This window comes from Quercus robur, chromosome 9 (assembly GCF_932294415.1).
Source record: "Quercus robur chromosome 9, dhQueRobu3.1, whole genome shotgun sequence".
Lineage (NCBI taxonomy): Eukaryota > Viridiplantae > Streptophyta > Magnoliopsida > Fagales > Fagaceae > Quercus > Quercus robur.
Genome location: NC_065542.1, coordinates 26,584,778 through 26,639,455, shown reverse-complemented (window position 1 = coordinate 26,639,455; position 54,678 = coordinate 26,584,778). Strand labels below are relative to the sequence as shown.

Below are 54,678 nucleotides of genomic sequence, written 5' to 3'. Positions count from 1 at the left end.
AAGACAGGTTTGGTTGAGGGTACATATTCGAAATCATAATTTAAATTTATATAGATGACAAAAAGTAATATTGTATTTTAATTGTTTAATTTAATGATTTGTGGTATCTGCCAAAGGCCTTGTAACTGAATTGATACTTCCTCATGCACAAAGTGTTTAGGGGTCTTGGGAGAAAAAAGTTCGAACTGCAGGTTAGAAGCAGGTTGTAATTATCTCTAAAAAAAAAATATTTGTGGTATATTTTTTTATGTTCTTTTTTCCCTTCTTACTTGATATTAATATTTTAGTTTTTGAGTGAATTACACAATTTTAGTGTTTTGATATGTTATAATTTGAATTTGAAGATAAATTTCTAAGTCATACAGAAATTAGGAGATTACTATAACTACGATTGTCTCAAGCTTTTAAATGATTCACTTGAGCGTGAAAGCTTTTTTCTACTAACATATGAAGCTCATCTTGCATCTTGAAGTTAAGCACTAGCAGCTAAGGATTCTTTGAAAATTTATTTTAATACAAAACAAGAAAAAAGAAAGGGAGAGTAAAAACCATTGCACTATTCGTAAGCTCAAGCGTGCAATCTCAGGTGGAAAATCTGCTATTGATTGTGTGAAAAAAAAAAATCCACAGCTATTGTAGGAATGTGAGAATAGCACATGAGAGAACAATTAGTACCTAAATATAAATAATTACTACTAAGAGAAAATTACTGTGAAACAAATCATATTTTGCTATCATTTCTAGTAAATTTTTTATATAAGTACAATCAACCTGAATTTATTAACCGAATAGAAAATTAAAAGGGATAAAGGATTCAAAACATTGTTTTTCCAGTACTAATCCCACGTAAGTAGTGACGGTTTATATGGCAATTACAACAAATATTCTGTTACATTGAAGCTCCAACTTCATCTGAATTCACTGCAGCTCCATTAGGGGCATCATCTCCATGAAGCTGAGCAAAAACATCGTCTATGGCTGAATTCAACTGAGCAATCTTCTCCGTTAATATTTTGCGGGTTCTCTGTAGTCATCACACCACTAATGCAATATCAATGCATTGCAAACATTAAAAATAAATAAATAAATAAAAATAAAATAAATAAAAAAAGATAACTAAAACAATATCAATAATAGTTAAAAGAGGATGAAATTACAAGTAAACACAAACTGGTCCACTTAAACTAATACAATAACTTTCCCAATCAAATTTGCTGAAGTAATCTAAAAATCTGTAAAGAACCTATTTGGGGGGGGAAGAGAAAATAAAATTAAGTATTCAATCTAATATATGCATCTAGTAAGCAATTCAATTTTAATTTGTAAGAGCACTCACTGCTAAAGGTGCATTTAGGGAAGAATGAAATTGATGGAAAATGTAAAGGACCAATTTCTCCAAAGCGTAGGTTGAAAGCAAACCATGATGGGCACCAAGAATACGACTTTCATAATAGCACCAAGCTTTTATCAAAATAATGCTGCGCTTAAAGAGATGATCTTTACCAACAAGGCGATCAACCTGCATATAGGTAGCATTAGAAATGTGAAATTTCTAGAAGGCAGCACTGAGTCAACTCCATATTCCATATTGTTTAAGGAAGTTATGGAGCCATTAGAATGTAGAAGTGCCATTCTTTGAATCCTTGAAGTGTGCAGACATGCACAGAAATGCATACAATGGAACGATTTCCATGGTGTTTAAAGGTATAAATCTAAGGAATGCAGCCATAAGAATGTAAATAAGCACAGCCCAATGCAAACAAATAATATATATTACATACAAAATAAATTCGTTTCAAATACTACTAAAAAGAAAAGAAGTTACTAATTCAAAATGTTTTTTTTTATGAAATAGGATCATATATCCTGCAAGATAAAAGATACCAAGCATGGTAATCACATTTATAATCTTAAAAGGTAGCCTTACATCATACCTGTTCAAGAAAACAAAGCGTACAAAGTCCTCCTAACTGATTGAATGATATATCTACCACGATATTCTGTACAATGCATTTCACAAGCTTAACCTGCCACCATTAAACACAGATGCAATTTAATAAAAAAATATATATAACAGGTAAATATTTAGTTACATAACATGTCATCCATGCAAATAACAGAACTTCTAACAAAGAATTTCAATTTCAACAATATGAGATAACAAGGCATGAAAATGCCAGCCCACATGCATAATGAGATGTGAGCCAATCCACCTAAAAAAATTTAAATTCAAAAAAGACAAGTGAATAAGGTGGGGGGAACCTCAGCATCAATGCAATGGATATCCTTCACTTCAAACCGAGCAGCTTCATTATGTTCTTCTTCCCTCAGAACAGCATGAACATCAGATACCCAGGCATCCTCAACACTTGGACAACTAAGGGTAGTCAAATCAATATCTCCATCAGGAAGATATGTTTTTAGTGGTACTGATCCATATGGGAAGACCTGTAAAAATAAGCACAAATCTGGAAACTCAACTTGTAAGAACTTCAATGAAATGGAGCAACAATCCTCCAGTGTTACTTGCTCCCCTGTAGTGATATTCTAAATTTATATTACATTCATAGATTACAATATTTTTTAGTTCATCCATAAATTATAATTGAGCAGATGAATCCTAATCTTCTAATAATAGAAGGATCTGTCATCCTTACTCAAGATACAATATTTCAGTCCAATGATGTAGGTTATCCAAATTATTAAGATCATCTTCATGAATCCCTTTGTTTAATACTAAAATAAAATACATATTTTTCTTAGTTTATATCCTAGGAGATACTGCCCGCCCTTTTGTCGAATCTAATTTAACTATTACAAATCAAAGCATAACACCACTATGTACATTTAAGCCCTCCAACCTCCAATCAGAACCTGATAAACCCTGTAACTAACAAGGCTCAAAAGACAGCCACCTGTACTGAAGAAAGCAAAACAACACAGACTACACTTGAGCTAATGCACCATGTAAAAAATGATTTGGGATTCGAGGGATACCCCAGTGGTCCCAGCACCTCCTGTGGTGTCTGGGCACTGAAGTTTGTACCCACTAGCCCCCCTCCCCCCTAACAATCTAGCCAAAAAAAAAAAAAAGCAAAAATATGATGTACCCCAAAACCTTAAACTATTAGGAAATTGTGAATTTAATCATTCAACAATAATTCTAACAAATACACTTAGTGACTAACCTACAATTATAATCATCATAGATTTAAATATAGCCTCAACTCCTGTGTCCTTAACCAACTCCTGTATTGTTTACTCATTCCAAAATTCCATTCACTGTTGAAAACTACAGGCACATTCTTTCATTCATCCTTCGGTCTGACAATTACTACTCCCATCACTTGTATCCCGCATCTAATCGTCAAAGAAAATGACATCTTTGACTCTATATCAATCAATTTCCAAACACAAACAAGAGCATTAAAACCACAATAATAGCCCCAACGGCTAGAAGCAATGAGAATATGTATATATAGTCCTCAAAACCTCCAACAGAAGGTACATACACACCTATGAAACATACCTAGTTATTCTTACACTCTATTATCATAAACTCCCTATACTGACTTTGGCATCGGAGGCGTTGTAGCAGGCGCCACACTGATGACCATCTTAAGGGATTGTTACTTCCATTGTGACACAGGCGAACATCCAACTCCATCTGGACGAATTCACTACGACTGACGAACTTGTTTTCATCAGTTTGGCGCCGTTTGTGGGAAGTGTGACATTTTCGTGCTCCAATCTGAAACGTAGTTCTTATCAACTTCTATATATCCAGATGGAGCATAATCAGGACACAACCGCGTTGATTCAGCAAGTCCAAGCTCTAGCGGTTACAGTCGAAGATCTCACTAGGAAAAATCAGGAAATGAGGCTGTGGCTTCAACAGGAGGAGAATTGATCCAGAGTCAATTGTGAGGATGAGGGAGATAGATATAGAAGAAGTGACTGTCGAGGGCCTGTTACTCTAGATGATTAGAACTCAGATCTTCTCTGAGAGATGAGGAAAGAGATGGATGAGTTGAGGAACGCCATTAAGGAGAAGACAGATCGGAGCCTGGATTGAATGGTCAGGGCAATAGACTCTCCTTTCACTATTGCCGTCCTGGAGTGCCCAGTGCCGTCAAAATTTAGATTGCCTCAGCTTGAACCGTTTGACGGACTTAAGGATCCCCAAGACCACCTCAACACCTTCAAGACGACACTAGGCCTTCAACAGCCTCTTGATGAAATATTGTGCCGTTCCTTCCCTACCACTCTGAAACGAGCTACAAGGGAGTGGTTCACGAAGTTGCCAACTTCGACCATCGATAACTTTGAATAGTTGAGCAACGCCTTTTTGCGCCACTTCATTGGGGGACAACGCCCTAAGAGGCCAGTGAACCACTTGCTTACTATTAGACAAGGGGAGAAAGAAACCCTTAGGTCATACGTGAAATGATTCAAAAGGGAGACCTTGGAAGTATACGAAGTTGACGACAAAGTGCAGTTGATGACCTTTAAGGAAGGGCTGAAGTCTAGAGAGTTCGTGACGTCACTTGCGAAGAATCCTCCTAAGACGATGGCAGAGATGCTCCTGAAGACACAGAAGTACATGAATGCTGAAGAAGCACTAGCCGCCATAAGAGACGAAGAGAAGCCAACAGACAAGAGAAAGAAGGAGGAGGATCGTAGAGGACAAAAAAGGGAGTGTCCAGATCGCCGAACCATCGACGAGAGTAAATGGAGAGACGAAAAAACTCCTCGAACGGTAAAATACACTCCTTTAGTTATGGCTGTTGACAAAATTTTGGCGCAGATTAAGGATGGACATTACCTCAATTGGCCAAGGCCATTACATTCGTCCCCTAACATCCGAGACAAGAAGAAGTACTGCCGGTTCCGCAAGGATCATGGTCACTATACCGAAGATTGCCGGGACTTGAAGGAGCAAATAGAGGAATTGATATGGAAAGGAAAACTGTAGAAGTATGTGAAGAAGAGAGAATCTAGCAAGTTTAGAAACGATGATAAAAACCAACGCAAGTTCTCGCCTAGAGATGAGGATCATACGTCTCAACGGCCACAAACTGTGATCGGGGAAATAAAGACGATCACAGGTGGGCCAACCATGGGCAGGTCGTTCAGATCCCTCAAGAAAGTATGCCAGAGGCAGGTGAACAGCATCCATAGGGTACCCTCGTTCAAGCAGAGACGAACGAACCAAGATATGTCTTTCAGTGAGGAAGATGCACAGGGAGTGAAGCAGCCTCATAATGACCCCTTGATCATAACACTCACGATTGAAGGATTCAATACCAAGAGGATCCTTGTGGACAATGGCAGCTCCGCAGACATCATCTACCTTCCCGCTTTCTAGCAGCTGAAGCTAGATCTTGAGAGACTACGCCCATTTGATTCCCTCCTTGTCAGTTTCAGTGGGGACAGAGTATATCCCAAGGGTATAGTAACTTTGACAGTGATGGTGGGGACCTACCCAAAGCAGTTGACACGCCAGTTAGACTTCTTAGTAGTAGATTGCCCCTCATCTTACAATGTAATCATTGGGAGACCCACGCTCAATCGGTGGAAGTAAGCTACGTTCACCTATTGCTTAAAGGTAAAATTCCTAATTGAGAACGGTGTCGGCGAGGTAAAAAGAGATCAGGTCCTGATTAGGGAATGCTACTAGGCCATGTTGGCCGTAAAGGAGAACCATACATGGATGATCGAGGAGAAAGAAGAGGATAAAGTGGAGACTTTGGAGACAGTGGAACTAGTTGAAGGAGAGGCAACAAAGACGACAAAAATAGGGACGATACTAAGTCTTGAGATGAAAACACGGCTCGTCCAATTCCTTAAAGAAAACCTGGATGTCTTCGCCTGGACTCACGAAGACATGCCAGGCATATCTCTAAAAGTTATTTAGCATAAGCTGAACGTAGACCCAGAGAGAAAGCCCGCACAGCAAAGACGACGAGTCTTCGCCCCAAAATGGAACCAAGCGATTACAAACGAGGTTAGCAAACTATTATCAGCAGGCTTTATCCGAGAGGTCTACTATCTTGATTGGGTCACGAATGTCATCCTAGTAAGCAAAGCAAATGGGAAATGGAGAATATTCGTGGACTTCATAGACCTGAACAAAGTCTGCCCGAAAGATAGTTTTCCTTTGCCAAGAATAGACCAATTAATGGATTCTATAGCCGGGCATAAGTTACTGACGTTCATGGATGCTTTCTCAGGGTACAACCAGATAAGAATGGCCGAAGAAGATCAGGAGAAAACTGCTTTCATCATGAGTCAGAGGCTCTATTGCTATAAGGTGATGCCTTTCGTGCTAAAGAACGCAGGAGTAACCTACCAGAGGTTAGTCAACAAGATATTCAGCAACCAAATTAGCAGAAATATGGAGGTGTATGTGGATGATATGCTTGTCAAGAGTAAAGAGGAACTTGCCCACCTGGATGACCTGAAGGAGACGTTTGCCACCCTTAAACAATACCAGATGAAGTTGAATCCCAGCAAATGTACCTTTGGCGTATCCTTGAGGAAATTGTTAGGATTTGTGGTGCCCCCAAGGGGGATAGAAGCAAATCCGGAGAAGGTGCAAGCTATACTCAACATGACATCGCCCAAGACCGTCAAAGAGGTCTAGAAGCTCACAGGAAGAATTTCAGCTCTCAACAGGTTCGCCTCTAGAGTAACAGAAAAATGCCTGCCCTTCTTCAAGACCCTGAAGCAGGCCTTTACCTGGACAGACGAATATGAAGCAGCCTTTCAGGAGCTCAAATGATACCTGAGTAATCCACCCCTCTTGAGTCCATCTAAGGAAGGGGAAAATTTATATTTGTATTTGGCAGTCTCAACCACGGTCGTAAGCGCAGCCCTCATTTGAGAAGATGAGAGAAAACAGCTCCTAGTTTACTACGTCAGTCAAGCTTTCCAAGGTGTAGAAGTTAAGTACCCAAGGATTGAAAAAATTGCCTTCGCGTTAATAGTGGCCTCGCGTAAATTGCGACCATACTTTTAGGCGAACCCCATCCTGGTGATGACGGATCAACCTATCAGGAAGTCCATGAACAAGCCTGAAGTAACAGGGAGAATGGTCCATTGGGCGATTAAACTCAACCAGTTTGATATTGAGTATCACCCTAGGACAGCCATTAAGGCGCAAGCCTTAGTAGACTTCATCGCCAAGTTCACTCTCCCGGACGAGGACAACCAATGAAATAGAGCGGCGGACAGTACAGACCGATTGTTCGTCAGTCCAAAGGAGGGGAGGGGGGGGGGGAGTAGGGGTCATCATAACCACCCCTGACGGAGAAGTGCTCAAATATGGAGTTCAACTAAAATTCCCGGCTACCAATAACGAAGGTGAGTACGTAGGGATACTGACTGGATTAAGGCTTGGTAAGGCACTCGAAGCTAAGAACTTGTTAGTCTAGAGTGATTCAAAGCCCGTGATAGGGTAGATTAAGGAAGAATACGAAGCAAAGGAGGAGCAAATGCAGAGATACCTCAGATTGATGAAACATTTGACTCAGAACTTTAATAATGTAGAATTTGTACAGATCCCCAGAAGCCAGAACATGGTAGCAGACAAAGTTGCGAAGCTAGCTTTGTCGGAAGAAGGAGTGGCAAGCATGGGTCTGATGATGGAGGTCTAGAAACGCCTCAGCATTGAGGATATCTCCACTTTCGCAATCCAGAGCGCAGGAAGTTGGATGACACCAATCATATCCTTTCTTCAAGATGGGCACCTCCCTCAAGATATCGAGGAAGCCAGAAAGATCAAGAAGAGAGTAGCCAGATCCATGATTCTTAATGACACCTTATACAAGAGGGGCTTCTCCATGCCTTACTTGAAGTGTGTCGACGAAGAGGAAGCTAAGTACATCCTGGAAGAAATCCATGAAGGAGTTTGCGGGGACCACGCTAGCCCTAGATCCCTGGTAAGCAAGGTCATTCGAACAGATTATTTCTGGCCTACTATGCAAGTGGACACAGTAGAGCTCGTCAAGAAGTGTGATAAGTGCTAAAGGTTTGGAAATTTCCAGCGACTTCTAGCAGAGAGACTGATGACGATAGCATCCCTGTGGCCATTTGCACAATGGGGAATCGATTCCCCATTAAAACCCACATTATAGAGAATCAGGCCTTACCCACAAGAGCATTAAAACCACAATAATAGCCCCAACGGCTAGAAGCAATAAGAATATGTATATATAGCCCTCAAAACCTCCAACAGAAGGTACATACAAACTTACAAAACATACCTAGTTATTCTTACATTCTATTATCATAAACTCCTTATACTAACTTTGGCATTGGAGGCGTTGTGGCAGGCACCACATTGGTGACCATCTTAAGGGATTGTTACTTCCATTGTGACACAGGCGAACATCTGGCTCCATCTGGATGAATTCACTATGACTGACGAACTCATGCTTCATCAGTTTGGCGTCGTTAGTGGGGAGCGTGACATTTTCGTGCTCCAATTCGAAAACGTAGTTCCTATCAACTTCTATATATCCAGATGGAGCATAATCAGGACATAACTGTGTTGATTCAGCAAGTCCAAGCTCTAGTGGCTACGGTCGAAGATCTCACTAGGCAAAATCAGGAAATGAGGCTGCAGTTTTGATTTTTTTTTCCCAAAAAATAGTGATGTTTCATCTGCCATATACAATATAAAATAATTATTAGAAATTTCATCCCAAAAACCAAACCCACAAAAACAATGTCAATATAAATATGGAGATTAACCCAAATACTCAAAAGAAAATCAATTCTAAACACTAGAATCCATCACCCTCAAAATTCCCCCAATTTAAAGAAATTGAAAAAAGGGTTTGGAGGGATGAGGAAGCCCCTTCAACCCCCCTCAAATCCTTTCCCCCTCCCTTTCAAAAAACATCAAAACAAGGGGGAATGTAAAACCTAGGCCCATTCCCCTCTACTCCCCTCTCCACTCTCCCATCCAAATATATTGTAAATGCATATGTCTCCTGCCTTTGAATCTTATCAAAGAATGTGTTATTGTAAATGCAATTGTCTTCTGCCTTTGAATCTTATCAAAGAATGTGTTCCTAACACTTTACAGTAATTTTGCTTAGATAGTATGGTCATCTAAAGCATACCTGTGAATTCCACAATCTAGAAAGCTGCTACAAAAAAGAAGTCAACTTAAATGATATGCTAACATTTATCGCTACAGCAAATGATAGAAGAAAATGTAAATCACATCATCCTTTGCTGTAAGATGGAATGTTCTCCATATTCAATAATGATACAGCAAGTAACATGTTCCTACCACTATGACATCCTCCTCCCAAGGTTCTATGGTGCTAACATTTGTTGTACTGTAAGTACTCAATATTGGTAATTGGGAAGTATTTGAGATAGGTATCAGGTCTGAAACCAGGATCCAAAAGGTTAAATCTAAAAAAAAAGGGAAGGCTTTGGAGGCTAATGAAGAAAATGACATATCATCCTATCTGTAATTTTAATGATGCTCTACCTTAGATTTGGACCAATCTAGCATTGGTGGAGTAACCGACTTTACAAGGGTCACCCCATACATGGTTTTATGATTTTGCAGAGACTTGGGTTTTTGGTAAAGAGTCACCCAGGCCTAGTCACTGCAACCCTGTTTGTGAGGAGGCACCCCTTCTCTTGATGTTACAGGGCTATTTTGCATTATTTTTACCTTTAAAATGCATTTTTGACATCAGAGAAACTGGATATTGACACCCTTCATTAGCAGAGATGATAACATAAATAAATAAAAATCATTGTAAAACATCATTAGCCATGATATTATTTCTTATTAGTCAGATCAAAAACAATTTCCAAAAGCCCAAGGAATTTGTCCAATATTTTAAAGAGGCAAATTCTATGCACATTTGCACACAAGTATAGAAACATAGTGATCCATAATCTGATTATCAACAAACCAGACTACTGAACCCAAAATTCAAAGCCTTTGTGCAAATACGTACACATACAGACACGTACAGACATAAGAAGTCACACAAACATGTGGTATCCTCTATAGGGCAAGAACATATACCTCAAAAAGACCTTCTTTCAAGCAATTTCACAGATACAATAAAACATACTACTCCATTAGTCCAATCTCATAAAATCACATGCATGACTCAAAACCAAAAAAACCCATTAACCTCCCCAGAATATCATAACAAATTTGAGGCCTAATTTGATAAAAATAAACAAAGCAATAATTAGCAACGACAATCTAAAATTCACAAAACCCATCAAAGTCTACACCATGGTTGAAACAAATTTCGAGTCTTGTTCATAAATTACCCACAAACAAGTGAAAAAGGAATCAAATCCCACAAAACCCATTAAAACTATGACAGAATTCAAACAAAAATTTGCAGCTTAATTCACAAATAACCAAATATTTATTAAAAAGAACAACATTTTCAAAAACATGAATTACCTCGTCATTCCCATTTGGTTGCTTCTGGAACCAATTAACATTCAAACCTAAAACCCAAAACCCACAAGAAATCAAATCAAAAGTTAAAGAAATGCAGATCTATCAAAGAAAAATGAATCAAAAACCATAAATAAAAAATACCCAAAAGATAGAAAAAATAAAGAAGGACTTGAACACTAGAAGAGGGAGAGGGGTGGTTGAGGTTGTCATAGAAGACAACAATTACCCTATGTTTTTGTGCTTTTGATCCAGAAAATCATATTTGATCTTTTTCCATCTTGTCCTTGTCAAAGAAGAACCTTCTTTTTTCCTTTGCATTAGCGTCAAGAATACAGACAATTGAACGTTCTAATTCCTCCACTACTCAACATCCCCTAATAGGTCCAAATTTTATATTAATTCAAAGGCTTTAACAATTTCTGAATCAATTTATTTTCTAAAATAAGACAGAAGATTTTAAAATGGCTCTATTTAATGGAATGTGTGCTATTCCTAAATAAATAGTTATGTATGTTTGTACACACGGACACACACACACACACACACACACACACACACACACACACACACACACACACTCAACTATTGTGAGAAAATAAAAGCATCATTTAGTTTTCTACCATTTGTATTTCAATTAACCAAGCCAATTAACCAATCCTCTCTATTGTAATCACACTGCAAGATTACAACACAGAACTAAAACAATTTGTGTTGCAATCAAGCCTACCAAATTCAGAAGAGGAAAAAAAGCAGAACAACCCTGAAGAGGTTTTGCTATGGAAGCACTGTGCTGAATAGAGGCATAAGTAAACAACTGATTCAGAGAACAAAACCCAATTCATATTCAAGCATTTGATTTTTTTGACAACATTAAAATTAAAAACAAAATTTCTACCAATTTTATAATGATGTGTAAATAGATAAAGCATAAGTCAAAATCCACCTTGAGTAAATTACTATCAAATAAGGTGTTAGAAGGGAGAAAAGGTGGCTTTTATCTTCTTGGGTTGATGTTTATCTTCTTGGCTTTTATTTTCTTGGGTTCTCATTTTCTTCAATTGTGGATATGGATTGAAGTCTAAATCATAGTTTACAGAGGAATAGGCCATTGAAGAGGGAGCTAAATCAAACCCATCTCCAACAGTTGAGTCAGATCCCAAACCCAAGTCAGACCCATTTGCCACATATTATTGAAGCCTTGAATCAATTGGCAAAGAGAGAGGTGCCCAGTTTCGTGAGAGACTAGAGGAGGTTGAAATTGTGTTACAGCTGATTGATTATATGAAAAAGTACTCCAATTTGGCCACTCGGTATTGTACAGCCTACGCATTGAAGACAATTAAAATCATAAACTATTCAAATAAAATAAGAAACCACAATTTTCCCCTTTTTGAAGGGAGCAAAATCTATTCCTGAGATTTTAACTCACTCTTAATGAAATGCTTAGTTCTACTAAATGCTTAACCCTCAAATGACTTTGAAATTGTACCAAATTTAACAGGACAATGACTTTATGAGCAGACTATATAATTCTAAAATTTCAACTCAGCAATCCACTCCTACTCTAACTTCTAAAATTTTCTTATAAATATATTCATAATACACAGTGCATTGTTTTGAATTAAGTCTTCTAACGGAAAATAGTTTCAATGTAAAAATAATACCTGGGCATATTTCTTCGCATCGAACTTGGTTTCGTTGACGATGGATATAGATTGAATATGGAGTCATCTTTTTATAAAGGGATTGGCTATTGAAGAATAACCCAAATCAAACCCATTACCATTTGTTGAGTCAATACCCAAACATAAGCCGAGCCCATTTGCTATATCCACTGGACGCCTTGAATCAAATGTTATCAGGGACTAGAGGAGCTTGAAGGGTCTCCTACGTCTAAGTCCGTCTGTTGAACCATTTTGAGATAGTAAAGGTGTGAGCAGCTTTGTGTCCTCATCAACATTTTGAGAATTGCATTGGATGATAATGGAATTCTGAGGAGGACAAATGCATTCCACATGTACTCCCAACCTTGTAATCACAGGAGCGTATTTTCCATTTCTACTTACCCAATGAGTGATTTTACATGAAATCTCAACATGATTCCGATCACCTTGCATCAAATCTCCAAAATCCATCTGTAATCGGTTGTGAGGTGCACCGTAAAACCATAGATGATCACACTTCAATCCATATAAATGTGTCCTAACAATGCGACGTCGCTTACGACTATCGGTAAAAATGTGGATATCACAAACGCAATAGATTATATCATCACGAATAGAACCACACTTATCGATTATATTAGCGTAATTGTCCTTCAACGGAATTAGATGAAGAGCAACACAAACAACAATTGATGGAAACTCAGGACCAACCCAGAATGATATGGAACTTTTAATGCTTTGATGATTGATCCAATTCGGAATCTTCTTTCCTGGTACTCTAATATCATATCTCTCTCCAAGATCACACAGATACGCATCTAGAGTGGGAATGGACTCCTCTTGAATAGTGCTAAACTTGGAGAGGGAGACCCGGGAAGAGCAATCAATCTGATTCAATAATTTGCGATGTGAATGCGAATCCATTAATAATTTGTGTTTCACACCTGAACATTTCATATTTGGTGAAAGCCCTAAATTTCTTCCAAACTGCATGAAATTAGGAATTTTAAAAAATTGAAGTTTAGCAAATCTAGTAAATGTATTTGCAAAGGTAACCAAAATTGTTTCTATTATTACTTTAAGAGAGAGAGAGGGGTACCTGAAGGATTAATTTTCTTAATGATTCTGAATTCAACGAGATGCAATTTGTTACATCTACTTCTCTTATACTTTCTGGAAGCTTTGGAATTTTCTTAAGGAACTTGGAATCCAGAATTAGAAGCGAATTTAATCTATTAAATCTGATAATGCTTTCTCTGAGGTTTAAATCTTTGCTCCTTGATAATAAACATTTCTCTGAGTGGGTGAAGCAAGAAGTCAACTTTTTTAGAAAATTCAACTTTGGAAAACAATATTTTGAAAAGCCACTGTAAGAATTGCACGTTGCTTGTCTACCAATCACCACGCCCTTTGGAAATTTGACATTACCATAAAGAAAGAGTTTGCGAAGATGTTGCAATTTATAAATGCTACTTGGAAGATGACACAAATAGAAATTGGAACCTATCTCTAATCGCTCAAGCCTAGTGAGATTCCCAATTGATGGAGGAAGCTCTCTAATGGCAGTGTGTCCCAGACTTAGAAACTTTAAATTTTCCATTTCTTGTGGAATATCAGGGAAACTCTTAACCCTTTTGCAATAAATAAGATTTAAATATTTAAGAGATTTCATCGCGATACAACTTGGAAGAATTTGAAGTTCAATGCAATTCCAGAGGTCCCAGCTTTCAAGCTTATCAAGATATCCAATAGAGTCATGAATCTTGACTAATTTTTCACAATTTTGGAGATCCAATTTCTTTATGTTTGGGGTGGCACTCAATAAGTCGGGTAATTCCCTAATGTATTGATTGGAATTGAAATTCATATATGTCAAGTTTTTGCATTGTATCCTCTGTAGAAAAAAAAAATCAAAATTTTTAACTCCAACAAACATTATTAAAATATAGTTTAATAAAGTAATAATAATTATAAATAAATAAAAATGATATACCTTGAAAAGCTTGTCCAATGTAACTCGACTTTCTGGCATGTTCAGTGTAATGAGATTTTGAGGATCAAAATTAGGTGGTAAGGAAGATAAAGGAAATCCGGACCAATCAAGAACCCTTAATTTGTTAGGAAGATATTTGAGACCTCTACAAATATCTACATTACTAACTATGAGGAACTTGAGATTTTTCATCTTTTCAAGACATTTAGGTTCTAATTTCATCTTTGATGGTTCAGGTGAGCATATCCTTATGCCTCGAATTTTTTCTGATCCCTTATTAGACAAAGCATCAAGTCAATCACACTATACAATAAAATTCACTAAAGTGTAATGACGGTTAATTTAAACAAGAACTAAACTAATATACTTAAATTTTCTTCAACATTTAAATGAAAAATAATCACTACATTTGCCATTTGAAAAAAAAAGGTAGAAAATGAACCAAGATAATGCATACCTTATTTTGTGTTAGTACTTTATGAACATCCTCATAACACCATAGCCTACTACGCTCTCCGGGCATTCGTGGCGATTCCCGTCGAATAATGTCCCTACTCATTTGTTGGAGCAAGTCATGCATCAACAATCTATCATATTGATCAACAGTTATTAGGCACTTATCGAAAAGTTTTTGAATTCCATAAATTGGATGTAAATCGCAAGCATTCAATATATCCATGACATACTCCTTAAAAAATCCCTTAAAGAAGCATGCGATATCAAGGAAAATATCTTTTTCAGTTTCATCCAATCCTTCATAGCTTATTTCAAGAATTTTTTGAATTTCTTCATTAGGAATTCTTTCATACTTATCTACTGCACTTCTCCACTGAGGTTTAGTTCTTCCATTCAAATCAGCACCCACTATTACTAGAGCTAATGGGAGTCCCCTAGCATATTGTATAACTCTATTTGCAAGTTCCAAATAATCTTCTTTAGGTTTCTTGCTTTGGAAGGCATGCATACTAAGGAGTTCCAGAGCTTCTTCTTGATCTAATCCCTTAACCTCGTAGGTTGAACAACATTTTCCAAGAGTAGCTAATAAGTGTTTGTCTCTTGTTGTTATAATGATTTTGCTTCCAGAAGCAAACCAATCACATCTTCCAAGCAAATTTTCTACTTGGATCTGTTTATCCACATCATCAAGAACTAAAAGGATCCTCATAAATGAAAGTCTTTCCTTTATCATATTGATTCCTCTAGATTTGTTACCCACCTTTAAATTTGTATTCCTTAAGATCTCAAAAAGAAGTGTCTCTTGTAATTCGACTACACCAGCATTTGTCCCCAATCTTTCCCTTAAATTTTCTAGATAACAAAATCCATCAAAATGATCACAAATTCTATTAAAAATAGCTTTTGCGATTGTTGTCTTACCAATTCCACCAAGGCCATAGATACCTATTATATGACCATCATTTGATTCAATATCTGAAAGTATGGTCTTTACACGATAATTTATTCCAACTGGGTATCGTGCAACAAATAACGGCGTGCAATTTAATATAGAATTTGAGATCTCTTCAACAATTCCTTGGATAAATTGAAACTCGTTGCAACTGTCATTCACAAAACATGAAAACAATATACAATTTAGATTTTTGTCATATATATACACACACAATTTAGAAAAGAAAATAGAAGTATGAAAATGAACTAAATTTAAGATGTTCAGCTTGTGAATTAAATTTGAATAATTATCAAATAAAGTGGCATGTACAAATTCATAAATCTGTAACTGTCATTATGTTAGCATATATATATATATATATATATATATATTAGTTTTAGGGTTCTGGACATAGCTGTCATGACGTATTGAGCATTCAATCATCAAGGTGGTGTGGTAGTTCATTGGTTCAACCATTAGATGATTGACTCAACTGTTGTACTAATGATAAATTTATTTTAAATATGAACAAATTAAAATAAATTAAAAAATACAAAAAGAAGATAAATTATAAAAAGATGAACTTACATTCAATTTAAACATAAATATTTAGGCATTACATAGATTGAAATTAATAGGATATTATTGTTCATATATTGAATTTATATATGTTTATATAAATAATGACGAAATAATAAGATACTTGAATTGATTATTTGACTACTCATTTCAAAGTTTAAAAGCTAAATACTTAAAAAGACCATATATAAAAGTGCATAATTGAAGGAAAGTATAGTAACTAATTTGATAAAAAAAAAAAAAAATTAACATTAAAGACCAAACGATTTGAATAAAACCATGTGGAACTAACGTTTTTAAAAAAAAAAAAAAAACCATCAATTTTCATGATCATTTAATCAGCTTTTTGGTTGTGAAACTAACGTTTCTGTCATAACATCCGGATTTTCATATTGTTTACCAATTTGAGGGTTCAACCATTGTTTGACTCTCAAAAAAAAAAAAAAAAAAACCATTGTTTCGGTATGATTATGATAACTATACATTTCGCATAAAGTTGCAATGAAAATCTTTTTTTTTTTTTTTGAGTGTGAGTTGCAATGAAAATCTAGTTACTGATAATTGAAACTTGTTACAACTTACAACTCATTTTTAATACTAGAACTAAATTATTAAGGATATTTTTGGGAAACATTTTTTAAATAAATAATATGTGGGAGAAACATCTATTTAATTGGTAAGGTAGTTTTTTATTTTATTTTTTTAAATCTTTCTATTTCTACATTGCCAGCTAACTTCTATAGTAGTGTTTTCTCAAAAAAAAAAAAAAAAAAAAAAAACCCTTCTATTGGAGTAGATATGAAGAAAAAAAATCATTCATAATTTGGCCAAAAAACTAACACTATAAATTAGTGGTAATTGTTGTTTAACAATTAAATCAGTTATCATAACAAACCAATGAAACTCATAAAAAGCACAATAATTGTCATTAAATACATACTTATGCTTGTAATGCCAACCAGATATATTTGCAGCTTCAAATAAAGCTTCCCTCCAGCTCTGCACCTTGTAATCCTTTAATTTTTCTTCATGTTTAGATAGTGCTTCTCCAAACTTTCCTTTTTGGTTACGAACTTCTGATGGATCTATGTTGTAAAAAACCGGTAGCACTAATTGGTCTTTTTTCCTACACTCAACAATCTTAGCAAGTTCATCCAAGCACCATTTGGAGGATGCATAGTTTTCTGAGAATACAATTATTGAAATCCTTGAACTTTCAATAACTTTGAGAAGTCCTACAGAAATTTCTTCTCCTCTTTGAAGGTTATCATCAATAAAGGTGTTAATACCCCGTTGACACAAAGCATTACACAAATAGCCTATAAAACCAAGACGAGTATCTTCACCTCTGAAACTCAAGAAGACATCAAATTTCTTGGGTTGGTGGGTGAAAGAAGAAGATGAGGCTCCTTCACAGGTCACAAGAGCCATCAAGATTTATGAGCAAACTGTTGTAAAGATCTGAAAGGAGGAGAAAGAAAACTGTGAAAATATTGCAATATAACTCAGGAAAGTGAATGACAAATTAGGAAGAGGGTGAATGCAAGCAAGAGAAGCCTTTAAAGGTGGCTTGCTTTTGGTGTGTCCAGCAACGCTTTGAACTTTAAAGTCCCATAATTGATGCTTTTTACATTGCTTTTGGTGTGACTCTTTGAACTTTCCAAGAACCACAGATGCTTTTTTTATTGTAATATCCTGCAAGTTTCCGTGTGAAACCTAAAATAAATCTTGGAACTTTCTAAGCAACATACTGGTCATTGTGGTCAAACAAATGGTAATAAAAGTAGGTAGCCATCCTCCATGCAATCCATCCAACAAAGTTCAAAGAGAGGTCCACACGTTTTTGACTTTCTGGAAAAGTAGCAATCTTTTGTCCACACGTTTCTCATTTTCCTACAAATTTCCCCTCTTTTTCCATGACACTAATTGTGTAAAGAGGAGAGAAGGGAAGGAAAATATTAAACTTTCCTTTGTTTGGTTATTAGGAGAGGAGAAAAATGAAAAAGTGAAGAAAGAGCATAGTAAGTTTTTATCAAAAATCTCACACTCAAAAAGGGAAAGGGTATGTGTGAAATGTCCATTAAAAGATTTAGGTGCATATAGATTTGCTGTATATCAATATGCTAGCTAAATGGCTAAAAATCCTTCACACTTGTAGATAAAATTTTATGCCCTAACATGGACAGAAATAAGTCCATTTACTATCATATATGCATTAAAAGATATAAATGTGCAACACATGTTAAAGCTTCAATCTATTTTTGTTTTGGGAAAAATATCGATTGAGAATGTATTTTTCATCAACATTCCAGGCAATCGACCATAAATCCAGCTACAATCAACCATCACTATGCGCAGGACCTCCCAGCAAAAGCAAATTCAATTAACTTTTTTTCCAATTTCAACAGGGAAATCATACAGGAAATTGCATTGAAAAATGCCTTTACATTAATATAGGATCTGATTTACATTGGAAAAACTCCCCAATAAAAAAGTACCAAAATTATATCTGGCATTAACAAGAAAAATAGATGCTACCGTCGAAGCTTTTTCAATAACCACTTCCTCCGTGCTGTGACATCCATGGCCACGAACATCTTGGCCTTTCTCTCATCTTCTAAAAGTTCACAAGCCTCCAAGAAGATCTCATCATCCATGTCAAAAACGATTTGAAGTGCTGCAACTATACATTCTATTGAGCTGTAGTCTCTGTCTTCCTCAGTACCCAAATATGTTTTTACTACACATGGCTTCCCCTCAACTACCTCTTATGTCTCTTTCTCGATGGTTCTCCTAACCGTTTGGATACATGCTGAGGTTGACAAAGGAGCAGATTTTCACTTTCTTTTCTGATGAGATATTTCAAACTCAGTCGCTGGAGATAGCGTCTCTCCAATTATATCATCAATCCCCATCCCCAGGGTGTTGGTGTTGATCTCCATTTTTACGTCGAAATAACTTGATCTACTATGCTGACTTTCATTACCATAAATCAAGCACAAATCACAATAATCACCCAAGATCTTATTTCTATATGCAACTGCATCTGGATGATCCTGCAAAATGCCATTTTTAAATAAAAGCTGATCAAAATTATACAGCTCAATGTTCAACTATCGATAAGATTTTCTGCACCCTACGTTACGCACCAACATAGTTTACTTCATGAAGACTCTCTATCATTTCATCAAGCAGGAGAGAAAGAAAGAATGTGTGTGCGCACACACGTTTACCATACTGTGGCATGCTCAGTGCTCTTTAGTGATAACCAAGGGAAACAAAAAGAGATAAACCTTTATCCTAGCAACATTACAAATAAGAAAAAATAGCACCTTGATATAAGCTTCCCAACCATCATCATCAGTTGTCATTGTTTGGCGAATTCCATCCTAAGCAAAGCCATTATGATTGAGGATATCTGTGATGTCCGTATACTCTTTCCTCAAGCTCCAATACCGATCTTCTAGTACATCTTTGTCACAAAGGAATCCAAATTTTTTACTAAATGATGCATTTATCCAGGTCCAAGCCTGAGCATTGTATGTACGACCAATCTTATTCCCTCTGTGCAACTGTTCTAACATAAGGATGATAAAATAATGGTCCATTTCCCTTGTCAAATTTATCCTCAGAGGATCATTATTAGCAGGGGACTGGTAATCCTCTTCACCTACAACTTTAAAAATAACTGTCATTACATGAGAGGATTTGCTCTGGAGGCATACAGCACCAAAAAAAAAGTAATGATAATGTTGTTTCATACTGTTTGACAAAATTAATAGCTTCAAACATTACTTGAAATGGGCAAATTTCAGTTCTTTTGTATCAAATTTTCAGGAAAACTGAGTCAAGTAAATGTATTAGCATCAAATTAAAACTTCCTTTTTGCACGGATAGTGACAAATTAATACTTATTACAACAACAAAGTTGACAAATTATTTATAGTAATTATACTAGCAAATGGACAACTATTGCACTTGTAAATTAAACATGCTAGTGCGGTTTTCAGATGGTCCTCCTCTAATATCACACGTGTAGTTCAAACATTTCCTGAGAAGTCCTTAACTGATTGCAATAAGAGAGAGAGACCAGTATTTACTCCCAGCTCATAGTCCTCAACATCCATAGAGTGACCAGAGTAATTTTGCCTTTGCTCAGTGTTGTCATTTCCATATATCAAAAACAAATCGTTGACATTTGGGAGAGTTCTGTTGCGGTATGTTCTTGCATCAGGATGTACCTACAGAAATCTAATCTAATCTAATACTATATACTAGTCTCTGAGCACGCGTGTGAGGCTTTTCTATTTTTTGGGTAAAGATTAATAATTTGAATTTATTAATAATTTTCATTTTTTGGGTAAAGAAACAAATACATCATGATGAAGAGAAAAAAAAAAAAAAATGAATACGTGGGATGAGTTTTAAAACTAACAAAAGAGTAATCCTATTTTGTAAGGAGTTAGTGAGTAGAAGTAGGAATTTAAATCAACGTAAAAGTAGGAGTTTTTAGAAGTAGGAAGGTATTTCAACGTAGAAGTAGGAATTTATTATTTTTGTCAATTTACTATTTTAACCTCATTTTTAAGTTTTAGGTAGAGATATTTTTGTTAGTAAAAAAAATAATAATTAATTTTCTTTTTCGAATTTACTATTTTAACCCCATTTTTAAGTTGTTGGTTAATTAATTTAAAGGTATTTTTGATAGGAAAAAAAACAATAACTAACTTTTTGAATCCTCTTAATATATGTATAGATAACAAAAGAATAAGATAGAAAGAAAATTTTAGGCACATATGAAAGCAAATAAAAAAGATAGAATGTTGCCTTGCCAAGTTAAGTTTATGGTTTTGAGGTGGTAATTGTTTTGAGGAGGGAAGAGAGTCCTAACAAGAGTCTCTCTCTCTCTTTTTCTCAATCCTAACGTTTTTTTTAATTTTTTTTTGTTTTTTAATTTTTACATGAGTGATGAGTCTCTCTTTTTTTTTTTTTTTTTTTTTGGAATCCTAAAGTGAAGTTAAGTTTAGGGTTTTGAGGTGGAAATTACTAGGGTTTTGAAGAGGGAAGAGAGAGTCCTGGTGGCTAACAACTCTTTCTCTAGAGCACTAGCATTGAAAAATGCTAAAGCCATATTTAAGGCATTTTTGACATTTTAGAGGACAAAAACACCTGCATCAAACAATGCTAAACCGCACTATTGCAAAAAATTTTGCAATAGTGCTACAGTACTATTCTAAACTTAGAATTGTACTGTAGCAGAATGTTAAAAAAATATATATATTTTATTCCCCTCCGATTTTTTCTCTCCACCCACAATTCCTTTCTCTCTCTTCCTTCTCTTCTCTGTTTCTCCATCTCTACTCTTTCCTCTCTATGGACCCAAACGCCACCTCTGCTCTCTCTTCCTTCTCTGTTGGGTTCGGTGTTTGGGTTGTGGGTCCGGTTTTGGGTCGTGGTTGGGTTATGGGTCCGGTGTTTGAGTCGTGGATGACGACGTGGGTGTGGTGGTTGTGGTTTTTGGCTGTGACCAGTGCTTAAAAGGGGTTGTGGGTCGTGGTTGGGTCCGGTGCTTGGGTCGTGGTTGGGTTGTGGGTTCGGTGTTTGGGTCGTGGGTGACAGCGTGGGTCACTATGGTGGTTGTGATTTTTTTTTTCTTTTCTGGTTGTGACCGGTGCTTAAAGGGGTTGTGGGTCGTGGTTGGGTCCGGGGTTTGGGTCGTGGTTGGGTTGTGGTTGAAGTTGGTTGTTGGTCGTGGATCGGCGAAGCTTCACACGGCCTCTCTCTCATCTCTCATCATGGATCGGCGAGCTGGGTTTGGATCGGTGGGCTGGGATCAGTTGATGGTGGGTTTGAAACGGTAGATTTGTTGATCGGTGGGTGGATCGGTTGGGTTGATCATTGGTAGCTCCGGTGATGATTTTTTTTGAATGGGTTTGCTCCGGTGGGTTTCAAATAGGTTGGGTTTCAAATCGGCGGTGTGGTTTCTGATCGGTGGCTTGGGTGGTGGGTGTGGTGGCCGTTGTTGGCTCTGGTTTGATGCTTTGTGTGTGTGGCTGTGTTGATGGGTCTGTGTGTGTGGTTCTGTGAGATGAACCGGTGCTAGAGGTTGAGGGAGGCTGAGGAAAAAAAAAAAAATGGTTGGAAAGCCTAGGAAAGTGGAACTGAAAAAAAGCATTGGTTAAAAAGAAATAATAAAGAAAAATTAAAGAATAATATTTTAATAAGAATAGAGTTTTAGGATATGAGAGATATTGTAAAATGGGATGGTATAAGTAATAAAGTGGTTTTTTGAGATGGTATAATAGTATAGCATAGCATTTTTCAATGTTAGTGCTCCAAGCTAAACCCCAAGATCTAGGCTTTCCCAACAAGAATTATTTTGGGGGGAAAAAATTTGAAGTAGAATAATTTAACCCTACGGTTTATAATATGATATAATTAATACGAAAGTGTTACATTAGTATTATACAAATCATGAACACTTTTAATATAAATGCTTTTATAATACAACAATCCTATCCATATATATATTTTTAAAAAGGTTAGTTATATATATATTTTTCGTGGATCCCATGCCAATGCAATTACATTCTCAACCGAAACGTTTTGACGGGTCCTACCGGAAATAAATTAAATCTTCAACCCCCACATGTTTTGACCAATTGGTTCTTTACTTTATCAACCAAAGCCAAAGGAGATATTATCAGATGGGTTGGACGTTGGTGGACGACAGCTCTGAGTAATTTATGCGAACGAAGTTTCTACTTGGATCCCTCAAAGATTTCTAATTTAATATTGTTTTTGGATAATTCCCACAAGACTTGGTAATTATCCATCTTTACACGTCTTCTTCCTCTTTCTTTCAACCTTCCACATTATAATAAGGGGTAGCATTTATTTCATACTTCAAGTGACTGACACTCAACCCACAATTCAGCAAAATGAAAAAACTCACCAAAACATTGGTTAACTAATTCACTGAGACTAAAACTATTTAGAACTTCTAGAGAGGAGTCTTTTTTTAAGAGAGAGAGAGAGAGCTAAGATAAGATGGAGCGAAGGGTGGTGGTGATATGTGCTGTTGTCGGAGTCTTGGGGCTCTCATCAGTTATTCTTGGTTTTGTTGCTGAGGCTACAAAGATTAAGGTAAGCAAAAAATAATATATAAGTGGGTTTTGCATTTTTTCCTCTAATGGGTTTATTTAATTTTGTTGTTGTTTTTTCTTTATCAATGATGAATCATTGAAAGTGTGTAATATTTTCAATTTTAAACTTGTGTACGCATTTTCTTGTGTTGCTTCACTGTGTGAAATACATTCACTTTTCTTAGGCAATTGTTGGTTTTAAACTTGCTTGCTTAGATGGAATTAAAGTCTCTTGTCTATCAACTCAAGTTACTTAACTATTAACTTCCACTGATGATGATCTTGTTAGTATCTCTATAGTATACTGATATAGAGTTTTTTGCTTTTTGTTGAGGCTCTTGCTGCTTGCTCCAACCGAACCATCTACTCTTACCTAAAGAGTGATACATGATTCATGGATGACATATCTTCCCTATTTTGGGGATTTGTGGATCGTTCTTGTTCTGATAGAACTGTGTTGTTTTGTTTGTCCCTTTTCCTTTTAGGTTCTTTCACATGGAGGTCTGGACTTCCATGACTATCTCGTCCATCTGAACCCGCTCGACCCGACCGAACTGAAGGCTCTGTCCGGGTCAGGTTCTGGTCGGGTGTGGGTCTTGTTCTTATATATTTTTCGGGTTGGATTCGGGTTTAACCCGACCCGACCGATCCTTTTTTTTTTTTTTTTTTTTTTGGGTGGTTTTGCTAATATGGTGCTCTCAAAGTCACCCCCCAAAAATCGACTTTTGAAATTGTATATTTTTATTTTCAATTATAAATAAAAAATCAATTCCTATTATAAATTTCCCTCTTATTTTCTTTTTCCATTTAAAACTTGACCTAATCTCCTCTTTTAAGATTCTATCATCTTTTATATTTTCCATATTTTATTTTCAATTCAAATTTTAAATAAACCTTAAAAGAAAATCTCTTGACATTAATGACCCAACTTATTTAAAAAAATATTTAATTACTTATTAAAATCTTTCTCGATAGAAATATCAACTTAAATTTGAATTTAAAATCTTAAATTGGACTAACCCGATTATATTTGGAAATACGATACAAATTTACCAATTGAATTGAAAATAACTAATTAATTTCTCAACAAAAATCATAGCAAATCCCAAATAAAATGTACACAAAAAAAAAAAACTAATTAATTAAAAAAATCACAAAGATATAGAGAATGAAAACTTATATGAGCTAATTTCATAGTTTCAATTAAGAGATTCCACCTCACGTGGATTTGCAAATCCAAAAAGACAAGCTAAATGAAATGTGCTAGATTAGGAAGTTTATAGAATACTAATCTAATCAGCATGCTTTCTAATTGAGGGTCTTTGAATTTGAAATTTGATTGCTCATTTTGAGGAAATTAAATTAAGGAGATAATAAAATTTCCTAATGCAAATTCAATATAATTTTTCAAACAACTTATTAAAATCCTATAATTTCCATATTGGTTTTAAAGATTCAAATTCTTAAAATGGATGTCTAAGGAAAGAAACATGCTTTGTCAACTACATTCAAGGAGGAAAGAAAAAAAATAATGAATTATACCCTAGAAAAATTATTAAAAAAGAAAAAAGAAAAAAAGAGAGAGGCCCGCCCGAGACCCGACCCGAACCGAATGTTCAGGTTTCGGGTCAACTATGTTAGGTTTGTTTTCTGTTCGGGTCTGAACCCGACCCGACCCTGAACATGCTCTGCACTACTTCTGTGGATCTTATGGCCCATTTCTTCTTGGGCTTCAGAGCAATAATCTCATTCAAGATCCCCTGCCTTGCACCCATTTTTTGACCCTTTGCACTTTATTCAAGGCCCTCTTCTTATTCCCATTCCTGGGCTACAATTCCCAGTTGTGGATACCAGATTATTCTTTCATGGTTTTATTCATGTGTCCTCTGTGCTTACTTGAGGCCCATGCTTACTTGGTTTGGGTTGGGGTTTACTTTCAAATTTTGAGTGTCAATAAAAATTCAATGATGCTACGAATTTATTCAATTTCACACCCGGTTGAGTTGTCAACTTATTATAATGAAAGTTACATCAGTTTCAAATGGGGTCTATTACTAACAAAATTTTTATCATGCACTGATCACAATTGAACACATTAGTTGGTTGTAAAATTGGGCATGTTCCTATAGTTATTAATAAAATTTACCTAAAATGGTTAGAAATAGGATCTTAAACTTTTGGTACGTCAATCTTTGACATTCATCAAGGGCTTCTAAACAAGAAATTTTTATTTACAGAGTTCTCAGGTGATGTTTAACGGCTTCAAGTGTGTACGCCCACACAGTCCTGCTACAGCTCTTGGTCTAGTTGCAGTACTGGCTATTATTTTAGCTCAAATAATTGTAAGTATTGCAACTGGGTGTATTTGTTGTTGTTGCAAAAGAGGTTCTCATCCCAATAGCTCTAACTGGATAAAAGCACAGGTCTGCTTTGTCTTTTCCTGGTAACTTTCTTTCACTACTTGCTGATACAACTTTATTAAAGTTTGATTGTTTTTGTCTTATCCAGGATAATATCTTATCGTTAAGTCTAAATTACAATTTTGATCCCTATATCTTGGTACTAGTTAACTTGGTCTTGCAATTTTCAACTTGTAGTCAATTTTTGTTAGTGAGTTGACCGTTAGGACCAAATTGTTTGCGAGTGGAAAATAATAGAGACCAAATTGACTACTACTAAAATATGGAGACCAAGTTGATAATAATCCCAAAATATAGGGACTAAAACGATATTTTCACCCATTGTTAATGAGGCATATCTGAAGTAAAGCATTTTTCAACTAAAGACTTTTGGTTTTGATAAGCCTTAGTATAAAGTGGAATACAAAAAACACAACATATGATTTCTCTTAAACACAACAAGTATCACAATTATTTTGTAATTTATTGATGTGGCACATTATTATTAGTGTAATATCATTTTCATATATAGAACTACAACTAACATCACTTTATTATACACCAATCAGCAGAGTGGGTCAATACTGGGTGTCATTTTGAAATATATATATATGGACATTATGTTAATTCATTATTTTCCATTAAACTCAAACGTTCCAGATCTTTTTTTTTTTTTTTTGGCAGAATTCAGATTCCCCAATTTACCTTAATGCAATTTTCCAGCTTTAAGGAGCTTTTTTAAAATTATCATCAACATGCTAAAGAACTGTAAACCCCCTAAGGGAGCCTTAACGCAAAGCCAGAAGACCTTTAAGGTAGTTTCAAATTATATCTTTGAGTTTTTAAATTCTTTAATATCTATCTTATAATTTCAAAATTTTATACAATTAATTTTTTTTTTTTTTTTGAGAAGAGATGTTACAATTCAATTCTTAGAGATACTCTTCCGACTTGATCTCTTGTGAATTGGGCTAGGTGAATTTTGTGAACAACTTTTGCAAATGAAGTGCATTGTTAAATGTTTCTTAATCTCCAAACTTCTTCATTATTTTCAAGTCATACTTCACTCAATTTGGTTAGCTTATATCAGTTACATTATTTATTGCATATTGGTTTTCACTTTTCAATTGATTTAGTCTATTTCACAATCGAGCAGGATCACAGTTGTCATAGCGGCTATTGTGTTATTGCTTGCTTCTTCATACAATGTTTATAACTCAACCGTCCGGTGCTATGTTATAAAACCTGGAGTCTTTGCTGCGGGTGCCATTTTGTGCCTTGCAAGTGTGGTTTTGGGTCTTGCTTCTTATATTTTAAGTTTGCAAAAGAACAGTAACAATCATTTTCAAGGAGACATAGCTATGGCACCACCTCAGTTTGCAGTGGGGACTAGCATTTATCAAGGAGCCGCGCCTATAGGACAACCTCAATACCAATGGGGCAATCCTGCTGTTCCTAATCAAGGAGACATGCCTATGGGACATACTAAGTTCCCACAATAGGGTACTCAAGAACATGTTGTATATCATGAATGGGAGAGTATGATGCTTATGTAATAAACGTACGCATTTGCTATATGTGGAATTTGATCAGTTGTTTATTGGTTTGGTTAATTGAAGTTTGGCTTTGTGTTGTGTTTTGCAAATAGTTGTGTGTGTGTGTCTGATAAACATGCATGAGTTGTGGATTTTAGTTTTGGTCCAGCGGCTTCATCTGATTCAAGGAAGCGGAATAAATTCCATTACTGAATATGTCTTCTAATTACTTTTACGGTTACCTTTGCCTTCCCTAGCTTAGTCACTCAACCTTCATCATCCACTTTTGGTTTTCCCTTATGCTAATAGCACAAAAGCTTCCCTAGCTACTGACATATAAAATATATCCAAAAAAAGTACCCTTTTTTTTTAAATTTTAAATTTTATTTTTTAGGGTTTCAGCAGCACTTTTATTTTATCTGCACTTTTGAGATTATTTAAGAAAGAACCAAATTTGTCTGGGTTCAGAGAGTTTTAAATAGAAACCATTTCATTTTCATCTATTTTTACAGTATAGCCTGCTGCTAGAAAGTTTATAGCTAAAAAGAAATTTTACATTTTCTTTATCTGGTTCCTTACATGTATTCATTTATATAATTACAGAATTTTCTGCGTGGTCATCTAAGACAACTTTTACAATTCAAATCAACTAGACATGGTGATCCATCATGTATGCTTCGTTTATAAGATTAACTACGCATCTCTTTGTGTTGCTTCACTGTACACTGAGAGATGGAATTAAGATTCTATTATTAATTCGATAGTTACAACCAGAAAGAAGAGGTTTGAATCCTGTATGTTTTATTGAAAAACATCAAGAGGAGCCAACTCTTTAAGCATTGTGATTTTTGTTCACACTTATGTTTCTTTAGTTGTTCAGTTAATTAATGTGAATTCTGGGTACATGTATTTTTTGTTATTTTAGCCTATAAATCAAAGAAATAGACTTAGGGGTTATAATTGAAATAAAATGAATGACCCAAAATAATCAGAGAACAAATATTTAATTTTTTTAGAAGATAATATTTTGTTTTTACCCTAAAAACAAGTTCAAATTTGTAGCCAACACAACCAAATAGCCTTAAACTACCCAAAAACAACCACCCCACAAGAATAAGAAAGAGAAAGTTGAGCCAATATAACAACCTAACTGGTATCTGACTATTCACTCGAGAAGCATTTTCAAGCAATCTCACTTTATATCACGATTGACAGCAGCCAATGGGTCCATTAATTTGAAGCCTGACGATGTTAGGATGGATCATGGCCAGCTCAAGACCTGGGCTTAAGACCCTCTATGAACCCCCCGCAATTTACAAAAGGGTCCCAAAGCCCCACATAGAAGAAGAAGAAAAAAAAAAAAAAAAAAAAAAAAAAACCAAAATTATAAAAAAAATCTCAAATATCGTAGGATGATTTTTTTTTTTTAAATAAAAAAATATAAGTGAGTTTTGAATTCTTTCTCCCACTTCTAATAAAGTCCTCAAAATATTCAGCAAATGAAAATCTAATTTAGTTGAAACCCTTAAATTATTTCATCAAAAGAAAAATATTATAAGTGTGTTAATCAAGTGAATTATCTATTATCAATTGTAAGAGAGATGTTATTAAGATCTAAATACAAAAACCAAATTAGTAAACTAAATAATGGCTTTTGAATAAAAAAAAAAATCATAATATAGAAAGTTAAATATGTACTATTTAATTAATAATGTTTTTTTTAAAGAAAGACTCACTTATAATCTTCGTCTTAGTTCTCAAAAATTGTATTGAGTTGACCTTAGGAGAGGTTTGTCAGAAAGGACACATGTTAGCTCCAATGCTCCAGTGTAATGGAGTCGACATGATATGGACGCATCTTCGATTTTTGTCACTTGTACACATCTTGTCTAGTTCTAGTGCACTGAATGTTCATAATACTAGGTGCCAGTTGAAAAGGACAAAGAAATTGTATCTCTCGCCCGCTATTAATCTATACTCCATATAATCATCCTCATAGTTTCAGGAATATCACCGTATTACCATTAAATTCTGTCCATATCTCGGACATCACAATTTCACAATAATTCACAACTCACCCACAGTTCGGCCAAAAACAAAAATAACTCATTTAACTAACATTTATTAAAAAAAAAAAAAAAAAAAATCACATAATAGCCGTCTTAGTTCTCAAAAATTGTATTGAATTGACTGTAGAACAGGTTTATTAAAAAGAACACGGGTTAGCTCCAATGCTCCAATACATAAGAGTTGACATGATGCAGAAGGAATGTTCATAATACTCTTGGTGTTAATTGAAAAGGACAAAAAGAAATTGCATCTCTCGCCTGCTATTAATCTTTACTCCATAGCCCATAGTTAGTCGTCCTCACAGTTTCAAGAATATCACCATATTACCATTAAATTATGACCAAATCTTGGACTTCACAATTTAGCCAAAAACACAAACAACTCACCGGCAACAGTACTTAACTAACTCTAAGCTAATTCTCTCAGACTTAGAACTTCTAGAGACGAGAGCTTTTGAGGCAGTGAGAGAGACAATGGAGGGAAGGGTGGTGATAAAGTGCGCTATTATTGGATTCTTTGGGCTCTTATCAGTTGTTCTTGGTTTTGCTGTTGTGGCTACAAGAATTAAGGTAAGAAAAAACTATAAATGGGTTTTGCTTTTTCTTTAATGGGTTCATTTATTTAAGGTTGTTTTGTTGTTTTTGTTTTTTTATTTATCATCTTGCTTTTTATGTCTCTTACTGATGGAAGTGTGTAATATTTTTTTCTTGTTGTGCTTCACTGTGTCAATGAAATATACTGATCCACTTAGGCCATTATTAGTTTTAAACTTTTCACTTAGATGGAAATCATGGAATTAAAGACTTTGTCATCCACTTAACTTGCACCGATGGATCTTTTTAGAGCTCTAACATATTGCATATAGTTACATTCTGTGAGATTTTGAGTTTGGAATGTGTACAACAACGGCAGAAAGCTAGAGAGAGAGAGAGAGAGAGAGAGAGAGAGAGAGAGAGAGAGAGAGAGAGAGAGAGAGAGAGAGAGAGAGAGAGAGAGAAGAAGAAGAAGAAGAAGAAGAAGAAGAAGAAGAAGAGAGTTCAAATACTATGCTTAAAACGACACCGTTTTCTAGCTAGTGTATTAACTTCGTGAATTAAGCTTGTGCAAAATGACGTTGTTTGCCACTAAACCAAATATCAACGTTACTAGCCGTTGCTGCAATTGTCTCTTCTTCCTCTTTCTTCAACATATTTGAATCTGGTTCTTCTTCTTTTTTTCTTCAAAACACTTAACTTAAAACCAGTCTTCCTCTCTCCATTTCTAGACTCAGAATCTCCTTCAACATCCTCCCTCAAAACCATGGTATCGATAGAAACCATGATTTTGGAACAAAGAAACTGAAAGCAATTGGTAGAAAGAGTTTTGGTAAAAATGTCAACCAATTGATTACCAGTGGAGATATATTGAACCTGAAGATCTTGTCAGAGAACACGCTCATGAATGAAGTGATAATCAACCTCCACATGCTTGGTGTGAGCATGAAAAACTAGATTGGACGCGATGGCCAAGGCAGAAACATTATTGCACCAAAGCTTTGGGGGGAATTGAAAAAAAATTCCAAGATCCTTTAAAACCTGACGAATCCAACAGAGCTTGGCAGTAGTGGTAGCAAATGCCTAATATTCTGCCTCTGTGGAAGAGCGAGACACAGTGTCTTGCTTTTTGGCACTCCAAGTGATGGGGTTGTAACCAAGGTAGGCAATATACCCAATCGTGGAACGACGATCAAAGGGGTCACCTGCTCAATTTGAGTCAGAAAAGGCAAACAGGGAAAAAGGACCAGATTGAAGGAAAATGCCAGAGGTGGGGTTCCCATTCAAATATCTCAAGAAGCATTTGATAGCCCCTAAATGAGCATTAGTGGGAACAACCATGAATTGGCACACCTGATGCACCGCAAAGCTAAGATTAGGGCGAGTGAAGGTAAGATAGTGAAGGGACCCATCTAAGTTTCTGTATTCATGAGGGTTGGCAAGAAAGTGACCCTCATTGGGAACCAACCTCAAATTAGGAGCACAAGGAGTGCGATTAACTTTGGAAGAGAGCATGTTGTGCTTCTATAAGAGGTCTTGAGCATACTTAGATTGATTTAGATAAAACCTCCTGGAAATTCTTGTGATGTGTAAGTCAAGAAAATAATGAAGAGGGCCAAGATCCTTAAGCTCAAAAGCATGTCTAAGTTGCTGAATCAAGATGTCAAGATGTTTAAAAAGGAAGGACTATTGCCAGTAAGCACGATATCATCAACATGCACAAGTAAGTAGAGCAAGTAATTATTTTCCCTATAAATGAAAAGAGATGAATTTGCCAAAGAAGCATGAAACCCCTATGTAGTAGCTGAGTTGAAAACCTATCAAACCAGGCATGAGGAGCTTGTTTTAGGCCATAGAGAGATTTCCATAGTCTGTATACATGATTAGGAAAACTAGGATCAACATACCTTGGAGGTTGAGTCATGTAAACCTCTTACCTTAGAAAGCCATGTAGGAAAGCATTTTGAACATCTAATTGCCTCAAAGGCCAATTGAATTGAATAGCAAATGAGAGAATGATCCTCACAGTTGGGGGTTTAATGACTGGGCTAAATGTTTCCTCAAAATCAACCCCATACTGTTGGTGAAAGCCCTTTGCAACCAATCTGGCTTTATACCTGTTTATGGAGCCATAACTATTATGCTTCAACTTGAAGACCCATTTCCACCTTAACAACATTTTGTGATGGGGAGGCAGGAACCAAGGACCAAGTCCCTTGCCTCTAAAGTGCATCAAACTCTTCTTCCATAGTAGAACACCACTGTGGATATTGAGTTGCCATCTTGTAAGATGGGGGCTCGGTGAAAGTATAATCTATTCTAGACTTGGAAAGTGAGGAGGATTTAGTGGGTTTGGTGGATCTGTGGACATCGCATTTTGTACCCCATACGACTCGAGCCTCTGTTCCCCAATGATGCCAAAATTCTAAGGCTAAAGGTTGGTTTATGGCCTAATTAGATTACAAATTGACTTGAGAGGTGTTAAAATGGAAAATATAACTTTTTATGAGCATAAAAAATCTATTTTTGGAAAATAAAAAGCCAAGAAAACCCTCGGCCTGCATATGTAGGCTAGAACCTGCATACACAAGTCTAATGCATCCATACGTAGGCACGGACTTGCACACGCAGTTAGGGTTTCAGAAACTTATGAAAGACAAGTTTTCTGCATTAATGTTGAGGTTTGAAATGAATCCTACATCATATAGGAGCCATTCCAGACTCCCAATTTCTCACTATATAAAGCTATACATGACACCTTTTCATAACACACAAAAAATCCTAAGGGAAAACCTATGATTCATTAGAAATAGTGAATCAAAGATGGAGTTTTTCACAAAACATCCTCAAGTCAATTTTATTGTGATTGGGACCTTTTCTGGTCTTGATCATGGTGTTTTGAAATTTATTAATCATTTTTGTTTGATTGTGAATAGATTTGACTGAGGGGAATAGTCAAAATCAAGCTAAAAAGCTTTCATTTTTGGGTATATGTTCTAACATTTTTTCTTCATTTCTGCCTTTAATCTTGTTTTTATTTTTGTTTCTTTGCTTCTCTTATGCTATAACATGTTTGTTTAGTCTAGGTTTTCTTTACTTTATAAGTTTAAGCATGTTTAGGTTGCTAGATTTGTTGTTTTAGATTCTGTTCTATTTTTGTGTTCCTGGGTTAGGGTTTAGGGCATGCCTGCGTGCGCATGCTTCTTCATGTGTACGCAGACTCGAAGTATACGTACGCATACAACTGGCTTGCGTACACAGGCCTACATATGCGCACGCATACTCGTGCCTAGAAACCCTAATTCAGGATTTTTACTTTTGTTTCTCTCATATGATATGCCTATGTTTTGTTCCTTTCTTATGCTTTTAAGTCCCTGTTCCATTGATTACTTGTTTGTTTGTCCTTAACATGATTAGATTAGGATTTTCTCTTATGTTTCTCACTTAATGCCAAGAACATGCATTCATATGTCCATTCATTGATGCCATGGGTGTTGAGATGTAGTAAGGTGAGTAAGGTAAGTTATGCATTCACATGAACATGTATTTGCTTATTGTAAGAGCTTTATCTTCCTTTGTTGAACACGTGTATGCAAGTTTATATGTCATGCTTTGAATGATAATGTGATTTGTTTGATGTCTACATTTCTGCCTTGATTGATGTAGACATGCTTCTGCCTTGAATACCATGTATGATAGATGTATGCTAGGCTAGATGTGATTTGTCATGATAGATGTATGCTAGGTTGGTTGATGAGCATGATAGATGAATGTTAGGTTTTGAGATGAAATGTCATGTTCTATGCTTAGATGTATGCTAGTGTGTTTGTTTATTTAGATGCAATGTTGAATGTACCTTTAATAGGATTAAGACTTAGGACACAATGAGTGGAAGCCGACCCATGGGTCAGGTGGTTTTGGATGCCTAATACCTTCTCAAGACCGTACTTAAACTCCGAACCCATACTCTGGTAATAAGACTAGTCCTTCCATGTAAGGGCGCTATATTCATGGTTTTTAGACCATAAAACTAGGTGGCGACTTTTTGTGTTTTCTCCGCCCCGGTCCACTTAGCTGAGGTGTACTCGATCCCTAAGCACCACGAGTTGCATCCATAGGATGTAGCCAGAGCCTTAGGCTTGAAAATGCCATTTTTGGATCGTGTAGTCATAGTCTGAGTATTGGTGGCAGGTGGGAGAGAGTGCAATTAGCATTGTAGAGAATGGCTCGATGTAGGAACTAGGTGGGTAGATTGAGTAGAGGGTGAGAGAGGTTGGTCAATAGGTGAGATATGCAATGTGTGATTTGGTGGAGTAGGCTCAAGAATAGGACTAGAACTTCTAGAGAGAGAGAGACACGATGGAGAGAAAGGTGGTGATAATGTGCACTGTTATCGGATTCCTTGGGCTCTTATCAGTTATTCTTGGTTTTGCTGCTGAGGGTATAAGAATTAATTTAAGAAAAAATTATAAGTGGGTTTTGCTTTTTCTTTAATGGTTCATTTATTTAAGATTGTTGTTGTTTTCTTTCTTTATCATCTTGCTTTTTATGTCTCTCATTGATGGAAGTGTGTAATATTTTTTTCTTGCTGTGTTTCACTATGTCAATGAAATATACTGATCCACTTAGGCAATTATTAGTTTTAAACTTTTCGCGTAGATGGAAATCATGGAATTAAAGACTTTGTCATCCGTTTAACTTGCACTGATCGATCTTGCTAAGCTCTACCATATTGCATACATTTACATTCATGATTCATGCACCTATTTTTAGTTTCTCAAAAAAAAAAAAAAAAAATTCATGCACCTATTTTCATGAATTATGCTTTTACATGGTCCATTTATTTAAGGTTGTTTTATTGTTGTTGTTTTTTTATTTATCATCTTGCTTTTTATGTCTCTTACTGATGGAAATGTGTAATATTTTTTTCTTGTGCTTCATTGTGTCAATGAAATATACTGATCCACTTAGGCAATTATTAGTTTTAAACTTTTAGCTTAGATGGAAATCATGGAATTAAAGACTTTGTCATCCGCTTAACTTGCACTGATCGATCTTGCTAAGCTCTACCATATTGCATACATTTACATTCATGATTCATGCACCTATTTTTAGTTTCTCAAGAAAAAAAAATTCATGCACTTATTTTCATGAATTATGCTTTTACATGACTAATCATGATTTAAAAAAAAAAAAAATATATATATATATATATATTAAGATTAATAATGGTGCAATCTCCTCAGTCCTCTAGTTCAAAGTCATGAGGCTTCTTTTATTAACTACATCTATCTTCCGAACAAGATAAAGTATTTTTTGATGAAGTCAAATTTATATACTTTATGTGTTTAGTTTAACTTAAACTGTTTAAGCAATAACATTTTCTAAAAAAAAAAAAAAAAGGGTTTAATAGGACAAAATTTAGCTATAAAATTAGTTATAGCTTAAATCTACAATCTTACTCAATATCTTTTTATTAGAGGTGAATTTTGACAAATTCACAATTGGATTACATGTTCTTCTTATATCCTCCATACTTGCAAAATTTCTAGAAAATTAAAGATTAATAGATATGTCATCAATAAATTGTTTAAATTGCAAGTTTTTATAGTTTAAAATTGTGCATAAAATATAAACTTATAGATCATATAATAAATAATATCCGATTGACACAAAATTTGACATATATATTAAGAGCATAAAGAACATGCAATTCAACAGTTAGATTTTTAAAATATGTAATAATGTTTATTTTATTGAGTAAGGTTATAATCTTAAGCTACAACCAATTTTGTAACTAAAGTTTGTCCAACAATAATATGGCATCAGATTAACCAATATGGAATGATTATTGGTTTCAACTCCAAGTCCCACTTATCATGGCACCCAAGTTTGACCTCTTTCAACTCCATTTCATTAAATAAATAAAGGTTTAATGATAGTAAAAATATATTCAAATTTATACCGTGTTGAATTGTCAACTTATAATGAGAGCAACATCAATTTTACACAAGCCTACCATTGACACAATTTTTATTATGCATAAATCACAAATTAACATATGAATTGGGAGAGAAATTGGTTGTGTTCCTATATTTATTAATAAAAATTACCTAGAATGGTTAGAAGTAGGTTCTTAAACTTGTGTTACGTCACTCATTGGCATTCATGATAAAGGGTTTTTAAACAAGAATAGTATAAATGACTTGTGAGAAAACAGGTTGAAGGTAGATGTAAAAAGGATGGAGAAAGAAAAGAGATGACATTTTATTTAAAAACTAAACTCGGAAAGTTTCATAAATCACCTGTCCAAAAAATAGCTTAAATTGTGAGAAATGGGCTAACTATGTATTATATGCTAACATACTGTAGCACTTTCCTCACATTTAGGTATACTAAATAGATTCTCAAAAAAAAAAAAAAAAAGGTATACTAAATAATAATAATATCATTTTTAGTGTAATATTTGAGCAGCACAATAAATTAATAACATACGGGGTAAGTCACATACATTGTAAATTTTGTTGATATGGGGCTTTTCTTTTTCGGCTTTCTACTATTCGGGGCCTTAACGCAATGGCCTCATTTGCCTATACTGTTCAGCCGCCCCTGTTACCACGCTTTTGTGCTATCAATTTTATGATGAAAGCATTGAAAAGGTTACATTACATTTTTTTTTTTCTTCAGCCGGATAAGGTGGATGGTGATGTTGATGCTGATGGTAACGTGAATATTATATGCCCTAAGAGTTCAGCTACGGCTCTTGGTATACTTGCACTGCTGGCTATTCTTTTAAGTGAAATAATTACAAGTGTTGCAACCGGGTGCAATTGTTGTTGCAAAGGAGGTCTTCAACCTACTAGCTGTAATTGGACCGTAGCACAGGTCTTCTTTATCTTATCCTGGTAAATTTCTTTTACTACTTGTGTATAAAATTTTTTGAGAAATATTGCCAGTAACACATTAAAAATTCATAATAATTTCACAGAAATTTTAAATTAGTATTAATTTTTTTTAATTAAACATTGTGATGGCTATGTGTGAGGTAATAGGCTATTTAATGTTGTCAAATTATTGTGAGCTTTTTGTTGTGACCCTAACTTTATTACATCGTTTTTGTCTTATCCTTTGAGATATTATTGTTAGTGAAGACTATTAGCGTCTGAATTAAAAGCATTTGTCAACTGAGGACCCGTGCTTTGATAGGCTCCAGTATAAACAATAATGCCATAATAAAATAAATATCATGAATTTTATATAGGATCATAATTTACGTCACTTTTTTTACACCAATCATAATTTATCACTAAAATTATTATAATTTTCTTATTGAAATTTATTGTGGGATTAGACTTGTTGAAGTATAAAAGTAATAGAAAATATGATTTCAGATAAAATAAAATGGAGGAAAAGAGTACACACATAGGTGGGATGCTCCCCCCGTCCCCAAATATTTGAGTTAGTCTAATGATACTTTTAAAAATAATTAGTCTAATAGTTATAGAGTCAATACTTTATTTTTCTTCATTTCATTTTTTATTGTAAAATGTGCTCCTATATATTATATTTTTTATAAAGTTTAGCACTAAACATGTTTGGATCTATCTTTTTTAACTCATTATGTAGTGATTAATAAGAAGTTGACTCATTAAAAAAATCTTGTGATTAAAACTTCATATGAAATGTCTTTTTAGTTGCCACATAATGGGTTAGAGAAATATAATTTCAAATATACTGAGAGCCAAGTTTTGGATTATTCATGTTTTTGAAAATTTCATTAATTCAATTGAAATATTTTTTACTCACTTTAGTATACAATTTGATAATTTGAATTGAAAATGAAACTTTTTAAGAATTTCACCATGAAAATGGGAAAAAGATGAATATATTTTATGAAAGATCGTTATTAAACATAATTTTGATTGAAAATACTAAAGTCTTTTTATTTATTTTTTTTGAGTGTGTGTATATAACTTATCAAATAAAAAAGTATGTGTGTGTGTGTGTGTGTGTGTGTGATGGGGGTTGTCTGGACCAATATATTAGTGTCACAACTCTACCCTCTAAACAAAAATTACTGTAGCCTCAGATTTTAACTAATTAGTTAAGGATCGCATAGATGTAAGACTCTTCCATAATTAACTCTAGTAGTATTCTTTAAACCTAAGTTGTCAATCCGGTTCTAGTATTTGTATGCTTCAATTTGTGTGTTGAAGTAGAATATTTTTCAGATTACTCCTATATATATAGGGTATACCTTCTCGTGTGGCAGACATCCACTTACAAACTTCGCTATGGGCTTGGGCTTGGGCTTGGGCTTGGGCATGACCTGAGCTATTTTACCCAAATTTTGTTGGCTCACGGGTTTGGATTTTTAGGCTTCAACCTTTTGACACTCATAGAAAAATGAGGCGTGAACAAAGGCAAAAGTGAAACATGGGATTAAGTGTACAAATTTAGTCACTAGAGTGAAATTTTATTTGATGGTCGGAATGGAATGAAATGGAATTGATAACATTACTTTCAACAATTGAACCTCCTATGTGCCTCTTTGATGACCAATCACTACAATTTTTATTGGGCAAATACATAAATATTTGGGGTGTTCAAGGCTACTTGGGATTGTTGTCCGAAGTAGAGTTTTAATTATTGAACTTTTGTGATTAAGTAAATTGAAAAGCTCTATAAGGATGGCATCCTTTGTGATAACTTAGCTTTGTGATTCAAACCTCACTTCCCTCTCCTCCACTATTAGCCTATGAAAAAATAAAAGCCCTTTTTGGAGCATTTGGTAAATTATAGTGATAAAGTTATTTAAAGATATTACACGGATTTGATAATCAAATTGATAAAAAGCTTTTAGGCATGAGAAAAGACCATGGTTTTAAAAATTGGATCAGACTGGCTGGTTCAATTGGGAACTAAATACTCAACTAATCATGTAAAAATTGACTGTTCAACTGTGAAATTCGCTAGTTCAATTGGTAAAAACTGGGATCTGGATCCATTTTCAGCTATTTGACTGTTCCAATTTTTAAAACCATGAAATGAGAAAAAAGGCCATATCATAAAAGTGCCTTTTGAGTTGAAAAGTCATCATATGTGAGATTGCATGTGTTTTGAAGATTAGTCTTGAACTTGAAGTGAAGTGCATGGTTGAATGTTTCTTAATCTCTGAAATTTTTTATTCTTTCTAAAATTCTAATCTCCATTTCCCCTTTCTCTTCATTGCAAAAATAATGATTTCACCCTGCACTACCAATTACTTTGTGTAGACCTTCAGGTTTAGCAGATAGCTAGCTTTTGTATTTGTCAGTTACATACTTACATATTGGTTTTCAATTGATTTAGTCTATTTCACAATCGAGCAGGTTCACAGTTATCTTAGCGGTTATTCTGTGAATGACTGCTTCTATAGAAAATAGTAGTGTGAATGGGAATGCATTCGTACTATGCCCTGTTGCGGATCCTGGACTCTCTGCTAGTGGTGCCGTTTTCTCGCTTGTGACTGTGGTGTTGGGTCTTGTATCTTATATTTTAAGTTTGGAAAAGAACAGTAACAATTCTAATCAAGGAGGCATAGCTATGGCACAGCCTCAGCTTGCCTCTGCCAGTCTTTATCAAGGTGCCACACCTAGAGGACAACCTCTCTCTCTTCTCTCTTTGATCCAAAATACGATAGCTTTTGCAGTTTGGGAGAAGATTTTAATTGTACTGTGATGGTTTTTATTTAGTGATGTGTTTGTGGATGATAATGCCAAGATTTGGAAGGAAAATTAGTGAACTATAAGTTCTTTTTCTTCTCTATTATTATTATTATTATTATTTTTCTGTTTGTTTTCCGGAAAGTTTGCTGGATTTTTTGATGTTCTTCCGTTTATTTCCATTAATTTGATAGAAACTTTCAAAATAATTTTTTTTTTCAAGGAAATTAATCTTTATTAATTTTTTGTTTTTATTTTTTAAGGGAAAGTCAAAACTAACAGTAATTCTTTAATGGGAGTGACAGAAAACCTTAATTGAATACACTTGAAAATTAAAAAACTCAATTCAACAAAAGTGAAGTTAAAGAACTAAAATAAATTTTGGTGAGATTTAGAGAGTATATTCAGCATTTTTAGTCTAATTATTTTAATATACTAATTAATATGAAAATAAATAAATTTTTCATTGAATTGATTGAATTGGTCAAATTTAGAGGATATATTTTGCATTTTAACATAATTATTTTAATAAATTAATTAATATAAGAATAAATAAATTATAATGTAAAAATTAGCAATCTCCAAACATTAGGTAGATATTCTCTTATTATTTTAGATGTTTTAACAAGTTTATACTCCTAACAATATTTGAAAAAATTCATTATATTAATAATAGCCTTTAAGTACTTGCGTTGCATGTGCTTAAAGGCTCTTGAATATTTTTTTGATAAAAATTAATAATTTGCATTTATTAAACAAATAAAAATGATAAACTTTAGAGATAAACAGTAACTCTAATTTCTTTAAAAATAAGATGAACGTGAGGGAAAAAAATGCTAAATTTTAGGAGTGCTGTTAGTTTTTAGTTTTTATTTTATTTTATTATTATTTTAATTAGGGGTGTTTTACTTTTATTTAGATGAAAAATGAATAAAAAAGGCTAAATTTTTATAAGTGAAGGGAAAACAAAATCTTAAATTTTAAGAATTATCCTTTTAAATTCAAAATGAAATATGTTAATTGACATTTATAACCCAATTTCTAATAGAAGTTACCTTTCATTAATGAGGGTATTTTTAAACCATATAAAAGTCTAGTTTCAAGAGTGGAATCCTCTTATATATAGTATAAAAATTTAAAAATTATATTATAAACATAGGTAGGAACACTTTTTTTTTTTCATAGATAAACATAGAATAGTAGGAGCAATTTAAGCTAGGTACATTTTAAAACTTTCAAACAAAAATAAAAGAATTCAATTTTAATTTTTTTTAAATACTAATATTAATTAATAAAAAGACCCAATTACCCAAAGTCAAATCCCTAAAATTTGACACTACAACACTTCTGGTTTCTCTTTGACTCAGTCACTCTCCCTCTCTCTTTCTCTACTTGCTTTCCCTCCCCTGTCACTTTCTCCAAAATAGATAACAACTCTACCTCTCTGACCAAACTAAACCCCAAGATCTAGGCTTTCTCAACAAGACTTACTGCCAGCAATTTTTTATAGAGTTTTTTTGGGGGGAAAATAAAATTGAAGTTCAACAGTTGAACCTTACTATTTATAATATGATATAATTAATATGAAACTGGTACATTAGTATCATATGACTTATGAACACTTTCAATATAATACTTTTATAATACAACTAGTTACTAATCTGTGCGATGAACGAAAAAGTTATTTATATAATAAAATTTAAGAAATTTAGAAATAGAAAATTAGGTCAATAATATGCATATTTTAGACATTTTGCTAGTTAGCATTTTTAAAAAAAAATGAACTGTCATAATTAATAAAATACAATGGGAAGAAATATTTAGGGTGTGTTTGGTAACTTTTTTTCCCTTTATTTTTTGTTTTCAAAAACAATTTTCTAATTTTGAGAATAAAAAACTTGTTTGGCAACCTAAAATGGACAGAAAACAAAAATTGTTCTCAAAACTAAATTTGTGAAGGAAACTGAAAACATTCAAAAGCTATTTTTGGTTTCTAGTTTTCAAAAGTCAATAAAAACACACATTTAATTTAATAAATCTATCTCATTTAATGAGTTAGGATTAGAGTTCAAATCCTAGTAACAACATATTTTAGTATTTTCTATTTTTTTCTTCAAAAAACTTTTCTTTTCTTTTTCTTTTTTTTTAAATTTTAACTAACCAAACATGTTTTTGATTTCAAAAATACAAGAAAATTGTTTTTTCTTTATATTCCAAAAAACAAGTTTTTGAAAATAGAAAATAATAATTGTTACCAAAACATAAAATTAACTTCTATGCTTTTCTATAGTTTAGAAGTGTTGTCTAACATAGAACGTTATTGGGTTATAAGAGAGATTTTTATAAAATGTTAATACCATACATATATGCTTATGTTGTCAACATCTCACTGCAGGTGCATAGCTACTGAAACCTACAAAATAATTTACAATTTTTAAATTAATAAAGCAAAACTCCGAAAAGTTATACACACACACACACACACACACACACTCAAAACTAATATAAACTACAGAGATATAAACAAAGACCATGATATGAGGAAGACACACCAAGTTTCAAATTTGAGTAGCAATATGACTTTCTCAATCTTACTTAGTCGTAGTAATAACAATATAGACAATTCAAAACATGGAACAATATCAAAATTATAACACCTAATTCCATTATATTTTGAGTTATGATTTTTGAGATACTTCCAATCCAAACACCCTTTCAGGCTCCCACCTAACCATTTTTCTCTAATCTTTTGCCCTCAGTCACATAATTTTTTTTCCATGTCCTAATCCCGCCGAGCAAACAATAGTTTTTCCCTCTCAAATTCTCAATCTTAGGCTCCCAGTCCCACCTATGACCTAACCTTCTACTCTTTAAGAACACAAGCTCTTAGTCTCACACTCTCATCAAGACTCATCTCTGATTCTGAGTCTCTCTCTCACAAAGAAAGACTTTCCTCTTAGTCAGTCTCCTTATCATCTCCGTTCTCCACCGTGGCTCTGCTGCTATATAGTTCTATCTCTAGTAACCCTAACCCCTAATTTTTTTGGTTTTATTTTGAATTCATTGAATGTTTCTTGTTGAATCTAATTTTTGTTTTTGTTTTGTTTGTTTGTTTTTTTTTTTTTTTTTGCATGATTTTCTTGTAATTTCAGGGGTAATTTAAGAGATTTAGCCTAGCCTAGTAAAGGACTAAATCTCAAAGAGTTCCTAGGTATTTTCTCATACTATTTATAATTTTTTTTGAGTTCACTAATGTTTGATTTTTTTTTTCTATGTTGTTTGATTTTGTTTGAAGAGTTCAAAGATTGTAAATTTATTTGTTGATCATCCTATTGACTGTTGTGATTTTAGTTTATTATATCATGCTATTATGGTTTTAGTTGATTATCTTGTTTTTGGGATTTTAGCACTGAGTAAGCTATGTATGGTTTTTGTTTACTAATATGTTATTAAAATTAGTGTATAACTCTGTGTTTTAGTTAAAGTTTACCTAGAATAGTAATTTTTAAAAGTCCAATCCATATAACCAAACGAACCGCACCAAGCCGCCAAGATTAACTGCACCATGTGTAGACCAGTTCTTACCTTCCAAAAGTGAGGTGCGGTCAAGCATAGGGTTAAAACCGCACCCTATAGGCGTGGTGCAAAAAACCTCTCCAAAACCGATCGAACCAAACCGTGTACACCCCTATTTAATCTTTACTCCATATAACCGTCCTCATAGTTTCAGGAATATCACCATATTACCATTAAATTCATCACAATTTCACAAGAATTCACAACTCACCCACAATTCAGCCAAAAACAAATATGACTCATTTAACTAGCATTAAAAAAAAAAAAAAAAAAAAAAAAAAAAAAAAAAAAAAAAAAAAAAAAACCTTACAATAGCCGTCCTAGTTCTCAAAAATTGTATTGAATTGACTATAGAACAGGTTTATTAAAAAGAACACAAGTTTGCTCAAATGCTCCAATACATAAGAGTTGACATTTTTTTTTAAGAGAGTTTCTAACTATGATGTTTGTTCTTAATGATAGTTTTTTATCATCAGATCAAGACATGGAACTCACATGATGTAGAAGGAATGTTCATAATACTCTTGGTGCTAATTGAAAAGGACACAAAGAAATTGTATCTCTCGCCTGCTATTAATCTTTACTCCATAGTCCATAGTTAGTCATCCTCACTATTTCAGGAATATCACCATATTACCATTAAATTATGTCCATATCTTGGACTTCACAATTCAACCAAAAATACAAACAACTCACTGGCAACAGTACTTAACCAACTCTAAGCTAATTCTCTCAGACTTACAACTTCTAGAGAGAGAGAGATTGAGAGACGATGGAGGGAAAGGTGGTGATGATGTGTGCTGTTATTGGATTCCTTGGGCTCTTATCAGTTATTCTTGGTTTTGTTGCTGAGTCTACAAGAATTAAGGTAAGAGAAAATTATAAGTGGGTTTTGCTTTTTCTTTAATGGTTTCATTTATTTAAGATTGTTGTTGTTGTTGTTGTTTTTTCTTTGCCATCTTGCTTTTTTATGTCTCTCATTGATGGAAGTGTGTAATATTTTTTTTCTTGCTGTGCTTCATTGTGTCAATGAAATATACTGATCCACTTAGGCAATTATTAGTTTTAAGGGCCCGTTTGGTAGAGGAGTTTGAGTGTTTTTTATATATGTGTGGGTGAAAAAGTGTGTTGAAATGTGCGTAAGGTTGTTTAAAATGTGAAAATGTGTGTTAGAACCAGGCAACCAAACAGGGCCTAAACTTTTCACTTGGATGGAGGGTGTGACAGGCTTTGTTGGGATCTAAATGGCAGTGGGAAGTTTGATACTTGGTCTTTTTATCACAAGATTAGAAATGCATCTCCTTCCACTTTCCCTTGGAAAGGAATTTGGAAAGTTAAGGTTCCTAAAATGGTGGCTTTTTTTTTTTTTATGTGGATAGCAGCCCATGGTCAGATTCTAACTTTAGATAATCTTATGCTTCGTGGTCGCCCTTTGACGAATCGTTGTTGTTTGTGCTGTTGCAATGTTGTCAAATTATTGTGCGTTTTTTGTTATGACCTAACTTTATAAAAACTCTATTACATCGTTTCTGTCTTATCCTTTGAGATATTATTGTTAATGAGGACAATTAGTGTTTGAATTAAAAGCATTTTTCAACTGACGACCCGTGCTTCGATAGGCTTGAGTAAAAACAATAATGCTATAACCAAATAAATATTATGAATTTTATACAGGATCATAACTTATGTCACTATTTTGTACACCAATAATAATTTATCACTAAAATTATTATAATTTTCTTTTTGAAATTTATTGTGGGATTAGACTTCTTACAAAAAATATGATTTTAGATAGAATAAAATGGAGGCAAAGAGGGCGTTTGGATTGCGTTGAAAGAGGCTGAATGCATTGTTGCGTTTTTTTTTTTTTTTTTTTTTTTTTTTTTTTTTTCAACCACACTATTTGACCAAGTCAACTGTGAACAGTGCATTCGTGCACTGTTCACGGACCCACAAATTCCACTTTTTAACAATTTTTTCATTAAAAATGGGTCTTACGATACTATTCACACATTTAAAAATTATTTTACTACAGTGTTTTCAGTTTCAGTTTTCAGTTTCAGCAAAAATAAGCTCAATCCAAACGGACTCAAAGAGTACATGTAACTAATCTTAACCAGGGGCAGAGCCACACACATGGATGGGAGGCTTCCCCCTCCCCCCCCAAACCCACAAATTTTGAAAATTCCCATAGTATATATATGTATGTATATAATTATTTTAACATTTTGAAATTTTAGCCTACAAAAATCAGAATTGCTGCCCCCCCTCTTCAAATATTTGAGTTAGTCTAATGATGCTCTTAAAAATAATTGGTCTAATAGTTATAGAGTCAATACTTTATTTTTCTCCATTTCATTTTTATTGTAAAATGTGCTCTTATATATTATATTTTTTTATAAAGTTTGGCACTAAATATGTTTGGATCTATCCTTTTCAACTCCATTATGTAGTGATTAAATAAGTCATTGACTTATTAAAAAAATCTTGTGATTAAAACTACATATGAAATGTCTTTTTAGTTGCCACATAATGAGTTAGAAAAATAAAGTTTCAAATATGCTAGGAGCCAGACTTGTTCCTCCAAGTTTTGGATCACTTATATTTTTTAAAATTTCATTAGTTCAATTGAAATATTTTTTACTCACTTCGGTATAAAATTTGATAATTTGTTTTGAAAATGAAACTTTTTAAGAATTTCATCATGAAAATGGCAAAAGATGATGAAAGTTCAAATAGTGTATAAAACATCCTTGAACTTTTAGACCCCCAATAATAAAATAACCAATTCAAGCTTTATGACAAACAACTAGTGTGCGGAAAATGAACACAAATTATAAACAGAATTGATAAATAATCTAAGCCAATTAAAATCACATCTACAACAGAAAATAAAAGGCAAAGATTAAGGGAAGGAAGATGCAAACACAGGGACAACACACGATGTGTTATCGAAGAGGAAACCGAAGCCCTCGACGTAAAACCTCTCTCCGCCGCCCTCCAAACGGTAAGTAATCCACTAGAGAATGCAGTTGGGATACATGAACAGCAATAGACCCTCCAAGCCTAATTTACCTAGTGTACCTAAGCCCTCCAAGTTTCTTGCTCCAACGAGGTTACGCCAAACTTATTTCTTTTCTAACTTCCCGGATTTCACTACTTGACCATAGCATCAACTAATGTAGATTGGTTCCTTCCTAACTACTTCCCAGAACACCAAATAGTCCTCTCACAGTAATGGATATGGTGAGAAAAGGTTTTGCTAAAAAGACCTCTCAAGGGTTTAACAATGGAGAGGAAGAGAGTTGAGGAATTTGAAGAGTCTCTTATGTGAAGATTGTGGATGAATCAATCTTGTATAATACTAGGGTTTTTCTCTCAAAATTCTCTTTGGAAGCTCTCTTTCTTTCATGGGTATAAGGGGTATTTATACTGGGGTGAGAATGGAATGTGAAGAGTCAAGTTTTCAAATCAGGGCTGGCTCACAACTTGGCCTCGCAGCTTGACTGAGTCGCGAGATCCAGCCGCGAGATAACAAAATGGCCAGTTGTCTTATTTTGTCCTGTAGTGCTCTAGCTAGCATGACGCTTTAACTTCTGGCATGCCTGGCACGTGTGTATCTTCTGGCGGCTTGTAGCCGCGAGTCACTCGCGAGATCCAGTTGCGAGTCTCTGTTTTCTTGTACACTCTTGAACATTTCTTTACACTATCTCACTCACTACCCTTACAACAATCCCACCTAAATACAGGGTTACTAGTTGCTGAATTACAAGCAAATTTGGCACGGAATAAAGCCAACAAGATGGTTGATTAAATTCAACTTTACAGATGAATTTATTTTATGAAAGATCATCATCAAACATAATTTTGATAGAAAATACCAAAGTTTTTTTTTTTTTTTTTTTGGGTGTGTGTGTATATGTGTGTGTGTGTGTGTGTGTGTGTGTGTGTGTGTGTGAAGGGGTTGTCTTGACCAATATATTAGTGTCACAACTCCACCCCCTAAACAAAAATTATTGGCCCCTGATTTTAACTAATTAATTAAGGATCACATAGACGTAAGACTCTTCCATAATTAGCTCTAGTATTTTTTAAACCTAATTTGTCAATCCTGTTCTAGTATTTGTATGCTTCAATTTGTGCGTTGCAATAGAATATTTTTCAGGTTACTCCTATATATATAGGGTATACCTTCTCGTGTGGCAGACATCCACTTTCAAACTTCACTATGGGCTTGGTCATGACCTGAGCTGTTTTACCCAAATTTTGTTGGCTCACGGGTTTGGATTTTTAGGCTTGGGCCTTTTGACACTCATAGAAAAAGGAGGCATGAACAAAGGCAAATGTGGAACATGGGATTAAGTGTACCATGCAAATTAGTCATTTGAGTGAAAATTTATTTGATGGTCTGAATGGAATGGAATGGAATTAATAACATTACTTTCAATAGTTGAACCTTCTATGTGCCTCTTCGATGACCAATCACTACAGTTTTTATTGGGCAAATACATAAATATTTGGGGTGTTAAGGCCTACTTGGGATTGTTGTCCGTAGTAGAGTTTTAATTATTGAACTTTTGTGATAAAGTTATTTGAAAAGCTCCATAGGATGGCATCCTTTGTGATATCTTAGGTTTGTGATTCAGACCTCATTTCCCTCTCTCTCACTATTAGCTTATGAAAAAAATAAAAAACCCTTTAGTGTTTGGAGCATTTGGTAAATTATAGTGATAAAGTTCTTTAAAGATATTACACAGATTTGATAATCAAATTGATAAAAAGCTTTTAGGCGTGAGAAAAGACCATGGTTGAAAAAATTGGATTAGACATGCCTAATTAACTAATCCCATAAAAGTCAATAGTTCAATTGTGAAAACCACCGGTTCAATCGATAAAAATTAGGAATTGGATCCATTTTTGGCTATATTTGACCGTTCCAATTTTTAAAACCATGAAATGAGAAAAGAGGGCATATCATAAAAGTGCCTTTTGAGTTGAAAAGTTATCGTACGTGAGATTGCATGTGTTTTGAAGATTAGTCTTGAACTTGAAGTGAAGTGCATGGTTGAATGTTTCTTAATCTCTGAAATTCTTGGTTCTTTCTAAGTTTCTAAACTCCATTTGCCCCTCCTCTTCATTGATTTCACCCTGCACTACCAATTACTTTGTGTAGACCTTTAGGTTTAGCAGATAGCTAGCTTTTGTATGTATCAGTTACATACTTACATATTGTTTTCAATTGATTTAGTCTATTTCACGATCGAGCAGGATCACAGTTGTCATAGCGGCTATTGTGTTATTGCGTGCTTCTGCATACAATGGTTATAACTCAACCGTCTGGTATGGTTATTACTCAACCGTCCAGTATGGTTATAACTTAACCGTCTGGTGCAATGTTCTGAAACCTGGATTCTTTGCAGCGGGTGCCATTTTGTGCCTTGCAAGTGTGGTTTTGGGTCTTGCTTTTTTTTTTTTTAAAGAAGAAATGTTACAATTCAATTCTTAGAGATACCCTACCGACTTGATCTCTTGTGAAATGGGCTACGTGAATTTTGTGAACAACTTTTGCAAATGAAGTGCATTGTTGAATGTTTCTTTATCTCCAAACTTCTTTGTTATTTTCATGTCATCCTTCACTCAATTTGGTTAGCTTATATCAGTTACATTATCCATTGCATATTGGTTTTCACTTTTCAATTGATTTAGTCTATTTCACAACCGAGCAGGATTACAGTTGTCATAGCGGCTATTGTGTTATCGCTTGCTTCTTCATACAATAGTTATAGCTACTCAACCGTCCCGTGCAATGTTACTCAACCTGGAGTCTTTGCTGCGGGTGCCATTTTGTGCCTTGCAAGTGTGGTTTTGGGTCTTGCTTCTTATATTTTAAGTTTGCAAAAGAACAGTAACAATCTTTTTCAAGGAGACATAGCTATGGCACAACCTCAGTTTGCAGGGGGGACTAGTATTTATCAAGGAGCCACGCCTATAGGACAACCTCAATACCAATGGGGCAATCCTGCTGTTCCTAATCAAGGAGACATGTCTATGGGGACATACTAAGTTCCCACAATAGGGTACTCAAGAACATGCTGTATATCATGTATGGGAGAGTATGATGCTTATGTAATAAACGTACGCATTTGCTATATGTGGAATTTGATCAGTTGTTTATTGGTTTGGTAAATTGAAGTTTGGCTTTGTGTTGTGTTTTGCAAATAGTTGTGTCTGTGTCTGATAAATATGCATGAGTTGTGGATTTTAGTATTGGTCCAGCAGCTTCATCTGATTCAAGGAAGCGGAATAAATTCCATTACTGAATATGTCTTCTAATTAGTTTTATGGTTACCTCTGCCTTCCCTAGCTTAGTCACTCAACCTTCATCATCCACTTTTGGTCTTCCCTCATGCTAATAGCACAAAAGCTTCCCTAGCTACTGACATATAAAATATATCCAAAAAAAGTACCTTTTTTTTTTAAATTTAAAATTTTATTTTTTAGGGTTTCAGCAGCACTTTTATTTTATCTGCACTTAGGAGATTATTTAAGAAAGAACCAAATTTGTCTGGGTTCAGAGAGTTTTAAATAGAAACCATTTCATTTTCATCTATTTTTACAGTATAGCCTGCTGCTAGAAAGTTTATAGCTAAAATGAAATTATACATTTTCTTTATCTGGTCCCTTACATGTATTCATTTATATAATTACAGAATTTTCTGCGTGGTCATCTAAGACAACTTTTACAATTCAAATCAACAAGACATGGTGATCCATCATGTATGCTTCGATTATAAGATTAACTATGCATCTCTTTGTGTTGCTTCACTGTACACCTGAGAGATGGAATTAAGATTCTATTATTAATTTGATAGTTACAATAAAGAAGAAGAGGTTTGAACCTTGTATGTTTTATTGAAAAACATGGGGAGGAGCCAACTCTTTAAGCATTGTGATTTTTGTTCCCACTTATGTTTCTTTAGTTGTTCAGTTAATTAATGTGAATTTTGGGTACATGTATTTTTTTTAATGTATTTTTTGTTATAATATTTATTTAGCCTATAAATCAAAGAAATAGACTTATGGGTTATAATTGAAATAAAATGAATGACCCAAAATAATCAAAGAACAAATATTTAACTTTTTTAGAAGAAAATATTTTGTTTTTACCCTAAAGATAAGTTCAAATTTCTAGCCAACACAACCAAATAGCCTTAAACTACCCAAAAACAACCACCCCACAAGAATAAGAGAGAGAAAGTTGAGCCAATATAACAACTCAACCGGTATCTGACTATTCACTCGAGAAGCATTTTCGAGCAATCTCACTTTATGTCACTGGTTGACAGCAGCCAGTGGGTCCATTAATTTGAAGCCTGACCATGTTAGGATAGATCATGGCCAGCTCAAGACCTGGGCTTAAGGCCCTCTATGACCCCCGAACAATTTACAAAAGGGTCCCAAAGGCCCCCCCCCCCCCCCCCCCCCCCATTGGAAAAAGAAAAAAAAAAAAAAAAAAAAACCCAAAATTATACAAAAAATCTCAAAAATCGTAGGATGATTTTTTTTTTTTTTTTTTTTAAGAAAAAAATATAAGTGAGTTTTGAATTCTTTCTCCCACTTCTAATAAAGTCCCCAAAATATTCAACAAATGAAAATCTAATTCAGTTGAAACCCTTAAATTATTTCATCAAAAGAAAAATATTATAAGTGTGTTAATCAAGTGAATTATCTATTATCAATTGTAAGAGAGATATTATTAAGATCTAAATACAAAAACCAAATTAGTAAACTAAAATAATGGCTTTTGAATAAAAAAAAAAATCATAATATAGAAAGTTAAATATGTACTATTTAATTAATAATTTTTTTTTAAAGACTCACTTATAATATTTGTCTTAGTTCTCAAAAATTGTATGGAGTTGACCTTAGGACAGGTTGTCAGAAAGGACACATGTTAGCTCCAATGCTCCAGTGTAATGGAGTTGACATGATACAGACGCAACTTCGATTTTTGTCACTTGTACACAACTTGTCTAGTTCTAATGCACTGAAGCTAACTCTTAATTACCCCAAAACCCCAAACTATTTAGTGTCCTTTTAAGGGAATGTTCATAATACTTGGTGCCAATTGAAAAGGACAACGAAATTGTATCTCTCACCTACTATTAATCTATACTCCATATAACTGTCCTAGTTTTAGGAATATCACCGTATTACCATTAAATTTTGTCCATATCTTGGACGTCACAATTTCACAAGAATTCACTACTCACCCACAGTTCAGCCAAAAACAAAAATAACTCATTTAACTAACATTTAAAATAAAATAAAATCACATAATAGCCGTCTTAGTTCTTAAAAATTGTATCGAATTGACTGTAAAATGGGTTTATTAAAAAGAACACGGGTTAGCTCCGATGCTTCAATACATAAGAGTTGACATGAGGCAGAAGGAATGTTCATAATACTCTTGGTGCTAATTGAAAAGGACAAAAGGAAATTGCATCTCTCGCCTACTATTAATCTTTACTCCATAGCCCATAGTTAGTCGTCCTCATAGTTTCAGGAATATCGCCATATTACCATTAAATTATGACCATATCTTGGGACTTCACAATTCAGCCAAAAACACAAACAACTCACCGGCAACAGTACTTAACTAACTCTAAGCTAATTCTCTCAGACTTAGAACTTCTAGAGATGAGAGCTTTTGAGGCAGTGAGAGAGACAATGGAGGGAAGGGTGGTGATAGAGTGCGCTATTATTGGATTCTTTGGGCTCTTATCAGTTGTTCTTGGTTTTGTTGCTGAGGCTACAAGGATTAAAGTAAGAAAAAACTATAAGTGGGTTTTGTTTTTTCTTTAATGGGTTCATTTATTTAAGGTTGTTGTTGTTGTTGTTGTTGTTTTTTTTTTTTTTTTTTTTATTATTTATAATCTTGCTTTTTATGTCTCTCATTGATGGAAGTGTGTAATATTTTTTTCTTACTGTGCTTCACTGTGTCAATGAAATATACTGATCCACTTAGGCCATTATTAGTTATAAACTTTTCACTGAGATGAAAATCATGGAATTAAAGACTTTGTCATCCACTTAACTTGCACCGATAGATCTTGTTAGATCTCTAACATATTGCATTAAGTTACATTATGTGAGATTTTGAGTTTGGAATGTGTACAACAATGGTGGAGAGAGAGAGAGAGAGAGAGAGAGAGAGAGAGAGAGAAATTCAGAGTAATACTGAAATTGTATTTCCAAGCTCTCAATCTTTACAAATAGATTAAGCTCTATTTATAGAGCATACATTAGGAAAGGTTCTAGAAACGCCTACTCTAACTGAATCACAACAAACTCATAACAAACAATCTAGCTAAGCACTACTATAACCATATTCAAGAAACTGTTGAAGGATCTAAGCTTTGTGGAATTGCCAAAGTAGAACAAATCCAAATTAAGGCACTTTGAAGAGAGAATAAGAGAATTCAAACACTATGCTCAAAACAACACCATTTTCTAGCTAGTGTATTAACTTCATGAATTAAGCTTGTGCAAAACGACGCCGTTTGCCACTAAACCAAATATCATCATTTTGATCTAGATGACCGTTGGTTACTAGTCGTTGCTATAACTATCTCTTCTTCCTCTTTCTTCAACATATTTGAATTTGGTTCTTCTTCTTTTTTTCTTTAAAACACTTAACTTAAAACCAGTCTTTCTCTCTCTATTTCTAGACTCAAAATCTCCTTTAACATCCTCCCTCAAAACCATGGTATCGATAGAAACCATGATTTTGGAACGAAGAAATTGAAAGCAACTGGTAGAAAGACTTTTGGTAAAAATGTCAGTCGATTGATTACCAGTGGAGATATATCAAACCTGAAGATCTCGTTAGAGAACATGCTTATGAATGAAGTGATAATCAACCTCCACATGCTTGGCGCGAGCATGAAAAACTAGATTGGACACGATGGCCAAGGAAAAAACATTATTGCACCAAAGCTTTGGGGGAAATCGAAGAAAAATGCCAAGATCCTCCAAAACCTGATGAATACAACAGAGCTTGGCAATCGTGGTAGCAAGTGCCCGATATTCCACCTTTGTGGAAGAATAAGACATAGTGTCCTGCTTTTTGGCACTCTAAGTGATGGGGTTGTAACCAAGGTAGGCAATATACCTAGTCATGGAACGATGATCAAAGGGGTCACCTGCTCAATCTGAGTCAGAAAAGGCAAATAGGGAGAGAGGACCAGATTGAAGGAAAATGCCTGAGGTGGGGTTCCCATTCAAATATCTCAAGAAGCGCTTGACAGCCACTAAATGAGCATTAGTGGGAACAACCATGAATTGGCACACCTGATGCACAACAAAGCTAAGATTAGGGCGAGTGAAGGTAAGATAGTGAAGGGACCCAATTAAGCTTCTGTGTTCATGAGGGTTGGCAAGAAAGTGACCCTCATTGGGAACCAACCTCAAATTAGGAGCACAAGGAGTGCGATCAGCTTTGGAAGAGAGCATGTTGTGCTTCTGTAAGAGATCTTGAGCATACTTAGATTGATTCAGATAAAGCCCCCTGGAAATTCTTATGATGTGCAAGCCAAGAAAATAATGAAGAGGGCCAAGATCCTTAAGCTCAAAAGCATGACTGAGTTGCTGGATCAAGATGTTTAGAAAGGAAGGACTATTGCCAGTAATCACAATATCATCAACATACACAAGTAAGTAGAGCAAGTAATTATTTTCCCTATAAATGAAAAGAGATGAATTTGCCAAAGAAGCATGAAACCCCATATGAAGTAATTGAGTTGAAAACCTATCAAACCAGGCACGAGGAGCCTGTTTTAGGCCATAGAGAGATTTCCATAAAACTCATACATGATTAGGAAAATTAGGATCAACATACCTTGGAGGTTAAGTCATGTAAACCTCTTACCTTAGAAAGCCATGTAGGAAAGCATTTCGAACATCTAATTGCCTCAAAGGCTAGTTGAATTGAACATAAAATGAGAGAATGATCCTCACAGTTGGGGGTTTAATGACTGGGCTAAATGTTTCCTCAAAGTCAACCCTATTCTGTTGGTGAAAGCCCTTTGTAACCAATCTGGCTTTATACCTGTTTATGGAGCCGTCACTGTTATGCTTCTACTTGAAGACCCATTTACACCTTACAACATTATGAGATGGGGAGGCAGGAACCAAGGACTAAGTCCCTTGCCTCTAAAGTGTATCAAACTCTTCTTCCATAGTAGAACAGCATATGGATATTGAGTTGCAATATTGTAAGATGAGGGCTCAGTGAGAGTATAATCAATTCTAGACTTGGAAAGTGAGGAGGATTTAGAAGGTTTGGTGGATCTGTAAACACCACATTTTGTACCCCTTACGTCTCGAGCTCCCGTTCCCCAATGATGCCAAAATTCTAAAGCCCAAGGTTGGTTTAGGACACAATCAGATTACAAATTGACTTGAGAGATGTTAAAATGGAAAATATAACTTTTTATGAGAAAAAAAAATTGGAAAATAAAAGGCCAAGAGAACCCTCGACTTGTGTATGCAGGACAAAAATTGCGTACGCAGGTCTAATGCATCTGTACGCAAGCACGGACTGGCGCATACAGCTAGGGTTTCAAAAAC

The 54,678-nt window shown here is 34.6% G+C and overlaps 3 protein-coding genes and 1 long non-coding RNA gene across 6 annotated transcripts; 2 read left to right on the top strand and 2 right to left on the bottom strand.

Annotated features, from left to right (window-relative positions):
- Positions 1–696: 696 nt before the first annotated feature.
- Positions 697–3,667, bottom strand: LOC126700895 (uncharacterized). Its single transcript, XM_050399062.1, has 6 exons — positions 3,544–3,667; positions 2,875–2,915; positions 2,263–2,547; positions 1,935–2,027; positions 1,337–1,519; positions 697–1,024 (listed from the first exon to the last, which is right to left on the bottom strand). The coding sequence occupies exons 1-6, from the start codon at positions 3,665–3,667 to the stop codon at positions 890–892; spliced, it is 861 nt and encodes a 286-aa protein (XP_050255019.1). The 3' UTR covers positions 697–889.
- Positions 3,668–8,179: 4,512 nt separating this feature from the next.
- LOC126700155 (disease resistance protein RUN1-like) lies at positions 8,180–17,740 on the bottom strand. 2 transcript variants are annotated; one of them, XM_050398171.1, is made up of 6 exons: positions 17,026–17,740; positions 14,574–15,675; positions 14,117–14,389; positions 13,223–14,017; positions 12,124–13,110; positions 8,180–10,833 (listed from the first exon to the last, which is right to left on the bottom strand). In XM_050398171.1, the coding sequence occupies exons 1-5, from the start codon at positions 17,514–17,516 to the stop codon at positions 12,325–12,327; spliced, it is 3,447 nt and encodes a 1,148-aa protein (XP_050254128.1). In that variant the 5' UTR covers positions 17,517–17,740; the 3' UTR covers positions 8,180–10,833; positions 12,124–12,324. The 2 variants fall into 2 exon arrangements, with proteins under 2 accessions (XP_050254128.1, XP_050254127.1); XM_050398170.1 differs by lacking the exon at positions 8,180–10,833 and adding an exon at positions 11,193–11,781.
- Positions 17,741–22,821: 5,081 nt separating this feature from the next.
- On the top strand, positions 22,822–49,266 carry LOC126700153 (protein DESIGUAL 2-like). 2 transcript variants are annotated; one of them, XM_050398169.1, is made up of 4 exons: positions 22,822–23,231; positions 25,468–25,673; positions 26,786–26,874; positions 48,866–49,266. In XM_050398169.1, exons 1-4 carry the CDS (start codon positions 23,136–23,138, stop codon positions 49,108–49,110), a joined length of 636 nt encoding a protein of 211 aa, XP_050254126.1. In that variant the 5' UTR covers positions 22,822–23,135; the 3' UTR covers positions 49,111–49,266. The 2 variants fall into 2 exon arrangements, with proteins under 2 accessions (XP_050254126.1, XP_050254125.1); XM_050398168.1 differs by lacking the exon at positions 48,866–49,266 and having other exon boundaries at positions 22,830–23,231; positions 26,786–27,274.
- LOC126700154 (uncharacterized) lies at positions 42,018–43,909 on the top strand. Its single transcript, XR_007647053.1, has 3 exons — positions 42,018–42,492; positions 42,624–42,682; positions 43,510–43,909. It is a non-coding gene; the product is annotated as an uncharacterized LOC126700154 (long non-coding RNA).
- Positions 49,267–54,678: the final 5,412 nt, after the last annotated feature.

Excerpts from the sequence above, each read along its gene's own strand:
- LOC126700155 (XM_050398171.1), bottom strand. The coding sequence starts at position 17,516 with ATGGCTCTTGTGACCTGTGAAGGAGCCTCATCTTCTTCTTTCACCCAC. Across the intron at positions 14,018-14,116 it reads CATTGGACAAGCTTTTCAAG|AGGATACAATGCAAAAACTT; the intron begins GTATATCATTTT and ends TTTTTTCTACAG. Across the intron at positions 13,111-13,222 it reads TAAGAAAATTAATCCTTCAG|TTTGGAAGAAATTTAGGGCT; the intron begins GTACCCCTCTCT and ends AATTTCATGCAG.
- LOC126700153 (XM_050398168.1), top strand. The coding sequence starts at position 23,136 with ATGGAGCGAAGGGTGGTGGTGATATGTGCTGTTGTCGGAGTCTTGGGG. Across the intron at positions 23,232-25,467 it reads CTGAGGCTACAAAGATTAAG|AGTTCTCAGGTGATGTTTAA; the intron begins GTAAGCAAAAAA and ends TTTTATTTACAG. Across the intron at positions 25,674-26,785 it reads GTCTGCTTTGTCTTTTCCTG|GATCACAGTTGTCATAGCGG; the intron begins GTAACTTTCTTT and ends ACAATCGAGCAG.
- LOC126700895 (XM_050399062.1), bottom strand. The coding sequence starts at position 3,667 with ATGGAGTTGGATGTTCGCCTGTGTCACAATGGAAGTAACAATCCCTTA. Across the intron at positions 2,916-3,543 it reads GGAGTTTATGATAATAGAGT|GTGGCTGTCTTTTGAGCCTT; the intron begins GTAAGAATAACT and ends TCTTCAGTACAG. Across the intron at positions 2,548-2,874 it reads TTAGTTACAGGGTTTATCAG|AATATCACTACAGGGGAGCA; the intron begins GTTCTGATTGGA and ends ATATAAATTTAG.